The 60948-nt window shown below is 39.0% G+C and overlaps 4 protein-coding genes across 5 annotated transcripts in view; 3 read left to right on the top strand and 1 right to left on the bottom strand.

Moving 5' to 3' along the window:
- The first annotated feature begins 270 nt into the window (after positions 1 to 270).
- LOC140945587 (uncharacterized) lies at positions 271 to 22360 on the top strand. The gene is made up of 30 exons (XM_073394599.1): positions 271 to 814; positions 1931 to 2047; positions 2596 to 2709; positions 3196 to 3306; positions 3842 to 3958; positions 4100 to 4228; positions 5100 to 5210; positions 5461 to 5574; positions 5732 to 5842; positions 6481 to 6594; positions 6756 to 6866; positions 7256 to 7369; positions 7942 to 8049; positions 8275 to 8388; positions 8696 to 8806; positions 9185 to 9301; positions 9863 to 9976; positions 15020 to 15130; positions 15215 to 15334; positions 15685 to 15801; positions 16246 to 16359; positions 16970 to 17065; positions 17218 to 17337; positions 17707 to 17865; positions 18551 to 18706; positions 19054 to 19194; positions 19823 to 19873; positions 19968 to 20021; positions 21168 to 21869; positions 22295 to 22360. Exons 1-30 carry the CDS (start codon positions 322 to 324, stop codon positions 22324 to 22326), a joined length of 4293 nt encoding a protein of 1430 aa, XP_073250700.1. The 5' UTR covers positions 271 to 321; the 3' UTR covers positions 22327 to 22360.
- A 2156-nt stretch (positions 22361 to 24516) lies between these two features.
- LOC140945586 (uncharacterized) lies at positions 24517 to 36107 on the top strand. Its single transcript, XM_073394598.1, has 15 exons — positions 24517 to 25044; positions 25915 to 26022; positions 27889 to 27999; positions 28537 to 28647; positions 29104 to 29214; positions 29834 to 29944; positions 30642 to 30758; positions 31159 to 31275; positions 31856 to 31969; positions 32276 to 32389; positions 32778 to 32888; positions 33339 to 33449; positions 35210 to 35320; positions 35629 to 35739; positions 36097 to 36107. Exons 1-15 carry the CDS (start codon positions 24540 to 24542, stop codon positions 36105 to 36107), a joined length of 1974 nt encoding a protein of 657 aa, XP_073250699.1. The 5' UTR covers positions 24517 to 24539.
- A 5042-nt stretch (positions 36108 to 41149) lies between these two features.
- Positions 41150 to 55913, top strand: LOC140946953 (uncharacterized). Of its 2 annotated transcripts, none has more exons than XM_073396040.1 (5): positions 41150 to 41364; positions 50217 to 50276; positions 51507 to 51824; positions 52767 to 52976; positions 53623 to 55913. In XM_073396040.1, the coding sequence occupies exons 1-5, from the start codon at positions 41218 to 41220 to the stop codon at positions 54139 to 54141; spliced, it is 1254 nt and encodes a 417-aa protein (XP_073252141.1). In that variant the 5' UTR covers positions 41150 to 41217; the 3' UTR covers positions 54142 to 55913. The 2 variants fall into 2 exon arrangements, with proteins under 2 accessions (XP_073252141.1, XP_073252140.1); XM_073396039.1 differs by lacking the exon at positions 41150 to 41364 and adding an exon at positions 47544 to 47783.
- A 2924-nt stretch (positions 55914 to 58837) lies between these two features.
- The window catches only part of LOC140945668 (uncharacterized), a 21290-nt gene continuing 19179 nt past the window's right edge, over positions 58838 to 60948 (bottom strand). The window contains exon 17 of the mRNA XM_073394691.1: positions 58838 to 60948. This exon is cut by the window's right edge and continues 514 nt beyond it. Within this exon, the coding sequence (XP_073250792.1) occupies positions 59989 to 60948 (960 nt within the window). The 3' untranslated portion in view covers positions 58838 to 59988.

Genomic DNA, 60948 nt, shown 5'->3' with positions numbered 1-60948 from the left:
TTGGACGAAAGCTGATTCGTAATTATAAAGCTATGGTTCCATATTATAAGAAGAATAAAAGAAGAAATGGGAAAGAAGAAATGGGTCAAGTGGAAAAATTTCTCTCCCAGGAGGTTCCATGACGGGTCCCAGTATTGTTTACAGAAAACCAAATGCGGGTTGGAACCCGCAAAACTGCTGTTACTGTTTCTTGCCACGTCATATAAATTGCTCGAAAATTATTTCCCAAACAACTGATCTGTGAAACTTAAGTCTTTGTAATGGCTTCGGTTTAAGAGTGTCCGCTTTCAAACTTTCATCTTTGACAAATTTTATGAAAGCATGATGCTTAGCAAATGGCCCTCACGATTGTTCTTGTTGTGTTTATATATGGACATTATAAGCGCTATGACTGGAGCGGCTTACAAAGGTGGCAACACAACTAAAACAACAGGTGACATACGCGATGATCGAAACGATAAAAATGAAAAGGAAAAACGTTTTTCTGTTGACTTCATTCCGAAGAAACGAGTGGTCTATTCCTTCGTAACAGACAGAAACCGATTTGTACCAAGGACACCACGTTTGTATCGCGCCTACATTGTAAAACGCCCGTTGCTCGTTCGACAAACGACGGAAAACGCCCAAGGGCGTCAAACCATCCCTTATGCAGATGCATTTTCCACATTCCCAAGCGAACAGCTACTCAGGGATCACACAATTGCAGCCCAGCCAGTTTTTTACTATCAAGAACCAAATGAACAGCAGCAACTGACGGACCTTGAGGAACCTTTGCAAGAGGAGACATTTCCCGAAGTACCGGAGGAGTTTTCAGGTACGATTGAACGGCAAGTTGATTTTTAAGTGTCATGGTTAAATATAATTAAATTCTGGTAGAAATGCCAAATGCTGAATTGTACTCCGCACGGCGCTAATTTAATGGTAATTTGATTTGAATATGTTGTGCAATATACGTACACGATTCATTGTGTTTTGCTTTTAATTTGAGGTTAAATATTAGTAGAAGTCTCTTCTAAACGGTGTTGGAAACAAGCGGCTGGCGGTCAATCCTATACGTCCGTGGCCAGCATTGCCCTGACTAATTTCTCCGAATACAGAATATCCGCATTTTCCAACCAGATGATTAATGAGAGACAGAATACCTTTTATTGGTGCTTTAACAAAAAGCCAACAATAGTATGAAGAGTAAAGCTAAGCGGAAATAATGACTCCACTATAGCAATTGAAATGATCACTAATTAAAAAATTTTTTTCCTCACAGAGTGATGGTGTTAGGAGTAACATGTACAAGAGTCGAAAATTTAGAATAAAAGTTCCCCTTTCACTTGTTATGGTCAGTAACAGCGAAATCCCAGGCACTACCTGTTTCATTTGCAACGCTGGGAAATATTGTAAACTACATTAAGAGCTGTTCATATCAGCAGCATGGTTAAAAATAAAAATATCGTTCTAATGAGGCCTTAAACTGCTGTTTAGAAAATAGAATGTTATTTTTCTAAACAGCAATTAAAGACATTTCTAATAAATTAGCAAACTTTTGCATCAAGGAAGAAAAGTGAAACTGATCATTTATGATACCATACCGAAAACCCTGACCTCTTAATTGGTTAATGAGTGTATCATACAAAACCTGCATTGAAAAACAAAACAAAACAAACAAACAAAAAGTGGAAAAATACACGGAATGTGGCTGTATTTACAAGGTTGGTGTTTGGATATGACACGAAACACTTCCTCTCGTGTTTGATAAATGACGTAGTCGTGTTTTGATCTAAATCAAAATTAATGCTTCTTCTTATATTTGTTACTTCTATTTGCTGCCTTTTTTTTATAAACAGTTAAAACACTTTTCGGTGTCTCAATGGCAGACTAAAGACTTACCTAATATATTACTGAAAATACCTCAAGTATTACAAATCCGTCTCCACAGTCCACATTGATCGTTGTCATCCTAATCCATGCTATAATGGCGGCCGCTGTAGAAGACGTAGACATGGAAGATTTAGGTGCATTTGTCATCGAGCATACAGTGGAAGACTCTGTGAAGGTATTCATTCCTATTCAAAAAAATTAATGAATGTTCAGTAGGCATATTAGAGACCTTCCTCAGTTTTTTCCTGCGAAAGCGCAAAACGCGAACTTATATAATCAATTTAGTTTGCAGTTTCGCGTTGTCAGGATTTCGAGTTTTAGCAAAGCATTCGTGGTTTAGTGCCGCCATGTTGTTTTTCGTCAAGCCGCAGTGCTTCACTTTTATCGGCCAAAAAACATGAAGAATTCAAAGATTCGAGTTCAAAATTCTAACTGGCACATCACAGGCTAGTGAAGAAGCCTACTGATCTTGATCTTGCCTAAATGTGAGGCTGTACAATTTTAAAAGGCAAAAACCTCGCTGTAAATCACTTACCGCTGGAAGCTCTTCCTGCCGTTGAAACGTTAACTGCAAACTGCAAACTGCAAACTGCAAACTTGACCTCAAGACCGTGGTGACGTGACATCCTCAGGTTTGCCGTTTGCCGTTAAACATGGCCGTTAACCAATCTACTGTCCGATTGAATGCGCAGATTCAAGGTCCCAAATTATTCCTCTTTGCAGTTATGCGAACAAAATGTAAACCAAACCCCTGTTTAAATGGAGGATCATGCACCGATGTGAAGGGAGGATTTGAATGTTCATGTCCATATGGCTACAAAGGAGAAACTTGTGATCGTAAGTGTTCTACTACCCTCTTTACCCACAGGTATCGACGGTCTACAGAGGTTTGCTTGCGAAGCTGCATTTTTTTTGGCTGGTCAAACTCGATCAAAGTTCGTTATTACGATTAGCCATGTTTAATTGATTGCAAGCGCTTTCGGTTTGTTATAGGGCTAATATATTTGGAAGTTTAAGCAGCCACGCCGACGTCAGCGACAGAGTCATAAAAACACTTTATTTTATGAGCAAAATAAAGCTTCTGCAAGTGTATCACATTTTTTGTTACCTGATTTCTCATTGACGTCCACTGAACTGGTACGACGTAAAACTTGCAACCGCGACTATTCGTGGAGGACATAGACACACGACTACAAATTTTCGATACGCTTTTTTTAGTTTTAAACACCTAAGGAATCAACTCTAAGAAAAGTTTCCACTTTCGACAAAATGAGAAAGGCTTATGTTCGCTGTTGATAAGCTCACTATCTGCTTTGCTTATAGGGGAAGCTATGTGCAAAAATAATCCATGTCAAAATGGGGGCTCATGCACAGAATTGGACAACGGCTTTCAGTGCAGCTGTTTACCAGGATATCGCGGTAGAAAATGTCAAGGTAAATTCATAGAGGATATTACACGGTGGCGCGAAGATATGAATTTTTTTTTCGAGTGGCAAAACAATATTTTACGAACGAGCGCAGCGAGTGAGTAAAATATTGTTTTTGCCACGAGAAAATAAAATTCATATCTTGAAGCCACCGTGTAATTGTTCTTTTTATTATATAGACAAAAGACATCGATAAAATAATAGTGGGAAATGACCGAAATTACGTCATCGATAAACTCACGTGTGAGGTTATGGAAAATAAACCACTCGGGTCCCGGATGTAGTTTTTATGAATTTTACGAGTGGTATATTTTCCAGTAAAACACTCGTGTCTATATAATAAAAAGTGATAACAGTCCGCATTGTTTATATCTTGTTCGTAAAGCTAATTTTTGCAATCTGTTCGTGCGTGTATTAATATATGTTTGCGTTACTGCTCGTTTGGTCACTTGCGTTAATTTTGTCGTTAGGATCGGAATTAAGTTTTACAGATGCCATACCAACAAACTGGTTCGTTATTTTTTAATACTGATCTATTGCAGAAAATAGCTACTGTTACCAAAACCCTTGCAAAAATGGTGGAACCTGCACCGAAACGGACACTGGATTTGAGTGTATTTGCACTGCCCAATGGAGCTGCATCGATTGCAGCTGTACCGGTAAGCCTTGCCTTCTTCTTTCTAGGTTTATTGAACATCTTCCAATTTGAAATATATACAGAATATACCACATATGCTTACCGGGTAAGTTCCTGGACAAATTTGCTTTTCCTAACAGTTGTAACACTGATTAACCTACAGCCACAGCCAAGCATTCAGAACTGGAGTATTGTTTCCCAAGTCCATGCCAAAATGGTGGAAGCTGTTTTTCAACGCACAACGGATATAAGTGCCTGTGCAGGCAAGGATACAAAGGAAATAACTGCGAAGGTAAAAAGAGAAACTTTTTGTTAAGTATTTTGCTATAGAAAATGTAACTAAAATGAATGTGTCAGTTCTTGAAGTTTTTCATGTGGCATGAAGAGGTCCCTGCGAAAAGGTACGCATGTTTCTTTGGTTTCTTTTTTATTTGCTTACGTGTTTTCTATGTATAAATTTAAAGCTTTGCTTTATTAAAAAAAGTCAGGCTGAAAAATAATTATTGACCGGATCAAATGAAGAGGCCACGACAAAGTGAGTATTAGGAGCTATGATAAGCAGCTGTAATAGGGAGCAACGATCATTACAATTGCTAGTGGCCGTCCTTCTGTGTGACAGGTTCCGAGTTCGATGTCCTGGTGTTACCTCGAATCCTTGTTTCTGCTTCTCTCCTTTCCGTGTAGATTTAAGTAGCTTTTAATTCCTGTGTAAAATGGAGCACTTAAGGAAAGAAGGGGGATGGGGACGTAAAATGAGGGTACGGTCGGCCTCACGTTTGTCAGTTTAAGCACTGTTAAGAGTAACTGACGTAAAATAAAGACCTTTACCTTTTTTAAATTATCTGACCTTGTGTGAAGGCTATCGTAATTAGAGAAGAAATTTTGCATAGAATAGTGTTAAGATATGTTCGGCCCGCAGGTACAAACCGCGGGTTACAGGTCACACGGTGTAGGTTAGAAAGACACTCAGGTCATGATACAACGGCGAATAAACAATATTATAAGTGTCATCCAGCCCGAGACCTAATCACAATCCGAAATAGGGGAAACTGCTTTTCTCAGTTATTTATCAATAGAGCAGTGATCTGTACTTGTGACCTGGGCGGCTTGTTTAATGCAGATATGAGCGGTGGCATTCCCTTTTCTCTCGTTTTTTCTTTCAGCTCCGGAGTATTGTACATCTGCACCTTGTCTGAACGGAGGGACTTGTAAAGAAACAGTCACTGGCTACAGCTGCCACTGTAAAAGCCGATTTCGTGGGGATAACTGTGAAGGTATACAGAGGTGTTAAACGAAAGATCATGTTTTTTTTTTTTGGCTGAAACTATATCACCAATTAAGATTCACAATAATGATAATGCTAAACTTTGGATAACTGAAAACAAACTCTCTCGTTAATATTTGTGTTTCTACACAAAGCCACTTTCGTGTATTCCACAGGTGTCATCGTTAAACTTTACAACAACAATGATCGAATGTTTTCTAATCATCCTTATCATTACATATCCCTATTTGAATCTCCAGTTGAAAATCATTGTCGGCCTACAAGTCCGTGTGAACATGATGGCTTGTGTGTTGAGACGGAGGATGGATATAAATGCAGATGTAAAGTTGGTTATAAGGGAGTTAACTGCGAAGGTAAATCTCAACATCTAATTTAAAAAAATAGAAAAACGTAACAATTGAAACTGAAGAATTCCAGGTAAAGCGTGCTTGTGAGCTCTCTATAATGACAAGTAACTTTTTTCTTGTTGTTTCGCATTTTCATAATCTCACTTTTTCTTCATCACATAAGAAAAGGACTATTGCACCCCAAATCCGTGCAAACACGGCGGATCATGTACCGAGGAAGAGGGAGGATATTCATGCGCATGTCAAGTAAACTTCAGAGGAGAGATATGTCAAAGTACGTGCTTTTATGTATCGAAACGAATTTTTAATATTTACTTATGAAACTCATGTTCTTGTGTTTTATTAGTTACGTGCCTTATATTGATAGTAATAAAAAACCTTTCTTATATAGACATTGCACCTGCCTTACAGTCAAACGACAGCATGAGTATTGACGCCTTGTGTGCAAAATCCGACTGTGGTCTCACTCCACCACACCCCATAGTCTACCGAACCATAGTAGAACTACATACATTTTTTCCTTTTGGTTTCCTATGTTGTTGCCTTTCTGTTTGTTTATTTGTTTGTTTCAGTTTTGTTTTGCTTTTGTTTTTCTTTTAATAATTAAAAGCTGTGACGCTATTTAAGTCACTAAATAACTTTTTAGCGAAAGGCAAGCTACAATCAAGCTGAACTGTGCCAGTATCTTCAGGCCAAAGAAAGCACACGCATGAACAAAAGATGGTTGAAAGCTAATAATCTCTGCACGTAAGATATTATTGCTAGTCCCGCCTGAATGGGAGACAAACCTGTCGCAGGGGCCAGTACCCTAAAATGAAGTCGCTAGTACGCATACACCACTGTTCCTTCACAACAAAATTTACTGAAAGCACACGATTAGAAAGCTTTTTATTTTTGATTTTTTTCGTTTAGTTCAGGATATGTGTGCCTCTAATCCCTGTCTGAATGAAGGAACATGTATTGATATGGATAACAACACATTCAAGTGTCTGTGTAAGGGAGGCTGGAAAGGACTCAACTGTGAAGGTATAAGTAGCAATGTCTGTTTGAATTTTAACAAGACGCTGCGGGAGCGTATAGTTGGGCACACAAGTAAATTCATTTTCATTTAGAGATTTACCTCTCTTTGCATTACCACAACTAATTGTCCTTCAAAAGGTTAAAAATTGTTTCAAAATTCATTTTAGAGAAAGATTTTTGTATCCCAAATCCCTGCAAAAACGAAGGTCACTGTATATCACATGGATTCTCATTCGAATGTCACTGCTCGCTTGGCTACAAAGGAAAGCACTGTGAAGGTATGGTATACAGGGATACAGTTGTTATGTTAGTTATAGTTGTTACATTCAATGAGTTCATTGCAAAAGAAACTGAACCGAATTTTGAAAAAGAAACTGAGAATATCGTCAAGAAAGAGAATAAAATATTCACACACTTCCCTATTTTCAAATGTCCCTGCTTACCTTTCTACCTCATTGCCGATGAAATCCCGAGAAATAGCACTATACTAAAAAACCTAAGAAACAAACATATTAAATTCCCCTTTCAAAACGAATATGATTTTACAGCCGTTTTGAGTGTGTTTACAACCTAAACGCCAAGGTCCGTATAAATGCATGGAGAATGTAGGCAAAAACGGTTTGTTTCATCAAACACACTAATTATTTGTATGGTTTTGTTTGTCAAGCTAAGGACCCTTGCAGCCCTAATCCATGTCATCATGATGGCCAGTGTCTCATCAGTGGAGATAACGACTTTGAATGTAATTGTGCTCGAGGATACACTGGACTTAAGTGCGAACGTGAGTTAGTCCCGCGGCAGCTATAAAATAGTAGTCGTAAAGTGACACCCTTCTTTCATACAAGGCTTGTATGCGGTGCCACGCAAGGGTAAGAACAAGCAGTACAATTGGAAAGATGTATTAGTCAGTAATATTGTACAAGTTACTGAGTCCACGCGTACATGCATAAGCCAGCTCTAAATAAAATTTAAAGAAACGCATTCTTGTGCAAGTTATCGTCATCTTAACTTAACAACTAGAAATCTTAATGGAAACAGTAATGATCACTGTGAACGCTTTCTTTAAATTTCTCCAAGAATTTATCGCGATGTAAGAATCTAAAATTTTCAAACACTTAAAAAGGTTATCATCAGTTTGTGAACGCTCTAAAATACATTCCGCTAGAAATGGGTTTTCTTGCGCTCGACAACTCAGTTCTCTTCTAAGAAGATCGCCAGATCAATGAGCCGGTACGTCACCTCAAGTCCCGATACTTCAAGCCCTTAGCCCTATAACTACTATTCACAAACTGTAGATGAGAAGAAGGAAAAAATTTATTTTATTTATCTGTTGATTCATCATTTTACTTTAAGGACTTAATCCGTGTTACCCTAATCCTTGCAATGGAGGGAAATGTAAACAAACGGCCAACAGCTTCAAATGTTCATGCCCCCCTGGAAAAGTAGGAGAGCTTTGTGAGGGTAAGACATATTTTTTTTTTTTTTTTTCATTCAGAAAAAATGGGAGCTAGCTGGTGATCCTCTACGTCTCATGTATTTTTAGGACAACAAGGACGCAGACCAGCTTAAATTCTCTTAGTTACTTAGATAGTCAAACCACAAATGCTTTCTGATAAATCTCTTTTCATTTCCTATACCAAGGAAATGTAATTATAAACTATGTAATACTGCTGTCATTTATCACAGAAAACGACCCATGCTTGCCTAATCCGTGTCAGAATGAAGGAGGCTGCGTTGCACTCATTCATGGTGCATATAAGTGTACTTGTCCTGTGGCATTTGTGGGAACTTTGTGCGCAGGTAGGGAATAATATTAATCCGGTAATACTTTCTCTTGATAAAAGCGAAAACACATTGTCATTTCCAAATTTAACAGCCGAGACACTTTATGCTATATCTGTTCAGCTAATTAATCCACAGTATATAGCTTTTGTACCGCATTTGATCTGAGCAAAATCCAAAACTTTTTGGAGCGCTCCAACGGATTCAGAACCATTCAGAACTTTCGATGAAGTTGGACTAACATTTAAGCTTTATTATGTATTAGTGCTAGACTTTCAACGTCAATAATTGTTATTTCATTATTATTACTATAATTATTTTTCAGATCCCAACCCCTGCCTTCCCAGTCCATGCCTGAATAATGGCACATGTTTAAATACTGGTATCACATTTCAGTGCCAATGCCCTACAGGATTCTACGGGAAGCGATGTGAACGTACGTTGTCAGTGTTTTAAAACTTGTAATCTTAAGTTTTTAAGACATACATACCTACTTGGTTTCGGAAAATTGTCCAAACCTATGAAAAGGCTGGGCAAATCGTCATTAATTCATTCCTGTCGAAAAGAAAAGTGCCGGTTAGCTTAATATTGTGATACTATCGAAAAGTAACTTAAAAATGGTGCACATAAAAAGTTTGTTTGTTTGTTAATTTTGTTTGTTTTTCTTTTCTCCCGACGCGCGAGTCGGATTTTATTCTTGGCTATGAAAGCTTTCACTCATTAATTTAGATGTACGAAGACTGAGAATCTGTTTACTTTACGTAGTGATTTTGCATTTTTCTCTTCATTGCTTTTGTTTGCCCTTTGTTCACAGATCAGTCTAAGTGTGTCCCTAATCCCTGCCTTAATGATGGCACGTGTCGTGACGTAGATATTGCACGAGGTTACGTGTGCTACTGCTCCATAGCGTACCTGGGACCCAACTGTGAAAGTGAGTGTTGGTTGAGTAGGCTACTTGAAAGTAGGAAAAGTTCGAAAGTTCGCCTTTTTTATTTCACAGTACTATCTTCTTTATCCTTTGTTAATAGAAAAAGCGGGCTTCAGTTCTCACTATCGAACTTTTATTGTGATGTCCTATCTACAGAGAGTTTTATCTCTACGTACATACAGAGTATAGAAAACCATAGAAGCCCAATTTTTACTTGAAAATTGATGTGACAAGCTATCAGCAGTTGTTGCTCATGCAAGTATCTAACTGTCACAAACGTTTCTTATTAAAATACCTAAAATGCTTGCAGTTTCTCAGCTAGTTTGGGCTCCGTTGAAACCAAAACCAATCAAAATTTAAATGGGAGCCAACCACATTGCGAACACAGATACTGACAGAACATATAACAGTGAAAACTACGTAAAAGAATGTAAACTAGGTGAAAGCTTCAACCAAAGCACTAGCTCAACTTAAATTTAGGAACTTGCAAAGGCATACAAGATTTCTTTACGCTAAGAGAGATGTTTCATAGTATCTTTCTAAATGCATTATCATGTCATATAGGAGCTAACCTATGTCATCCTAACAACCCTTGCCAAAATGGCGGCACGTGCAAATCTGATGGGACGAATGTAATTTGTCAGTGTGCACCAGGATATTTGGGACCTCATTGTGAACGTAAGAATTTAGCTATAAATGCAGCAATAAATTTGATAAATAGTAAGAATAATGCATGGTGATACAACTAATTTAAGAGTTATAGCCGAACTCTCAGACTGCTGAGTATCGATTAGTCAGTTCAAAGTCAGTGCACACCTCTCAGTAGAAACCACTTCTGTCTTTCGAACGATTTTTTTTTTAACTTTCCCTTCTTCAAATTTAAATAGATGACATGAGGTAACATTTACTTGTATTCGTTATCAATAAGGTGCAGTATGTATGTATGTATGTATGTATGTATGTAAATCTTTATTTAAACACGGGAAATCATCAGTTAAGCTTAAGTTAAAAACTAAAACTAATTACAACTGCTTTACATGATTGCCGTGGGGGAATCCCATATATCAGCTACCTTCTTGATATTTCGCTTAAAATGCTCAACGGATGCAGCGTTTTTTAAGTTTTTGGGCAAGTTATTCCATAACATGGCCCCGCTGTAAGAGAAGCTTCGTTTCAAATAATTGGTGTTTTGTTTTGAACAGGGTCAGCCTTCCCTCAGAGTTTCTTAAGTTGTAAGCAGAGTGACGCTGAGAGAAAAGACTTTGTAGATATTTTGGAGCAAGGTCATGCATGGTTTTATACATCATTAAGGCTTTTTGTTTCTTTCGTCGAAGAGATAGCCTCTCCCAGCTGAGGGTGGAGAGAAGTTGGTTTGAGCTCGCATCAAAGGGTGATTTAGTAATAACTCTGGCTGCACGATTCTGTAATTTTTGGAGCTTATCACTCAAGTAACCACTCAAACAGTCCCAGACGGGGCTGCAGTAATCAAAATGAGGCATAATTAAAGCGTTATAAATTTGAATTGCAGTTTCTTTGGATATAAAGGGCCGCACACGTTTTAGGGCGCCTATAGCTGAAGAGACTTTCTTGCAAATCTCTTCAACGTGTTTACCCCAAGAGAGTTGAGCATCTATGGTAAGACCCAAGGATTTGGTATGATCGACTCTCTTGATAATTTGGTCATCAATTCTGATTTCTACATCGTCACATTGGGCAGATAGTCTTTGTCTTGATCCAATAATCATTAGCTCTGTTTTAGCAACATTTAGACTGAGCTTGTTAGCTTTCAGCCAACAGCTAAGGTTATTTAATTCAGGGGTTAGAGCTAGCTTAAGCTCTGTTAACGTCCTAGCAGATAACGTAAGGTTGGTGTCATCGGCAAACATTCTTGGTACGGCGCCCCGCAGGGAGTTGGGAAGATTATTAATGTAAATTAAAAATAGCAAAGGACCCAATATGCTACCCTGCGGCACGCCGCAACTGAGGGTACGAGCAGATGATAGTTTGCCACTGACATTACATCTTTGGGTTCGGCCACTTAAGTACGACGAGAACCATTTTATAGCTGCCTGATCGACACCCAAGTATGACATCTTACGCAAGATGATCTCATGATCAATGGTGTCGAATGCCTTAGTAAGGTCAATAAACACAACGCCATTTAGAAGGCCATTGTCGATGTTTACTGACCAAGCATTTGTTGCCTCAAGCAAAGCCGTGAGCGTACTATGTAGAGAACGGAACCCTGATTGGCAACCTAGTAGCAATTTATTATCATCTAGATAATGGAAAAGTTGATTATAAACAATTCTTTCAAAAACTTTCGAAATTATAGGGATTACAGATATTGGCCTGTAGTTGTTAGGGTCCGATTTAATGCCCTTTTTAAAAAGTGGAGTCACTTTGGCTGTTTTCTAATCGTTTGGATATATCCCAGTGAGAATAGACTTTAAGAATATTGAGGTAAGAGAGGGTGCGACGATATTAGCAGCCATTTTCAACAATTTACTCGGAATCATATCAAGACCGGTGGCTTTCTTTTCATCAATTTTCGACAAAACGTTAGAAACAATATCAACACTCGGAATTTGCAGAGAAAACGAATGATCAGTGGGCTTTAAATAAGACTCAGGATTAACATCGACAACAGGAATATCTTGTGCTAATACTTGCGCAACGTTTGTAAAGTGATCGTTAATAGTTTCCGCAATGTCCAAAGGGTTACTTGCTATTTTATCAGCTACCTTGATCTCCAAAATATTCGTTGACTTACCACTGTTACGTGAAGTTAGCTCGTTGATGACATTCCATGTTTTGCGCAAATTACCTTTGTTGGCTTCCAGGTTGTCAGAAACATAGAGTTTTTTTGCTAGTTTAATTGCGTTATTTGCCTGATTTCTTGCACACCTAAATTGATCCCATATAGTCGGGTTATTGGAGGAGATTGCCTTCTCTTTAAGGAAATCTCGTTTTCGGATTTTGCTCAGTAACTCTCTAGTAATCCATGGAGATCGTTTTTTCCGAATTCTTTTGGATTTAAGTGGTGCGTGTTTATCGACGCAGCCAAGAAACATTTCTTTCCATACATGCCACATTTCATTGGGATCAGAATACAAATCAACATTGGCCCAAGGTAGTTGATTGAGGTCACTTAAGAATTTTCCTCTGTTAAAGTGTTTAAATTGCCGTGTTTCAATCACGCGAGGGCCAATACGGCAGTATTGAGTCTTACGTGACAAAAAAACAAGAGAATGATCACTTATGCCAAGGTGAATGACACCGGAATTTGTAATCTTCTCTGGGGAGTTCGTTATACATAAATCAATTAATGTTTTTGAGTCCTGGGTGACACGTGTTGGTTCAGTGATTAACTGACTAAGACCATATATATCGAAAATGTTTATCAGATGGGAGGAATTAACTTTAATTGCTTCAGGCAACAAATTGCAGTTGATATCACCGAGTAAATATAATTCCTTATTTTCCGCGTCAATTTTAGCAATAACATTCTCAAATTCGCTAAATAAATTGGGTGGAGAACTTGGGGGTCGATACCAAGTACCGACCAGCAATGGTGTACTTCGTGGCTTACTGATTTCAACAAAAAGACACTCTAAAAGATCATTATTTAAATCATTACGTATTCGATAGTTCAGATTAGTGCGTACGTATGTACATACTCCACCTCCATTCCTTCCGTTAATTTTACGATCTTTTCTGACTATTTCAAAGCCAGGTATGTAAACTTCGTCATCACGTACTGTAGAGTCTAATTTTGACTCGTTGATATGTAAAATATCAACTTTTGAAGAGGACATAAAAACTCTAAGTTACATACATACATACATACATACTTTATTGACTTTCCCAAGGGGCTTTTCAAAGACAATACATGATCCTATTTACAATTAAGAAATGTTTTAAAATATATATAAAATTACAATTCTTTAAGTAATTTAGTACGTAAACGAGTTTTAAAAACATCAATCGAGTTACACAGTTTAAAGGAATTGTCTAGGGAGTTCCATAAGTTCACAGTTCTATAGAAAAATGTTCTCTGACCGGCAGCTGTTCTAAAAAAGGGAATTTGTAAAAGCTGTGAATTTCTGGTGCTACGTCGGCTAACCTCTGCTCGCTTTATGAATTTTGATGTAAGGTATTCAGGGGCTTGACCGGTCATACATTTAAAAGCCATTGTAGCGTTCCGGTAATAAAGCTGACTGGGAACTGAAAGCCAATTTAGCTCCTTGCGAATTGGTGTAACATGGTCAAATTTACGCGCGCCGCTAACAATGCGGCATGCGAAGTTCTGCACTGCCTGTAACTTGTTGACATTACATTTTGAGGTATTTGACCAAACATTGGAGCAATAAAATAACCTGCTAAAAACTAAGGAATTAATAATCATCAAAAGTGTACGTTTGTCGAAGACATGCTTGACACGGTTTATCTGGCCAAGGCGGGACATGCACGAGGAAGCGGTTTTAATTATATGTTCATCGTAAGTTAAATTAGAATCCAAAGTCACACCAAGGTCTTTGGCGGTGTCTGTAGGGACAATGTCCTTACCCATAAAGGAAAGGTAACGAAATTGGAATTTTGCACGCATCTGCCTGCTGCCAAATATCATCAACTTGGTTTTGCCAGGGTTTAGTAACAATTGATTGTTGGAACACCATTCCCCTATTTTAAACAGGTCGTCTTCCAAATCAGCAATTGCATCCAGGTTGGCTTTAAGCTCGAAGGAAGTAATGAGTTTCGTATCATCTACATAACTCTGGGTGCTGCATTTCTGTGGGATCAATGGAAGATCGTTCGTATATATGCTAAAAAGAAGTGGGCCCAAGATGCTTCCTTGAGGAACGCCACTGGTCACAGACAAAGGCTCAGATAGCGTTGAATAGATTCGTACTACTTGTGACCTGTTGCTTAGGTAACTACGAAACCATTGGAGAGTGTCACTGGAAATTCCGACATCTTGCAATTTTAAAATTAACGTGTCATGATTGACACTATCAAAGGCTTTGCTCATATCTAATAGTACAACTGCCGTTAACTTCTTTTTATCGATGGCGTTAAGAATTGTGTCTGTTGTTCGTTAAGTTCGTCAGTATGAGACAACAGACTATTAATGTTAAGGGATGCTATGGCTAAACCTCGACCAAAGATTGTGGGACAGCTGGACTTACCGCGGTCGGTACCCTTATGGACATCAGCCGAGTCGGATTCCCAGACGGCAATATCCTAGTCTACACGTAAATGGTTAATGAAGTTTTGAGCTAGGCGAGTGGTGCCTTTCTTGTTTAAATGAAGACCACTTCGATTTAAGTGGCTAGTTATTGAAATGTTAGAGTGGTCAACAAAACCCCAGTTCTTTTGTTAGCAGCATTCCTTAAGAACTTTGTTCACGTCGGGTACTTTACATGCAAGGGCGTCATCATCAGATCTATTGATGAGACCGGATATAGATATCACAGCTGAAGATTCAGAGCTGACTGCTTCGGCTAGGTCAATCAGTTCTACTGCACATTCACGAGGAGTATTGGAGGATCGTGAGACATAAATTGTCTGAAAATCGTTAGGAAATGAGAACGTTTTCTAAGAAAACGTTATTGTGCGCTTTAAACTATGCCATCGAAGTTAGGCGTTAGCTGTTTGGGAAAACGTCCGTGCTGAGAAAGGCTTTATCGTGCTCATGACTTATATCATGTTTTACTTTAGAGTTCAACTTCTGTCACTCATCGCCGTGCAAGAATGGTGGAACATGTACTCCCAACACAGACAGTTTTCATTGTGACTGCAAACAAGGATTTTTTGGCAACACATGTGAAGGTAAAAAATTAGTAGTAGCAGTGACCATGTTACTTGAAAAGCATCTTGTTAATCAATACTTAATAATGCCCTTTAATTTCTCAGCTGTGAGCAGTAATTGCTTCCCGAATCCTTGCAAGAATGATGGTCTGTGTGCTGAAGTGAAAAACAAAGAGGGTTATATGTGCATCTGCAAAGGAGGATATGCCGGACGACATTGTGAAAGTAAGCTTTGTGATTGGCTAAAACATTCGTGATACTTTCACTCGGCTAATCAGTATTTTCCATGCTTAGCCCCGGCTTGTTGTAGTTGACATCCGTTCGGGTTATTTGTTTCTTGCGTCTCCTGCTACTGGTAAGAGTAATGCTTTTCGTTTCCGTGCTTTAACATACAGTATAATAATTATAACAAGTAAGATGTTTAATGTTTAGAAATGGAAATAGAGGACTCTGGGGGAGATTGGATTCAAAAAGAAGCCAAGTGTCGGAACAGAAAAGAACCTTTCGCGCAGCTAAGTGCTCGTCTTTAGAATGGCTATCAATTTTTTTCCTCACTGTTATCCCTTTTTTGCTAGGGAAAGATGCATGCACACCAAACCCTTGTAAACACGCAAGTACCTGCTTGCAAGCTCATAATGATCGAGGGTATCACTGCCTTTGTGCTCCCGGATGGCGCGGATATGTCTGCGAACGTAAGTATTAAGTGATATCATTTCAATTGATTTTTGAGAGCTTACTTTAGAAAAACTTAAAAACAAAAGAATTCATCTGAGAGATTTTGTGGGAAAGTGTAATGAGCTGTTTTTGTAAAAGGTCTTCGCAATTACTCTAACTGCAAGTTATGGCCATAGGGCGTTGCATCCTTGGCCGCACAGCGGAAACGGTTTCTGTCAATTGCCAATCTTCCAACTTCTATTAGGGACATGTTGAAAACATCCCGTATGTCCCTTTTCCATCGCCTTCTCGGTCTTTCTTTCCCAGTTCTTTTTTCCCAACTGTCTTTCCCTCCAAGATGATCTTTTTCAAGCCGTCATTCACTTCTTTTCAAATGGCCAAAATACTTCAGCTTCAGTCTTCGCACTTAGTTGCGGGGAAATACTCTATTTCCAATTTCTTTTTCAATTTATCTTACTCAGGAGCCGATCTCTGCCTTCCCATAAATCCGTGTCTTCATGGTGGAACATGTTACAACGCATTGGATACATACATATGTCACTGCCCGCCACGATACTCAGGAAACAACTGTACAGGTGTGTAAAATAAGATGAAGGTCCAGGAGGTCAAAACAATATAAACATGAAAGAAGATGGTCCTCTCCAAGTTTTCATTTTGACAGCCCCACTTAAGAACATTCATTATAAAAACCCTAATAAGACACCAGGTGAGCTTTCTGGCGAAAACATGATGCCTTCAAAGGTGAAAATAACACGAAATCTAGATCTTCACCCATGAAATGATCACCGTTGCTATTGTTAAAATAAATAAATTGCGCTTTTCGCGGTTAAAAAGTATTCAAGTGAAATAGTTGGATATTTCTTTAGTATTTGTACAATAAATAGATAATATATGATCACTTCCAAATTTAGATACTTCCAAATTTCCGAGACTTCTTGTTTTGGAAAATATGTCAATCTCCGTGCTGCCCTGTAATATCCTCTAAAATTGTGGTATCTACAACGTTAAATCCGCAGACCACATTAGAAAGAACTCCTTTATCTTTACATCTTCTGCCAGTTAAATTATACTGACATGCCGTTTTCGAATTTTAAAAAAATAGCCGAACAAAATTACCATCATGATTTCAACTGACAGTGTTTTAGAATATGCATAAGTAACATCACTTTTTTTTCCATGATATAGTTGACAAGTGTAATCGTTGTGACATGAACGCAAACTGCATCAGTGGGACTTGTGAATGCAGACAAGGATTTGTGGGAAACGGATTCACCTGTACAGGTAAATACAAAGCTGCAAGTAAGCTCTTGCTTTCTGCGAAAATGTTATCTATAATAACCAAAGGCTTCATTACGTTATATGCAATCTCTTTGTTCATTTTATTTCCAACCCTTTTATTGTCATAAAACGTTTTCTTATAACCATAATTTTAGTTGCCGGAGATCCTTGCCGTCCCAATCCATGTGAAAATGGTGGAACATGTAATCCTGGACACGGTGGAAAGTTATTTGAATGCATGTGCCGAGAGGGATTCAGTGGAGATAAATGCCAAGGTAAATTTACAGCAGACGTACACTATTCTGCTTGACATAATATATTCTCACCTAAACGGACCAGGCTAATGACAAGCACCTTTAATTCCCCTTGTTTTAGCTTGCTATGACATGATACTCCATAAAGAAAAATATACACTGTACCATATAATCCGCTGGTGGCAGTTAGGTGATGGTAACATTACTTTCCACAGATGAGTCTTATACCATTGATAACGGATTATTAAGGTTTGTAAAAAGATCACCCTGTCAATGAGATGCCCGAAAGGGACCTTTGAATTTTACTCCATGAAGCACTGCACGACATTGACACAAACGTAACGGCAAGTAGGGAGAACGCTTATGTACTATCCTTTTTGTTATCCACAGTCTCGAAGAGCGCCTGTACGTCAAGTCCTTGTGTAAATGGAGGGACATGTGTTGATGCAACAAACAATGACGGATCTTTACTAGAGGCCGTGGTGTTTGCGAACCACACACAGTTCATTTGCGTATGTCCTAAAGGATACGCAGGAGTCAAATGTGAGAGTGAGTTACCAAAGCAAATGGCTTGGGTTCACTAGTGCATGCATTTATAACTTACGAGCAAATTTAAAGAGCCTTTGTCTGCTTTAGTAGTGAACGAAACTCGCTTAGTGAGAAGTGCGTAGCGGTAAAACACCGTTGCTTCAGGAGTCTTACAGGAATAAAATGTCTGTCAGACAAATAAGTTATGAGGGGGAGTTACCTAGTACTTGGCTGCCTATATTCTTCGGGAGTGTCCACACTTGTTGGAAACCATAGCCTGGGTACCAGCACAAAATGGTGTTGTGTTCACACTTTAAGTAGCCGACATGTGACTGTGTACATAGTTACTCCGTTACACCCTGTCGGAAGCCACTTGAAAACACGAGCTTGGCAGCGAGTACGAAGCAGTGGACTGCCCCAGAACTAACAAAAACGGTGTGCACGCAAGGAGAAGATGTCCACTTTAGTGCTCGAGGACATTGTACTACATAGTGCCCAAATTCTAGCGAGGATACTTGAAAAAAGGGGTGTTTACATTAGTGCCCAGCGAGTAACGTCCTTGGGCACTGTGCTCGGGCACCACGTGTGAACGCTGCCTTATGTAGTCACCCACGACACGCATAACGGTAGTCATCTTCCCCGATATCCGTAATATATTCGCAATATACCCAGTGTGTAATAACTCACATGTTATTTATTAAAATAGAACTGGTGATGACAAACCCCTGTTCTACTCATCCTTGTCTGAACAATGGAACGTGTTTTGATGAAACAAACAGTGCTGGAATGGACTTGAAACTCGTCAATGCTCTGGACTTCCGGTGTTTCTGCCCGATTGGTTACAGTGGAATTATATGCCAAGGTATGAACAACAGTGGAACCCCGCCATTTCCTGAGACTTGCGTCTTAAAAGCTGTGATACAAATTGTTCTTGAATTTAATAGCACAGTACAGTACAGTACAAAACTAGTCAGCAATAGTCGACTACACAAACAACAAGTGGTTGCGCGATCATCTAGATTTAAGCATGCATGTACACTGGCAGCTATATAACCCCGGTTGCGGTAGCCATGGATGGCTGATTCGTCTTTGCTAGTACTGTCAACGTAGCTCAGCCCTAGTTCACCAAAACAAATCGAGAGAATTATTTAGCCAAGCGTTTATTGTTGATGTTCTTTTGATTGACCTGTGCTATTCTCCTTAAAATAGATCCTTATACAGCTTGTCATTCAAGGCCTTGCCTTCATGGCGGAACATGTCTGGATTCATCAAACACAGCTGATGTGGCATTTAATGCCAACGGATACAAGTGCCTCTGTGTTGAGGGCTTTAGAGGGATTAATTGTGAAGGTGGGCCACTTTAAAAAAAAAACAACTTACTTAAACTTCCAGAAAGGATGATTACAAATCTAAATTTTGCATGCAGATGTTCAAAAGCATATTTTCTTTTGACAACAGAATAAATCTAGTAATACCGACCAATATAAACGTCTCCCGAGTGGCAAATCTTCAAAACAGTGACCAGGGGCGTAGCTAGGGGGGGTCCTGGGGTGCCCGTGATCCCCCCTTGGTAGGCCTTCTTTTGAGCAAACAACCAACAATATTCAGGTGGCGAAAACGCCAAGACAATATCTTGGCCGTAAAAGCCATTGTTGGAAAGCCCACTTTTTTAAAATTTGTTTTCTTGTGAAGTATTTTCGTCAACGGCTTTTGTCTTTAGTTAATATGGGCCTTCATGCCGCGATGATACGACTGAGCCCGCTGATACACGAGGGAGAGCAGCGGTATAAACCACATACAGTCGGCGATCCCCGGATGGTGTCCCTGCTGTGACCCCCCCTTTGAAAAATCCTTGCTACGCCCCTGAGTGACGTTCTTACTGCCCACAAATATCAGATCGCTCTGGTGTAAAAATAAGTTACATGAAAAAGGGATTAAATCAATCAAATGATTCATTCTTGTTTTTATCTCATATCAGTTAATGCAGCAGGTGTTCCAGAAACGCCGAATCCTTCAGTAAATGCCATGGGTAAGAAATATATTTTAATTTGATTTTAAGACGTTACATCTGTCTCGTAGTTTCAAAAATACTAAGTTATGGCTTCCCTTTTTGATATTTAAAGCAGCCACGCAGGGAACATTCAAGCCAGTGGTGGTTTACAAACCGTCGCCCACAGGTGAGTCCGTTTCCCTCGCGGTATGATACAAACCTGTTCTACTACAGAATGGATTAAATGACTAACCAGCCCCCGGTTTTAAGTATGTCAACCTTTACAGTGAAGGCGGAGCAGGGGGGGGGGGCTTTAGCCGCCCCTCTCCCCACTTTTCTATAAGAATTTGATTCTTTTTTTAGTATGAGATACGCATGAAGAGTAAAGAAGAAAAAAAGAAAAGGAAAAAGGTCTGGTTTACCACAGATAAACACAGATGAAGTTAGATTACCTGAAGTGCGAGCCGGGGACTGGCAGGAGGGAATCGCACAAGGCATGCGTGTGGTCTTTAGTCGTATCGTTCTCACACACGGAGAGCTTGTATAAAAAGGCAGACCAGTGTACTCTGTCGGCGGAATGTATAGAAGGCTGAGAAATTTATTTCAAGTCTACAAAACCTCCATGACCGCTGTAAACACTAGAAGTACCTGTCATTTTACACTTTATCCAGGTTGAGATTTTTTTAAAGAAATATCTCACGAAGAATGTTGAAAGTAAAATTTCCGAGCCTCCAGATTTAAAAAATTTTGTAGGGAAGGATGCTCCCAGAACCCCCTACAACGCGCCTCCAAAAGAAAAGACGCACCGCCGTCCCTGCGTTAGAAGATTAGGCAATTTGATTAAAGCAGCGATTTCCATTTATTGCTACATTTCTCGGCGAAGGTAAACGTGTTCACGACTTGAGATGATCCCGTCGTAACAGCAGACATACTTGTCCTTGTAACAATGTCCTTGTAATAATAAATGTGGAGGTTTTTGCATCAGTTGTTGGAATTTTTTGCCTCGATTTTTGCCCGAACTAATCAAGCTAATGTACCACCTTTCAGTTCGAGTGATCGATGTCAATCAAGTACCTCGTGGACCAACAACTAACCAAGGTAATTCTTCGTCCTCACATGAACAGTTGTCGACAAGTTAATCACAAACAAGTAAAGCCAGAGCTGTGAAGATTTCAGAAGAGGTCTGAAAAACTCTGTTAAGGAACCAGATTTTTTTCTCGTGGCTTTGTCAACTAGAAATTCGCTAACGCCAAAAATGACCTCCATATTAGTTTTTTTATTTAGGATTGAGTGATTGGTGGATTGATTGATGAATTGATTTATTGTGTTACAGCTTTGCCTGTTTTGATGCCTATAACACCTCAAGCCCCAGTTAAAACAGGATTTCAAAGTACTACACCAGAGCCACAGCAAACAAACCTCCTTACCAAGCCTGTGCCACTTCCAGCCCAACCAAACATAGCTGTTGCACCTGTCGGAGGATCGCCTAGTCCCCTCGGTTACCTCGTACCAGCATCATCAGCCTCACTACCATACATAGGCTCTCCAAATATGGCAGCTGCTTCTGCACCAGCTCCCTTCTATGTGGCTCCTGTAACCAAGCCAGCGTCTTCTCAAATGCCGTCCTGGGGTTTAATCCCTTCTGTTCCAGTTGGCTTATCCCCCGGGTTAGTTGCGGCCCCAGCAATTGCAGAGCCACCTGCAATTATCATGCCCCCGGGGCTAAAACCACCGCCAGATAAAAGACCTCCAGTTGTGGCCATCCCTCGAGTGCCCCTTAGAAGGGTCCAGATACCAGGACGCCAACAAGGCTTATATCGACAGACAGTAAATAATTATCCACCTGGTTATGCAGAATATTATGGTGGTAATAGAAGACGAACATCGTACAGTTATCAAAATTCACCATACTATAATTCCCCAAGACAGTGGAGTACAGATCGATATTATCCCGCAAGTAGTTATCAAAGAAGTCAGGAAATCAGTAATTCGTACCAAAGAAGATACGGCAGACAAACAGACGATTATGGTCAAGGTAAATACTAGTTGACTTAATCACAATAACGATGATCGACAAATTTATTTTAAATTAGAAATACTGGCATTACCTTTGGTACTTCTAGAGTTGCCTGGGTTAATACCTTTTTTGAATGAAAGACAATCTCTGGATGTTTGGCTTGAAGGAATCTCGAATGAGTAAAAATGGTGGAAAAAGTAGATTGTTTTCTTTAAAGGCTTCATTGTAACTGTATGTGATATATCAGTGGTTTGAATGGCTAGGAACATATTAAATAATTTCAGTAAAGATTTTCAAAAATTAATTTTAAAACAATATCAAGGCAAAGAAAATTCAACTGAATGATACAATTCTATGAAAATGATACACAACTTTTTGCTGGATTATGAAACAATCCCTTACAATTGGGCCATTAATGAATGTTATTATTGATCATTTTACAGAAGCAGAAACGAAGAAGAAAGGAAGAAGCTGAATGAAACTAGAAGAAACTAGAAGTTGTATCACTTGACCAAAGATTCTAGGAATACAATTTTTGTACTTTTCCAATGAAAAAATGTATATTAAATTATGTACGCTAATAAGATAGATACTTCTAAATACATTTTTAGGCTTGGATCTGTTAAAGAAACACCTTTTTTTCGCACCCCGGTAGCATGGAAAGTGAATTTCTATTTGTATAGACTGATATATATATATCAAGACAGATTGAGAGAAAGTACGAAAGTCACACCTTGTAGATAATAAAAGATTAGAAGAACTATAGATAAATGTGATATGTCCAAGGTGCTTTCTAAAAATCACTAATAGGAAAAAAATCGAAATATGAACATGATACTGATTTCCACAACAGCGAGAGTTACGACTGAAACCTGATCCTTGTCTCTTTTGGTAACAAGCTTATTGGGAGCTTCCACCCCTTGAAACCTTTTGTAAGAACATTCATTCGATTGCCATTCACCTTCCAATTTAGAAAACGCTCTGTATCACAGTACTTGCTTGCATTTCAAGAAGCTAATCACACTACAGAAATCAGCGCGCAACTCTCGTCATTGTGGACATCCTCGGCACGCTCAGAATTGATGTATGTGATACTAAATGGCTGATGTCCTATTTAAAATTACGCCTCTTATCTAATGAATGGCCCTTAACGCTTTTAATTTTGTATTAGACGCCCCACCTCTAATAAACGCCCCTGTCTGATAGACGTCCGCATGACGAAAGGGAAAAGTGAGCGGAAAAAGATCGGAACAAAACCATTCAATTTATTCAGAAGAGTTTGCAGTGCATCTTGTTCAATGTCAATGTAGGCGGATTCCGACATCGAAGTAGAGCTTTGTATCAATGGACGGACTGGGTGGTCTTCAATTTATATACTGTGGTAATAAATTTGCCAAAAGCATTTTAGTTTTGTGGAGTTTGTCACAGTTATGAGAATAAAATAGTACCTCCTATCTATTAACCGCCCCCGCTTGGGCTCACAAAATTAAATAGACCGGCGGCCTGGGCGTCTGTACTAAATCTTTTACGCTATTTCACAATCATTGAAACGTCAGTCTATAATTTCTTTTAGCTGGGGATTTACCTGCTGTCCGCGTTATAAAGGAGTCCGTGACAGCGGGGTGTTCGAAAGGCAAAAGTTGATTATATCATATTAGTCAGGGCAGAATGTTGCTGAATAGCAAATCACACTTTCAAGAAATGTAAATCAAACATAAAGCTGTTCAATAAAACTGTTCCTAGGTTGTCTCTGTATATTCATTGCTCGCCTTAGTCTATGTTCACACTAGAACGGCTAGCTTTTCGAGCCGACACAAAAATCTTTTTTCCGGTATAGTATGAACACCTATCCGATATGTGACTCTCCGCTTTAGAGATCGGCACGGAGCAGCATTCGCGACGTTACAGAAATGGCGCCAAAATCACCGTTCTTGTGTGTGAACAGAAGCCCTATCCGGTATGGTTTTCGCGCCGGCCCAAAAGGTATAGTGTGAAAATAGCCTTGGGATGATTCATAGATGAGCCCGCGTTCCCTGTAAAAGGGACGGAGACAGTTTTACACACTGATAAGGTTTTCATTTAGTATTTCAATATTGTATCAGGCTAATACAATTTTCAGTGAATGGCAAAATGTTCAGTGTAATATCGGCCACTTGTCTCTGAAAAGATAAGCGAAAATTTTCGCTTATTTAGCAGGCCGCGGAATGGCTTGATTTAACTGAGAAAAAGGTTTATTGGTTAATGTTTTGCGCCAATTGTCCACAATAAAGAATAAAAAGTAACCATGTAACAGACAGTTCAAAAGACATCATTTAACTCTTTTTGTTTTCCTTACAAAACTTGCGAAAAATATATCAAAGTTGTTGTCGTAAACGGATGATAAGCACGGTCGAACTTAAATTTGGCTTTATTGTAAACCTTGACTGACGAAGAGTGATAAGTGACTTTATACTACCGACACAAGCTGATTAATGCATTTTACATAAGTGCTCCAGCGATTTCTCAACTTCAAGTCTTGAATGATCTCTTATTTATGATCCTCAACAGAGGCTCCTGAAAGCGAGTGACAAGTGAAATTCAAGGTGACCAATTGCGAAACAGTAATGGCTTGTGTACGTAAACACAAAGGCATCACCTTAATAACTAATTCTATTGACCGATTTTCTCCTAGAGAAAAACCGGTCAAAAATGAAGCCGCGATTAAGGCATTTCCTCCTTGGTTGTGCGTTATTTTTAATTCTAGGTGAAATCTCTGCTAGGCCGAGGGAAGAGCGACCTCCTAATTTAAGAAAGACGAAGACAAAGACTCAACAATATGGAGACAAAAAGAAACAAACAAAACCATCTTCACGCTACACTTCAAAAGATCAACAACATGGCGTTCGACGTACCAGTCGGCGGTTGAAGAAACCGCCATCGTTTTCACCCATGAAAGATTACAACAAAGAACGCAAAAGACAGTATATAATGCATCCAATTCATCCATTTGTTCATCCATATATGTTTATGCGCCCGCCACCGATGACCCAAAGAACCATTGTGACAACGCGCATTCCACGGCCTCCAATGGCCGTACCATATAATCCGTTTTTTCCTCGCAGTTTCTTCGGTGGAATGCACCATCATGGCTCGCCATTTTCGTTTTATGACCCAATGAAAATGTATGGAGATGAAATAGACGAAGATGAGGAAGGTTAGATTATATATTTATTGTTTTCATCTGATTTTTTGGTCGATTTCGCTTGACAAGTTATGAATTGAGTAACCTGCTCAAGGTGACCGTTGAAATTGTTCTAATTCGCTCATCGATAGCCGACAAGTTTCGCCGAGGGAAAGCGATGCACAGAAAAGGAAAAAGAGTCAATCAACTAGCTCTTAAATATAAGGAGAGCCATAAAAAAAAAATCAGCTCAGCCTTTGATGTCTTGGTAAAGAGCTATGATAGGATGTCTCCTTCCTTGGTTGCAGCAAAGCAAATGGCTCTATTTATTGCTATTAAACGATTCAATAGCTACTTAACGTTGTTTACATAAACTGGCTAAAAACATATTTTAATACGCAATGAATGTAACTTCCAGACACCCAAAGGGTCCTTTGCTGCCAGGGATAATTTGTCATTAATTGAAATTGATAATAATGGAAAGTTAATTTTGGTTTTCACGTTTTCATAGCAGGAAAACGAATTCAGAAAAGTCTTACAAATTATAAACTCTGATTTGAAGTAGAATGTTTCGAAATTTTTAGAACCCCCACAACGAAATTGCTTGCGCGGCGGCCCTATTAAACGATAAACTCGTTAACAATTTTTACGTGTTTAGTTGTCTCTGCACCAAGATGTTGTGGAAACAATTCTTTAAAAAATGTTACACAAAAGAGTGCTATTAATTCAATGGCGTTTAGACATTTAACTGTAATTGCATACGGTCTCGAACCAAGGATAATGATAAAAATTTATATTCCTGGTATGAACCAATTATCAGTGGCAAAACAGATTGCTGAAGACTTTAATAAATTTTGGACGAAAATCATTTCATTACCTGACGCAAGTTCGTCCCCGCCGCAGAGCGTCATTGTAGTCCCAATCCATGCCAAAACGGAGCAACTTGTAATGAAGTCAAAGATGGATATGAATGCATGTGCGCACCTGGATACAAGGGAACTGATTGTGATGGTATGTATATTTCCCGAAAGGAGGGTGTATGGTTGAAGTTTACAAAGGTTAAAAGATTGTTTATCCAGCTAGTTTTCAGGCCCTCCACTCAGATAATTAGAAACAAATAATTTAGGTAGGACGTGACAGGATTAAAAACCCCAACTGTCAGGAGGCAACTAGTTGGCTATTTACAATCGTGGTCAAAGATTTGAACTCGGGACAACCGAGAACGAATCCAGGAAGTTGCTGGAGCAGGACTCGAACCGGGAAGCGCCGGATAGCGAGTCCGACGCGCTTACCACTAGGCCACGTTGCCTCCTCCTGCCTCCAATATGAACAAAATAGCATTGTGCCGTTCTAAAGGGTGTGGTTTTAAAGTTGTTTTGGTCTGAAAACGGGTACATATTTTGCTCATTATCTTTGTTTGAAGTTGGGCATGGTTTTCAATGGAACCAGGAAAGCATATGAAGGTATTTGATTGTATAATAATCTCCACAAGCAATTCCTCCATTTAAAGAAGTCGTTATTTCGCTTCAACTTGATGACGAATATTAAATAATTCTCATTTATCCCCAGGTTCAACTACATAACTTAATATTTTCAATTTCAAGCTTTAAAGGAAAATTCGTTCGCAAAGGGGACAATGCACACTCTTCCAGGGTGCTTGAGAGCTTTATTTCTTATTTAACTGATGAAATATAATCAAACTGACTTACCTATATGCTTTGTATCTTTCTTTGATAGTTGTGGAAGAGATTTTCATCAAAGCAAAGGTTTCTCCATTCGATTTCAGAGTATGATCCAACCTCGTTCCCAGGGTTCTCTCCTACCCGCCCTACCCGCTTCGTAGGGCGGCTAGGAGAGAACCCTGGGAACGAGGTTGAGTATGATCGCTTCAAGAACGTCGGAAACTTGAGTCATCTCGAGTTTCAGGTTTTAACTATTAACTTTATTTAGGAGCTGTGTTAAATCTTAACCCAGCATGGCCTGCCGAAAGTTGATGTTGAAATTGAAACTGAAATTGAAACTTTAATAAATACTCCCCAAAAAAAAGGTTTTTCAGTACCTATTTACAAATATAAATGCAAGCTATATCTAACAAGCTAATAATTGTTAAATGCTAACTGTCATTCGATCATTCATTCATTACAAGTTTCAGGGCTTTCGTAAAGGCCTTTACAGTTGTAGCGTTTCCAAGGTCTTCGTCTAACTTGTTCCAAAGGGATACTGCTCTATAGGCGAAGGTACGTTGGCCAGTGGCTGACCTGAATAATGGAATTTCGAACTTCTAATTATTACGGGTTGTGCGATTATGTACAGAAGATCGTTTTTTAAACTTAGCACATAGGTATTTAGGAGCTAAATTGCTGGCACACTTATAACCGACTCCACATTTATACGCGCAAGAAGCGATTTTGTTTTAAATGAAATCGAACGGAAAGCTCGTCTTCGCTCTGATGCAAATCCCTTTCAACATGATCAAAGAAAAACACAAGCATACAGGTAAATAAGACCCTGTTTACATGGAGTGGGGGACCCCGGTCTAGTGGGGTAAGTTTCTTTTGTTTTGTGTCCCCCAGGGCGTGAAAACAAAAGAAACCAACCCCACTAGACCGGGGTTCCCCACTCCATGTAAACAGGCCCTAAATTTGATTTTCATGCATTGGAATGTATTAACTATAAAATAATTTCGCTCGAGCTTATGAAGTTATGAACTCTGTAGCGTGCAAATATACAGCCGTCTCTCGCTGAGCTCTACTCTGTTGCCCAGTAGCTATCTTTAAGATGTCAGTCTTGACTTCTTTTCACTACGCGAAGGTGAAAAATTCCTCAGTGAGCAAATGTCCATTATTGACTCGCCATGCCACTCCTTTTTTCCTCAAGAGGAAAACAAGTGTCACCCTAACCCTTGCCGCAATGCAGGAATCTGCACAGAAGCAAATGGAGCTTACATCTGTACCTGTATGGAGGGATACAAGGGATCCAATTGCGAAGGTATCCTGCTTAAGTAGAACTACTGACACACGATCTAGCAATATATCTGCTAAGATAGCCATGCCTTAATTTTATAGTTGTTGCCTAATCTAAATTTCATGCAGTTTGCTCACTGCCACTCACTGTCACTTTTGGAGGAACGCACGGGAGGAAAGACTGACGTATGTCTTAATTATAACATCAGATAACTAAAAAGTATCGCCTAATTCACTGAGCTAAAGACGAGGAAACGGCCAAATTTAACTGTCTATCACCATAATGCCTTATCTAGCAAACTCTCAAACACCCTCCTGATTTCTGTTTCTCAATCACCGTAGGTACCTTTAATAACACAAAAAGGCGAATAGTCCAAATTGAAGTTAGTATTCAGGCCTTAATGAAAAACTCTGGATTAGTGGTGGATCATTAGCAGAATAAAGTTACTGTAGCACATGTCGGTTGACGTTTGTTGAGGCCAGTCTATGTTTATTTGACACTTGACGCGCACACTTGATTATTTAACTAATGAACGTCCGGAATGGTCTTTTCACGTAACAGAGAAAAACAAATGCCAGCCTAACCCGTGCAGAAATGGAGGAACGTGCACTGAAATGGATGATGGGTTCGAGTGTTCCTGTCCAAGCGAATACAAAGGACCGACGTGTGAAAGTAAGTACTACGATATCAAGGTAAGAGATCAAACCAATTATAACTGTTTCTGGTTTTGCCTATCTTCGGTCACTGTGAACGTCTCAGAGTTGAGAAGGGAAGTAACATGATGCATTAGTCACCTCGTCCAACCAGTCAGATTAGCCATGAAGAGATCATGTCCACCTCTTTAGAGTAGCGTAACCATCCTGATCCGAGGAAAGAAGCACGAGCAAGAGAGGCAGCAATGAAAGTGTAACGCCCTCATATGCCTCTATATACCCGACCCGGCTTCTAATTGGAGTGTCGCATTGTGGGACTTCAATCACGGACTTGTAACGTCCTCTATAGAAGAGGACCAAAGAGCTATAAAAATTATTAAGAAATGCAAAATACTTGGTTGAAACTCGTACATCACTGGTAGTGAGCGTTCGTTCCAGAGGTGTTCATTTACTTTATTTGTACTTTTTTTTTTAGTGGAGAACCTTTGCTTCATGAACCCTTGTCTTAATGGCGGAACATGTATGGAGTTACTTGGATCACACAGTTGTTTGTGCGCTGAGGGTTTTAGTGGAGCTGCTTGTGAGAGTAAGCATATTTTGTGTCATTATGAGGGACCTTTAGATTCTAAGACGAGGATTTTCTTAGTAATACTAATATTTAGTGCGCGCGCCTGAATCAGCATTACTTTGGTAGGAAAAATTGATAACAAGTTATCAAATGTTAGAAGTTATTTTATCATGGTGGATCAATAGAAATAACCAGATTAACGTTTCTGTTGAAAGATAAGTAAAATGAAGCTTTCCGAGATTTCTATTTTTTTTATTGTGAAAATACCACACGAAATAAACTTTCAGTCAAATCTCTTACTTGTTGTTCGTCATCGTATATGACCATAATGCTGTAATGTAACCACTCTCCTGAAATGTCGCGCCCCCCGTAAGAGGCGACCCAAAATTCCAAGGTTTTCATCGTCGCTTACCAAAGGTGGTCGCTTTCGAGCCTTGTTCCAGCTTTAAGTGCTCTGCCTAGGAAAATTAACTTATTCGCTTGAGTAAGTAATCGAACAAACGGATCTGGGGTATCTCAGTTTTTTTCTGAGTTAGAAAATTAATTTCACATCCTAACGAAAGGCCAATCATGTAGGATGCAGAAAATCTCGCAACTGCTATTTTTTATATAAGTTAATAATTGTTCTTTTTTTAAGTTGAAAGTAAATGCCGCAGCAATCCTTGTAGAAATGGAGGAACTTGTTATGATAATCATAACTCCTACACCTGTTCTTGTTTGGCGGGGTTCTCAGGAATTAACTGCGAAAGTAAGTACAGAAGAGAGATTTCCCTGGATACGTGTCAGATGACTGCATTCTTCATTCATTCGCAATCTCAATGGCTGGAATCAAGCATGAACAACCTTGAATCATGCTAAAGAGAGCCAAAGAAAATTGTTGATAAATAGCTTAATTACCAGAAGCTTTCAATTGAATGCTCATAATATAACTCACTGGCAAGATTTACAACCACTTTGCAGAGCGGAACAAAAGTTCTACCAAAATACTCTGCTCCATGACTATTATTTCACGTACAGAAGTACCGAAAAAGCCGCTTTTACGTGTTAATCACAAACAGTACACGAGAAAGTGCCTCTCATTCAGCTTCACACTTTCCTATCGGGACGAAAAAAATTATTTAAATGGTAGAGCCATGTTAAGGCAATTATGTCCTTTTGAGAAAATTTATTTAACCATACAAAGTAAATTCACCACCAATTGACTAATTTCCTTCAGTTATAATTTTCATCACATGGGATGTCACGTGGCCATGATTATAGTTTAGGCCACAATACCACAAGATCTCAATTCCGAAAAAATCTCTTTCCGTTTTATTCTCAGCGACAGCTATTGCCAATTAATCATATTTTCCGAACACACTTTTGACAAGGCCTAAACTCTCTTTTAAAGTTAAGAATGGATAAACTGCAGAGAATTACACACATTTCTTGTTTTTTCGTTACAGCGATGGTATCTGTTTGTGACTCTAACCCTTGTCTCAATAGTGGTACTTGCTTAAATCAAGGACCAAACATGTATAAATGTGTTTGTGCACATGGCTTCAGAGGGAAGAACTGCGAAAGTAAGTATCAAGAGAGCTGGCCTTACGAAGAAAACTGGTGGGATTAAATCAAGATAGAACATTGCGAGACACAGCACTACAGCTTGTTGATTAGGGACTGGGGCTGGTTTGAGTTTGGATTCGAGTCTTTTGTCTGAACAACGGCTTTGTAACCGAAAACTGTCAAAAAACGATATATACATCGTAGTTAGACTATAGCAACCTCGATAGGTCTCCCCTGGATGATATTATGTCGCAAACTAAAACAAAAAAAGAGTTGTGTTTTGCAGAAGTAAATGAAGGTCGAAGTTAAGGACAAAGTAGGAAATGCGATGGCTAACCACCACAAAACAACAATAGCTCCTACCTAAAACTGAAACAATTTTGATTTTTTTGTTTGTTTTGTTTTTTGCCCATGTAGTGGAGAAAAAATGCGAGCCTAACCCGTGTCAGAACAGTGGAATATGTCGAGAACTGATAGAGGACGAGGATTACAAATGCGAATGTTTACATGGGTACAGAGGCAAAGATTGTGAAGGTTTGTCTATTATACCTCCGCTTGTTTTAATTTCCTAAGTCTTCTGAAGCAGCAAGTTAGCTTCCAGCGATGCTAAATAAGAGTAGAAAAAATTCAGTCTATCAGTTTTCCTTGGCTACCAATTCGAGGAAAATCTTGCAAATGCTTTATCGATGAAATTACTAAAATTATACAACAATTACTTCAGGTACTTCAAGGCTAGAAATTTTCAGGAGGTAATTCCCCAACCCGTCTCCTAAATCGATTTGAATTGTTTAAATTCCCGTTTTTTTAACAGTATAAACTAAGGCAAAAATCTCTCTTGATCTTAGAGCCGTGTTCATCAAGCAACAGCATTTTGTTTTCAAGAAATTATACCTGAAAGACGTTTTTCAGCATCCCTTATTTACTTTTTATCCCTATCTTTGTTATTTCTTATTTTTGTTTGTTTTTATTTTTCTTCGAAATTTTTTCCTGGTACGCACATGCGTACTGCCCTACTGGTAGCTACTTCCCTATACATCCGTTAAATTTTGGCTTTAATTTTAATTTTAATTTTGACAGCTCTAATTTTATGAATTTCCATGAATTCTCTTTTTAGAGGAGATAAACATGTGTGAGTCAAATCCTTGTACAAACGGTGGAACATGTACGACCATGACGAGTTCATATCGTTGTCTATGTGTGGAAGGCTTTCGGGGAATTAATTGCCAAGGTGTGTTTCACAACTATTCTCTTAAAATAAATGAAGTTATGACCTCTATCTTCCTCTTAACTTCCAATGTTGGTTGATTGACAAAATTTTTCCCGACATTATTGATAGATACTTTTTTATCTAAAGGAATGGCTGGTTAATTGAGTTAGTTCTTTCCCTGACTGATCGATCGATGATAACGATTGATTAATTGATTGATTCACTTTATTGACGCTTAGCAACTCACTTGATAAATAATAAATTTCTACCAAGTTTAGTAAGTTATTTTCGTAACTGATTACTTACCTAAGATTGACCTTATAATAGAACAAGACAGATGTCACTCGCTTCCATGTCAAAATGGAGGAACTTGCATCCAAGAGATCACTGGAACATACAAATGTCAATGTCAAGAAGGATTCAGAGGATTTAACTGTGAAGGTAAAAATCACATTCTCAACAATAAAAAGAAACGATAAAATCCAAAGATATTTCGCATATTAGATCCTCATCACTCTAAAATTCATTAGCTAAGTTCTTCTTTGAGTATCTCCTAGAATTCTTATTCGTTTACAAACGCTACAGCAAACACGAGGACAAGTGTTTCAATAGTTTTTCACACACCTCAATACTTGCTCAATCCTAAGTAATCTCCCAAACGTTTTCAAACCTGCACACAATGTTGAACAAGACAAAGCAAAAACAATTTTTCCTGTGACGCCCAATAGATTATGGGCTTGAACGAATGAATAACCACAGCGGCTGTAGAATTTAGTACGTTGTATAATTACTGGTTGATATTTGAAATTTTTTTATCAATTACTTCCAGAGGAGCTAAAATGTCATTCGGGTCCATGTCAAAATGGCGGCACGTGTTTTGAAAACAGTGGTGGATACACGTGTACTTGCCCGCCAGGGTTCAAGGGACTCAACTGCGCAGGTCAGTTAACTAAATCAAAAAAATATAGTGAATAATAATGATAGTAGGCTGACCATGATATGACATATTTTGCAGTTCGAGAGGAGTCCTTTCCGCTGACGCATTAAAGGCAAATTTATAATTATACGATCTGTTTTAAACGACTTATCACTGACTATAGCTTGGTACTAAAACTGCAGAACTTTTAGTAATGTTACAGGCTTCCATTAGTAAGAGGTTAGAAGGATCACATGACTTGCAAGGTTCTCGATAAACGGCACATTTTTCAAATAACCCAGGTAATCCAGCTAAGACACATAAGGCCATTTCATAATGGCTCTACTGAACTTATCCCAGGGGCGGATACAGAAAATTCAAAAGGGGGCCATTAAATTCTCGTGAGGGTGCGGACCACTCACCCAACCCCTGTATCCCATGTATCCACTGACTCCTGCTCTGATTTCCATTTAGAGAAGGACAGCTGTCACCCTAATCCCTGTCATCATGGTGGAGTGTGTGAAATAGATGGTGACGACTACACATGTTCATGCACTTCCGGCTGGACAGGTCTCACGTGTGAAGGTACAAAATAAAGTTCATCAATTAAGGTTGCATTCCTTTGGAAAGATCCGGATCAGAATCAGTGATGCGAGATCATTCGGATCATGGTAGATCAAATGAACCGGTGAATCCTTGTCCAGAGTGGATTCATCGGTTCATTTGATCTACCATGATCCGATTGATCTCGGATCACTGATCCTGATTTGGATCATCCCAAACGAACGCAACCTTAAGTTGCCTTTCTGCCGAATCACTTTTTTGGCGTCAACTTAATTACGGGCAGCAATCACATAAAGAGAATGTTGGTAGATTATCTTACGTAACCGGGTATGAGCAAAGGGGTCCGCGTGATAAACTATACTTATCATTTTAATTTTGAAGCGATAAATTGAAACGATGGAGAAATCAGATAAAAATGTCGCTCTCTCTCCGTTGGGGTGTTGGGATCACTCACTCACTCACTTGTTCGCCCGAAGGCGGGCAACCACTAGATCTTTCCACAGCCTCTTATCAGCCATCAGTGTAGCAATCTCACTTGCTTCAAATGCACCAGTATCCCTCTTAAGAGTGTCAATATAAGTAGTATTCGGTCTTCCTCTCCCGCGATGGCCATGTGTTGGGATCGCAGAACATAAAACGTTCAGACTAAGTTGTTAGATTCTTTTCTCGCGAAATTCGCTCGTTTTTACTCGTGCACTGGGATTACTCTTGATTTTGAGATTGCGCTTTGAGACTGGATCCTTGTTTTGATGAACTGATGCACGGCACTATAAAGCTGTGTTGGTACACTGTTACAGTTTAAATATTTTTCTTTGTGTGTTTATGGGTGCATTTGTTTATTTATTACAATTTAAATATCTAGTTTGTATTTAAGTATTTTGTTTTATGTTTGTTTGTTCGTTTTTTTTTTTTTCCGCTTGGCCCAGCCTCTCAGCCCGATTAGCTTCTGCTATTTCTGAGTGGCTATGCTCTTTTTTTTCGCAATTAGTTAATTTCCTTTAAATTACGTAACTTCTTCTTTTGTATCAAGAGCACAATAAAGATTGTTGTTGTTGTTGTTGTTGTTGTTGTTGCTATAACAAGGTCGTGTAGGAGACTAGGTAAAAAGTCGGTTCCGAAAATAGGTCCATAGTGCAGTTCGAAACAACACTCGGACGCAGTCCCAAGTGTAACTTTAACATGACCAATGAAAGTGGATTTTCTAGATACAGGCTCCTTGCTTGGGACGGGTCTCATTTCCAAGGTTCTGCAACCAGTCTAATTCTCAAGACAATTCGTTTCTTCTCATCCATCGTTGCTGGAAATCCTTCTCTGCTCTGATTGACCACAGTATTTTTGGAACCAAACAGGCTGTGCATGATCGTGAGCCAGGCATTCCTGGGGGAGGCGGTCCTCCCAGATAAATGTGAAGTGAATACTCGTTGTTTCCCTTAGGTTAGAAAGTGTAGATTTTGGTCTCACCTAAGAATCACCAGATGGAAATCCCATATTTCCACCGGCATAAACTGAACGCATCTCTTGGTATAGGTTTGTGCGGCGAGAAATTTCTATATAAAAAACAAACGCCGTCATGCTGTGAAAGAGTACGGTCTTTTATAGGGGACAAATAAGTCTGAACCACACCCACATGCCATATTGGACTCCTTTTAAGGTTTAATTCTAATTTTCGATGAACATCGTTGTCTCTTTTTAAGGGAGTGCCCCAGGGAAGGCATCATATGGGAGATTATCTGAATGTGTTATATACGCATTAAATATTTCATGACTTTATTTCGTTTTAGATGAGGATCATTGTCATCCGAGCCCATGCGTAAATGGAGGAGTTTGTATCGCCAAAGGTTCCTCTTATGAATGTCACTGCCCAATACATTGGGCTGGAATAAACTGTGAAAGTAAGAGTTGACATGTTATAGAGCAAGAAGCACGGATTGCTAGCATAGTAACTCTCGTTCTTCACGCCACACTAAAGATCTGTTTTTATAATCAATCTCTATTAGAGAATGAGTAAATAGAATTCCAAGCGTCGCCGAGCAAATCGAAACAGGTCTGAAGGGCGCACCCAAATCGCATCCGTATGACTCGACTGTTTAAAATTTATTGGCATGACTATTTAACCCTACTAGCTTTCTTAAGACAACAATCAAAAGATCAGTAAGGAGAAACTGCTTTTGGATCTTCGTTTAATTATTTTATTTTGCAGCACCCACTACACTGGCTTATGCTGTAGCCAACACATGTGCAGCAACAACTTACGGCTGCTGTCCTGATGGCAAAACACCCGCAGCAGGCCCTCATCAGTCAGGCTGTCCCGGTAAGGACTGGAGCGAGATATTTGCATATTATTTGTCATTAGACCATCAAATAAGGTATCTATTATTTAACTGATGCTCTGTTTGTGAAAGCGAGGTCGTCGACGACCTTTTTTCAGACCATAACTTTCCTTTATAAATGTCGAGTTCATCAAAGGCCACGGTGTTTATTTTTTGTCTTTTTACACAGTAACGTATTCTTTAAATTAGCATCAAGACACTGCTGATTCTGTTAAAACTAAACCTCATTTAAAATAAATCTAAAAAATGAAAAGAAAAAAGAAATTAGCGTTGCAACAAAATAGTTACTGACGTTGTTATTTTCTCCCCTTTTCTTGTCATCCTTGATCATCGAAAAGAACACATTTGAGGTGAGAGTTTACGTCACTTTATCTTATCTTATCTTTCAAGGTTTGCTTGTTATGTTAGCTAAAAAGCTTTTCATTTTCGATATTTTTAACCAACTAGTTGGATTTTACTAAAACAATTATTCCTCTCGCCCTCATGGCCTCTAAGTCAATAGCCCATTCGGCCTTTGGCCTCATGGGCTATTGACTCAGAGCCCATTCGGGCTCGAAGAATAATTGTTAATTATCTTCCAGCCTCTAGCTTGCGCAAAAGTATTTTGACGTACGTTTTTTATACTTAGTATTTTATTTTTCAAATAGGCATGGCAAAGTGAAACATCTTTAGAACAAAGTGTCTGGACCCTGATGAAGCTGTGGTTCCTGAATAGAAAACCAACGCTCCTCGCTTACAGTAATAAAAACGAACAATCAAGGAAAGCCGTTGGAGTAAAATAAATAAACACTTGTTTCAAGATAGTAAAGATCAAAAGAGATGTATAGTACGAATTTCAAATACTAACTGAAAAACTGTCGCTCAGTTCCTGTATTTCGTGTGAAACAAACGTTTTGTAACAATGATACTTTCTTGCGCCAATTATGTATCCATCTAATTTATTTGTGTCTTTTCACCAAAATAGCTTATATAATCATTTTATATGCTTAATGTCATGGTTGTGTTAATAGTAAATAGTTAAACGTTTCATCGGAGAAATGCCAGGCAAAATTGTATTTGAAGGTTAAAATATATCTTGTTTGCACAGGAGACCATTACCCGTGGGAGCGAGTAACTTCCATGTACTCCTGTCAATTGGTTTTCACCGACCAGTTTATTTTTAGAACGATTTTCGCGCAAATTTAAGTAGTATCTTTTATGTCCCACAAAACAGTCGGTTAAACCGAGGACCCTAACAAAGGTATTTTTGACCTTTTAATTACGTTTAGTTTTCCTGGCTTTGTCGTGTCATTTGCTTCTTATAGTCCTACTGTGTTCTTAATCCTTTAAGTCCCGATAGTGACCAAGATCAATTTTCTCCTAACAATATCCATATGTTATCAAGAGAAATAGTTATGAGAGTTAATAAAATGATCACTCAAGAGAAAATGCTTTGATCTTCTACCAAATTCTCTCAACTTACTCCTTAAGGAAATGTATAGAGATCAGTTTGGAGAATTTGTATGTGGATATTGGAGCTTTAAGGGCTAAAAGGAGCGGAGCCTCCATTTCGCAGGGGAAAGTGCTCTACGATGTATCTAAAAATAAATCGGTCCATGAAAACGCCATGACATAGGCCATGATGGGGAGTTCCTCGCAGTTTGTTTTGTGAAAAAAGGTTTTAGCAACCTTTGATGACTCTGTACCGGTCCTTAACAGTTTATCGTTTTTTTATAGAGAGGAGAAGTGTGACGTCACGTTACCATGGTAGCAAAATTTCTGGATCACAACAATAGGGAGCTTAAGCAAGACGACGGCGACGGCAACGAGAACGGCAAAAAAAGCAATAGGTTTATATGAGGAAAACAACAACTTTACACGTGCATTACGCTTTTCTGTACATTTCTCAGCCATCGCTGCGCGAATGCGACATGAAATTTCCTAATCTCATGCGCCCTCTTTATGGAGTACGTGAACACAAGACAACAATTAAATTTTGTTTTCCTTTTTCTAAACTTAGATACAGTCCTTTCGGATTGAACTCCAGAAAATTTCGCCATCATTTGACAAATTGAGTGAAACTGAACTAGAACGATGAAGTTTGAAACAGTGCGAATTCACTTTTTGAGTGACGTTTTCTGTTTGTTCAGATCCAGAAAACTTGCTACCATGGCAACGTGACGTAACGACTTCTCCTCTCTGTTGATTGATTACATTTAGTGCCATTTAGTGCCAATTAGTGCCAACAGGCACTAGAAGGATTAGACACATTAATAAAGGTTATGTATGTATGTACATTGTTGGAGTTCTGCATTTAAATGTGATCCTCGATCTTGACACCACAGAGTCGGAAATTAAATAATACTATGGGTAAAACTAAAACCAATTTACTCATTTTAAGAACACATTTTTGGTCTGAACAGTGACTCAGTCTGCCCAGATGAGGACATCGCGACAGAGCATGAAGATGTACTATTGAAGCTTTTGTAGATCGAGGTGACAGTGAAATAGCGAGAATGTTCATAATACCTTTGCTCAGTTCGATTACCTAAATTTGTTGCCGAGTTTCGTTACCCTTTTATCCTTAGAACTGAACCTAATTTTTGTGCTTTTGCGGGAATCCCGGTAAGTGTAGTGGAAGAATAGCCTGCGGGTGGACATTTCCGATTTACGTGGTATAGAAGTCTTCACATAGACTACTCGGTAAAATTAAGATATTATGAACACATTCTACAAAACCTCTCAGACGAAAATCACCAATTCTGTTTATTAAAACTGATTAACTGGAATAAATGTGTAAAAAACGTTGATTACAATATTTGAAAAATTAAGCAGGGAGTGTACGATGGATCCTCGAAAAAAGAACCCAGCTGAAGAACTGATGATGGTCTCTAAATACAGCGATCTAGCAGACCCAATACTGGCAGACAACTGGCTGGTATGACATGAGGGCCAATAACTAAGGGTAACCTTTCGTGCTTGCGCGGCAGGAAAGGTCTACAATCAGGGGCACCCAAAGACAATGTTTGGAAAATATCTGTCGGAAGACGATTTGATATCTAAACTTTCCGGAACATTTGTTGTTAAATTTCTTGCTTGCGTGCCTCCCCTAAGATTCTCGAACCCCCCCCCCCTCCCCCCCCCCCCCAAAAAAAATGGTAGAATTGACCATTTTTAACGGATTTTTACCTTAAAAAGGTCACCTAGAATCTTAGGGAGCCTTTTTTCTGGCTGAAATTTCGAAAAGGTAAGTTTTGATCCCTATAATTTTCGGATCACTAGACTTTCAGCTAGGAAATCCGAACAGATAAAAACTTTTTAGGAGATAAAAATATGCCTATGTCTACCATTTAAATAATAAAATACGTTCAACAGTGACATGTTTACGTTTAAGTGGTTTTGAACTATCTTTTCGTTGGGTGCCCCTGTGAAATGAATCTTTGGTGGTGATGCAAGAGCGGGATTTATTTTTGGATCTGCCAACCCTCCAAGACTAATCTATTTTAAGAACGTTACGTGATATATCATAATTCATACGCTCGATCAGCTACTTTTAGCTGACTGTACAATCTCATAATCAGTCTACACTTAAATATACCGCATGTTTCAGTTAGTTGCAGTGAAGCTATCAGGTTATCTCCCAAAATTAAACAAGGCGACATTTGCCCCTTTTAGTGAATAGTATATGAATCCTAAGAAAATAAAACTCCCATGTCGAGAAAAATAATAAAACTTTTGCCTACAACCGGAACTCTGATCACTATATTAAAAATACTGTACGTGAGTTTGGAAGCACTTCGACTTTTAAAGTGACATTATAAGAATGCTATCTCGCTTTAGGAGAGTGTTATCACTTGGTTATACAGTATGACTCCATTCCAAAGCCCGACTCAAACTAATTAAACCAGTGGCGCCTTTCCCTTAACAATTTTTGCAGATGCTTAACAGACTTTATTCATCAAGATTGCAACTATTTTGTTGTAAAGTCTTTGTAATATAGTTACCAATTTTATAATCTTTCGGTAATATCAAGGCTAATGAATTATAAGAATAGAACGAGTATGTCCTTATTAAAAGCTATTTATCGTAAACGACTTTTCGTGTATATCTGCCTTAATTGAAATCACTTAGTCTGCATTCATCTCTTCTTAGTTCATGTCGAACCAAATCGGCCCTACATTTATATCGACCAAAGTGTTAAACTGCGACAAGATGACTCCTTAACGGGTATTGAAATGGGCAAATGTCAGTCTCTCTTTTACTTCTCTCATAGCGGCCGTGATGAAAGTAGTGAACATAGCAAAGAACTCAGATTTGTAAAATTCCTCGCTATAACAAATTACGTGTTCTAAGAAATTTTGACGTAAGCCTCCTGTAAAACAATATACGTAAGCAGCTTATAATGGTTTTCTACTGCTGATATTGTTTTTGAAATTAAAAAAATATATATAAAATTGTATAAGAGGGTTACTCTTATTATGAAAACGATTTCCTGATATTGATCAGCTGGGCGCCATGATCAATATATTAGGAAGTTATCTTAGGTGAAATTGTTCAAGCAAACCTTGACCTCGTGCCGGTTTCTGGTGCTATGGAGAATATTCTATCCAACGGCAATGGGCAGTCCCAGCATTCCACTCCAGTAAACACAATGAAATCCAAGCTAAAATTACGAAAAGAAATGTGGCAAAGATCTAGTTACAAAGACTATTCTCAAAGTTATCATCGTCATTGCTTTTACTGCTAAAAGTCTGGGAGCAAGTGCAATACCGTCTGCACTATCTCCCGTGCATCCATGGCACCTGTCGATACTGTAGCGACAATGACTCCGCTTACTCCTGAGAAATTCGGTTCAAGGGGGAGGGCAGGGGCGGATCTAGGGGGAGGGTGCAGGGGGTGCGCACCCCCCCCCCCCCCGGGATGACCTGCGGCTTTCTGATTAACACTGTGCAGTCGCTTCACAGTCATACAAAATCTGCTGTATCGTTAAATATGTATTCTCAGCAGTTCACATTATGTTATTTCCTAGTCAAAAGCCCTCTTTTTCGTATTCACTTTTAAAATTTTTTACGTCATCAGTCAGTTAGTGGTGCACCCCCTCCTAACAAAAATCCTGTATCCGCCCCTGGAGGGGGCAGTGTAATGTATGCTGTCTAAATCCTTTTCCCTGGCCCTATTTCAGACCCAAACATAATAAATTACTAACCTTGCTTCTCAAATTTTAAGTGATAAAAAAACGCACCAAATTCCAGATCAACGTCAGATTTTAAAAACGGTTAAACCCAATTCTCAAATTACACAGACGAGTACCGCCCCCATTGACCCAATGACACGCCGGACCTAGAAAACAGTGCAACATTCATTCAGATGAAATGTTCGTGACTTTTCTCATGATAAGACGCTCAGTGCTTCTCGGCTGTGAGTATCGCAAGAGGACAACGTAGTTGTATTGCGATATCTCACTCGGCCTTGTTTGTGTGATGGTGTCGAGGGTGAAATTGCTGCAAGTGCTGTCCCTAAGTCAAATTGTCCTTGGAATTGTTGCCCTCTTCACAGGGATATCTTCTGTGAATGTCACGACCTACTACAACGGAACGTTCGGAATGGGAATATGGCTTGGTGTTTGGGTATGTAACGATCTGTAACCATGTCATAGTTACGATTATCAACACAGCTGCCTATCATTCTCTGATGTATAATGACGGCTTCACGCAAAATTAAGGTTAACTGCTCACCATTACGTTAAAACAACAAGAAGTAAGAGCACATGAGTTCAGAGTTTATATAGGAAAGGACTCTCATAACAAGGGCCTTGAGGAAAGTATTTTTCTCCGACTAAAACTAATTGATGTTTTCTTTCAACAGGCCTAGAAGCTAGAAAATTCGATTTTAACTATTTGTAACAAAAACTGAAAACAGATTATTGGGGACATAAACGATACAAGAACTAGTTGTATATTGCCTTCTGATTAATACGAGCTACAGCTTTATCGACGTAATCTTTATCTCGTCTATCTTAAACCTAAACCCTTTAGTAAAAGGGGTTACATCACGCTATTTGCTGTCTTTTAACCTCTTAAATCCCAATATCCACATGCAAATTCTCTAAACTGGTCTCTATACATTTTTATAAAGAATAAGTTGAGAGAATTTGATAAAAGATCAGAGCATTTCACCTAAGGTGATTATTATAATAATTCTCACAAACTTTTTCTTGATTGTATATTGATATTGTTTGGGAGAAAATTGATGTTTGTCAATCTTAAACTTGACCTCGCATCAAATATTGAATCAGTTCCAAAAATAATGGTCCAGTTTTGTTTTCTCGGACTATAGTAGGCATTAAAACTGTTTTCGGTCGTCCGTTGCAACGTGGCAAGGCCCAAAGGATGGACATGGATTGAAACTTGAAAAAGTTGGGCTAACTTTTTCAATGAGTTTTAATGCTGTGTCCACAAAAATCACCAAGAAATTATTATGGTTAGTGCTCCCTGATGAAATTTGATTGATGTCTTTTCCATAATCCTACGACGACGACTTCAAGAAAACAATAGGTTTGATGATCAAAACAACTGCTCTGCACGTGCATCACGCTTTTTAGTACATTTCTTTGACGTCCACTGCACGACTACGACGTGAAACCTCCTAATTTGACGTTTTATGGAGGACGTGGACATACTACGACGAATTTCCCTTCATCTTTTTGAGCCTGAATAAAATCCTTAAAAATTCAACTCCAAGAAAATATAAGCGCTATATAAATATTCTATTATATATTTTATTATTATAAAAGTCGCCTGCATTTGACATATTGAACGGATCCAAATAGATACGATTAAGTTTGAAAGAACGCAAATTCATTTTTTTACCGACTGCCGTCGTCGTCGTCTTTGCTTAAGGTCCCTAATGATACAGCCGGGGCATTGAATGTGCAAATGAAGTCTGTTTTGAAAATGGTCTCCTGTTGGTCTCCTGATTCAAGGGCGGTTTATATTCTATATTTAATATAAAAGACAAAATGGACAAAATCATGCAATAGCCACGTGACTAGGCTAGAGTGCAATAATTTCATGGATGAGATGATTTAGATGGCTTATTTGTAGGGACAACAGCAAAGCAAATACTTAGCAAAAAAATCTTAAGTCAAACCCCGTTAATACCGACCCCCCGGAGGGCCGGGGCTATAGGAAGTGTCCATACTGTCAAGCCCCGAATTACGGACATCCGTTTAATATATACGGACACCTCCTTATTGCGCATTTGAATATTTTATGGAATTTGCGCATTATAAATGTTTTATTATTATTATGATGATAATTGTTATTAGTAGTTTTTAGATGGTCATTTTACGACAATTCTCTTTCGTACACAAGAAGAATGTACAAAGGGTATATATTTTAATATTCATTTATAAAAAATATATATTATTATTATTATTATTATTATTATTATTATTATTATTATTATTATTATTATTACGGATAGTTTGCTTTGAGTCCCTGGGGAAAAAAGCCCTTACATTTTCTCTAAATTCAACCCGCTTAATACGGACATCCCACTGATACGGACACTTTCTATGGCCCCTTCGGTGTCCGTATTAACGGGGTGTCCGAGAAAATGTAAGAGCTTTATTTCCCCAGGGGCAAAGCAAACTGTCTTTAATATTGAGGTGTCTGTGTACTAAGTGGGTGTCCGTAAAGCGGGGTTTTACTGTACTGTGTATAAAAGGTTAGGGATTGGACATCAGGGCGGAGCCTCCCAAAATAAAAGTTTGTTGAGCACCTCTCCCCCCTGCTTTATGAGCTATTTTTAGCTATAAAGTGGATATACTTTGTTTATCATCTTTTCAAAACACTCCACTGTTATCCTGCAGCTAGGTGGCTGTGAATGAATGCGTGGAATGCAATAAAATTACCTATGAAATGGGATCTCGAGAGAGTGAACATACTTCCGTGTCTGGTGAATGGGGCTGAATGGAGGATGACCGGATAAAACACACAAGGATTGCTTATTGATAGGTTTGACCGTACCGCGGCCACGGAAATGCGAACGCCAGGGAGCAAAAGTGAGCCATTCTTACCGAAGTTTGGGATTAGTCAAGCGCGAAATGAGCTCTTTACAACAGATAAATCATTCCATTTAACTCTGCTGGATACTGGCCAAGTTTGGCCCTTTCATACTGAGAATTGACAACAACGATAGGGGAAGTTGAAAGGGCACGTAAAAAACAGACGTTTTTTTTATTTTTTCTTATAATTTTTTTAAAATGGATGAACACTAGTGAGCAGCACAAAGCACTAGGGAAGAGGGAACACCCTCGAACCGTTTTTTTTTTTCGTGGCCTTTCAACGCACATTTTGATAAACTTTGTGAAAATCATCGAACTCTTGCATTGGATAGTATTTTCCAATTTTTTATAACAGTGACAAGGGAAAGTAACTGTGAGGTTCAAGTGAACTACTCTGTTGAGTACGTAGGAATGTGTGAACTAATTACCACGGTCACTGCTTCACTGCTTCACCATGCATGGAAATAGGGCGGATTGGGGCCCGTTTCCCAGTCAAAAGTCCTGATGATAAACGGGTCCAAACACTGTTGTTTGTATTGAAGACCGAGATTTCAAAAGTTTTGCTGATATTATGACACAACTTTTACTTAGCAAACAGTCAAGTTAACAAACTGGACTGGTTTGTTAGCTAGGCGCGCTTTGGTTCTTTAGATTTTGATTTGAATATCAAACTTTGGTTTTGGGCCCGAAAAGTTACCGAGACTTTCAAGAAATGGCCCCCTGGTGTGCACACCAACAAAAGCAACAATAATCTTTATTTGCATGACTGTAACAAAATGTTACAATGTTGCAAAAGGAACTTAAAATTTATTATCAATTCGTTAATAAGGCCTCTAGCTTGGCGTGACATAATCCTTGAGCTAATACCTCTGTCTACAGGAAAACGGTAAAGGTTTATCAAGCCATTTAAATCACTCTTCTAAAACTTTTCAAAATACATCAAAATAGATAATTTTTATTACTTTGTGTTCTGTGTGGTACGGTTGCGATTACGATGACGCCCATGATTACATAATGATACTTTAAAATGTATCAAGCTTTCCATACCCCTAGAAAACTCGAGCGGGATTAACGTTATGCCGCGTCTGAAACCCTCCGGCCCTCTTCTAAACGAAAGAATATGATTTCATACTCGAGTTCAGACACTTTAGTAGAAAGCACAAAGCCTTAACCAATTTTAGACCAAAAAAAGCTCAAAATCATACCTTACGTAACATATTAAAATAAGAGAATACCCCCTGGCCAGGACAGGCTGGAGAACAATGAAGCATTCCTGTTCAAATATGAATTGTCTTTTAATCGTACTACATCTCTCAGTGTTTTTCGATATCCAACCTTGCTTGTGTGATGGCAACGAAGATGGCATTGTTGCAAGTGCTCTGCTTTAGCCAGGTTTTCCTTGGATTTTGTGCCATATTTACAGGGATATCTACGATAAATGTCACGGATTACTATAGTGGAGTGTTTGCAATGGGCATATGGCTGGGTGTTTGGGTATGTAACCATACATGTTATAGCAGTTACGATTATCATTCAGTAGTATGATCATTACCCAGATAGTTTCTAAGCTTTAGCGTAAAGGTTTGTTATCTTGGCTGCTAATCAGTGGTTGCTTTGAAAAGGCATCAGAGTATCAGTCTCAAACGGCAGCCAGTTCAGTCGGGTAGACAGGGCGCATATATCTAATAGCATGATAGGCCTTGTCGAGTCTATTTTTTCCACATTGACTTTATGATCCTTAAGAGATGTCATGCATTTTATAAAATATTTTAATCAACTGGTCTAGGATATAATTTGATTTCCAAATTGAACTGGTAAACAGCTTCTCCATGAAGGGTTACATCACTGAAAAAAATTGCTTTCCACAAGGTGTTCTCAGAATGAGGTCAAAAAGAGATTTTGATCTCTCTTTCTCCCCTGTCTAAAATTTTGGCTACTTTATTTTCTTCACGGGTCGTCATGTTACCTTTATTACTTTCTCGTCAAGCAAAGACGTTGCGACCCTGGCGTGAAGGTGCACAAAGAAAAAGGAACAGAGTAGCACTTCCAAATGCAAAATTATGAAATCATTTAGGAGTCTTTGCACAATTGCTTAATTTGCGATCACAACTGCCACTGAGGCGATAATCTTTACTTTACCTTATTTTACGTTCGAAGGGGTGTGATGTATATCCACCACTTAAAGAAAAGGTCCCCATGATCAGACATTTTAACGATAAATATTCAGAAAACCTAATCCGAGTGGTTGCTGAATTATGCCTATTCCCCTTCAGGCAGTTGGTCTCAAGGTTTTGCTTACTAAAATACGCCCTTCTCTCTTTACACTGTCAAATTCTTTCAGCCTTTGGTAGAGGTCAATTCTTAGCTAGGGACGGTAAACAAGTTTAGGAAGAGGTGTGTTTTGATAGTAAGTTGTGCTGGCTGCTGTTAGGGTTTCTGTTGGGGTTTTTCAGTAATATTTTAACTTATAGATTACAATAGTTTATTTTTGAATACAGCGACTTTCTGTGTTGTTCAAGATTGTTTCACCAGAGCTTTATAAGCAAACTGAAAAAACTAAACCGGCACTGTAGCAACAACAACAACTCTGCACGTGCATCACCAATTTTAGGGCATTTCTTTCCCTCAGCGCACGTGTGTACCACGTGAAGTTTCCAAATCGAACCATCTGTGACGAAAGTGACGAAAAATCTGTACATTTGAAAACTTCACGTGATAGGCACGACAAAGAGACGGACAGATTCACGTGATTCACGTGCAGAGTTGTTGTTGCTGCTTTTTTTTTCGTCTGTGTGTCACGTGTGCTAATAAAAACGGCTTATTCAAAGACCCGGAACACCCGAACACCCGGGACCACTCCCCAAAAAAACCACGATAATAAGCCATAGCTAATCATGGTAAAACATAAGTCAAATAAAAGACCAAAAAAACCCTAACAGCAACAAAGCAGAGAAATGTAAAAGAATTTAGGACAATCGTACGTATGTTTGTCAGAAGCACAACTGATCTAACCTACTCTGTAAAATAATTGTTTGTTGCTGCTGTTGTTGTTGTTGTTTAGTCAGGTTTAGTTTTTTTAATTATTTCTGTAGAGTCAAAATCATCACTGTTTGGATGACTCTCTTATTGCCACTATCGTCCCAAATGATACAGGATAAATTGCCATTAAGCGGTGCATTGGAAAATAATGAATCCTGACTAACAGTAAAGGAACGCTTGATGCACGCCGAAGAGGGTCTGCGGGGGAGGCTAGACAAACAGGGCTGTTTCTCTCTCCTCCAGGAAGAGATTCTCGCTGGGTATCCCAATAAAAATCTTCCCATCGAGCCCCGCGAGCTTTCTTTTTCTTTCTCACCAGCCTCCCTACAACTCAAAGAGGCCTCCGGTGCGGAAGAGAGAGGGGCTGTTTTGGGGTTGGCTCATTTCAAAACACAAAAACAGTGTTTCAAAATAGAGACACAACTGGAGAACTCTACATGTTTCATTCAAAGTTCGTACTATTCTCGTGACAGCATAATTTATAAAAATGACAAAGAGGTAAATTCCCCTGAAAGTGAAAGTCGGAAACAAAAGAAGGAACGCCTGATGGCAGGTTTAAAAGAGGTCTATTTAATTGGTGGGCTTGCAGCAGGAATGCAGCCTTCGATAAACGGGGAGGACTGGGCTCCTCAAACCCAAATTAGTTCCGCAGTTGCTTCAACGCCTGCTTCAACACGTACTATTTTTAAAACAACATGGTGATCGGAAGTGTGTCGTGGTTTTGTATTTGCTCGCAATATCTGGCTTTTCTTGCATAGACATACTCCATGTGGATTTTTGTGAGTAGTTCAGATGGCTACAAGTGCGAAAACGCTAAGAGTTCTCTCGCCCTGTCATGTTATTCTTGGCATTCTCGCCATTGTGATAGGAATTGCTTCGATGAATGTCACGGAGTACTACATTGGAGTCTTCGGAATGGGAATTTGGCTTGGCGCTTGGGTATGTAAGCTTATAAAGCGCTACAAATATCCATAACAATGCTATGGAGCTCGTATGACGGCAATGTCTTGAGATTTCTGTGTGTCGACCTCCAAGTTGGAGACTATGTTTCCATGATGCTTCCTATATTAAGCATATGTTTGATCTGAAAATTCATGCATAGTCATCTGATTGTGCTGAGACAGAATCATAAAGACGATCTCATAGTTGTTATTTAGGCACGGACTCTACATCTTGTGCGTACTTTTAGCTTCTTTTTCCGGTTGTTAAAATATACGCTTATAAAGCACTTTGATCATCTTTCAACACGAATTTAAGCTTGATCTTTATAAATTTATCCAAAACTCCAAATTTTGTTCCGTGATTCAGCAGTGTTTTTGTTTTTGTTAAATTCACGTTTGGCTTGAAGTATTGTCAAAATTAGCCTTGAATATCACCCACAGAGAACACAACGCTACAGCTAGCTTCTTTTGTTTTTGAACAGCTGTAGTTTTTGCTTGAAAAGTTATAGTTGCTTTTTTTATTACATTGCTTCAACATGGTAAGGCCTTTGAAAATATGTGTAAGCTTATCTTTAGTTGATGTCAAGTTCAGTTTTGAATCCTTCTATTATTCAGCCACAAATACTTGATTTTGAGGTAACGCCATGCAAAATTGGAAACAATAATTTAACTTATGCATGTTACGTCAAACCCTTCAGTTTGTTTCAGTCACGTAGAACATTGAACCCAATATTTTGCAAAACTGTTACAATATTTCCCCTGACAGGTTGACCTGTCTACTTGTAGCATTCCTCTCTTACATACATGACAGTAAAGGTGCAATTTCACAATGTTAGCTGGTGATCAGTTAGAGGAACTTGCTGGCTTGGAATTTTTTAAATTCATTTACAGTGAGGTTCATATTTATCGTGAATAATTTATAAATATTTTTGAGCCACCAAAAAATGTATACATAAAATGTACACTGTTTACGTGTTTTTTTTATTATTACTTTGTATTTTTTGTTATGTTTTCTGTAACTTAATTCAGTCGAGTTCACCTTGCAGAACTTTCAGAACAAAGCGTACTGACAGTTTTTGTAATTTTTTTAAAAGCAGTGCCCAGAACTGCAAGTTTTCTCACAATCCTATCTGCAACTTGTCACAGGGGCCAAACTTTACAGTCTTCATGAATGAGCATCATATACAAACAATATAATATCTCCATTGGTTTACATGATAATTAACTCAAATATTTTCATGCAAGTTAAGCTGTTTGGTGAAGCGTTAATGTCAAACTCTATAAATTACAGGTTCATTAATCTCTTATAATTGCAGCTGAAATTAAAAATGTTCTTCAAAGTGAAGTGACTGCAATTGGTTGCCATGGAATTGCAGTATTAATATCTAAACAAATAAATGGGATTTAGGTGTATATTAGCTTGTTATGTGCAGTTTTGACCTAGTACGACTGCAGTCTATATTATGTAATTTTCTACTGACGTCACAGTATTACTCAAGGTTGACCACAAAAACCAAAACAATAGTTTATTTATTTATTTATTTTAAACCAATGTGTTGTTGTTTCCTTCATTTTGCCTGCCCATGTTAAGAGAATCATTAATTTTAATGAAAAGCAGGTCAAGCAGTCAAGATATTAGCATATATTACTTTTCTCATCAAATGTGGTTTGCCATAAAATAGAACTTAACAAAGCAATTTAATGTGCTCTTATGTTACTTGAGGGTAATGATAAATACACACTTTAAGGACATGCTTTTCATAATTCATTGAAAATGTTGAGGAAAATTCAGTTCAAAAAATAAAGAATTAATTTGATCATCTTTGTGAAAAGTTTTTCGGAAAGCAATTTTTTATAGAGGTTGTTTGATATTTACTGGCCTGCTTTTTCAAAGAAATACACTGTGCATGTTTCTATGTGTATGTAAGAACTGCATCAAATTTAGTACACTTTTTATATTAAGTACAGAAAATGGTTCAAGTTTTGAACTTTTTGATACTGCAACTATGGAAATCATTGGCTTTACTTCAGAAACAATCCTTTGCATCAGTGATGCAAACAGCCTTAATTAATTGGGCAGTTTCCTTCCATACTTTTTCTGGGATCATGAAATGCTCACTCTGTATTGGATTCTTTTTTGTGGTGGCACAAAAATCAATCCAGTATTGTAGTGTGGAAACATGCAGTGTGTTCTCCATCTCTGCTTGCCTTCCTCCCTTTGGGGTCATCCACTAGATTAGCCTTTGCTAATTGGATGACTTCAACTCGCTCTCTACTTGATGTTACTATGATTTTTATTCCTTATTTAAATTGTATTAATTGTCCATGTAAATTTAATCTGTATTTTCATAGAAGTATGTTGAATTGAGCAAGTTAAATAAATCATCTATCTATCTATCTTGTATGTATTTTTATATTTTTTTTTTTTCAGATTCTTCTGACAGGTCTGGCTGGGATGGCAAGTGCAGCGAAGCCAGGGAATTATTGCAGGGTAAAACATTAATTACACATGACTGTATAGATTCAAGTAATATATGAGCAGGCACTCAAGGCTTACATGACTATATAGGAAGATTGTATCGTAAATGATCAATTAATTGCCTTGGTGCTTATTTCATTTTCCCTGTTACGGGTGGGGCGCTTATACAAGAGAGGCGCTTATTTCAGCCACAGTTCATGCCATTTTGGATGTTCACATGGTATCAGATCGATTTCTGTGCTGGCAGTGTGAACATCACAGCCTAATTACTGTCATGACTTTGTGCGCCAATAAGCAGGAATATCATAAGAAGAAATTGGATCTGGTACTGTAGGGGTCATTTTGTTTTCTTTCCCCTGCTAGCACCTTTTATCCACCTTAGCCCTGCATACTCTTGTAAATGTCAGGTCAAATTTCACTGCAGAGCCCAAAGAAGGTGGAACACTTTAGATCTCCAGAAAATTGACTGTTCATGCAGTGGTCCACTTCAGGAAAAAACTTTATACACGTGCAGTCTACTCTCTCTCACCTCTGTAAAGCAGACACTCAGAGATGGTCCCTCCCTTTCTTTACTCCCTTTATTTGACTCTGTGTAAGACGGACATCTGTCGAAGACGGACACATACTGCAGGTCCCCAAGGCATCCGTCTCAGAAAGAGTTGACTGTATTTACCCTGCTTTATGGACACTCGCTTAATACAGACACCTTGTTATTATTGACGCTTTTCTATTATTTTTCCCTGGGGAGAAAGCCCTTACATTTTCTCTAAATTCAATCCACTTAATACAGACACACCTGTTAATCCGGACAACGGACACTTGTTTCTTACCCAATCAACCTCACTAATGCGAACACATCATTATCAACCTTCTGCAGTAACAGATCTTGCCTTTCCGAATGCAAAATAATCCTTCAGTTTACAGCCTTTCAATGTTCCCAATGCTACAATACACCAGATAGGATGATTTGTAGTTGTCAATTTGAGACTATTTTGGCATCCTTCAAGTTAAGCAGAGAATTGTTTATAAGAAATATATAGATGAGAGATTTTTGAGTGCTTCTGTGGATTTAGTCCACAGAATAGCAGCTTTGAGAAAGTAATGTTCTCTTTCATTGGAGCTTACTCAGGCCTTTTGGTAAAGCTTGTAAATAAATATTTAAAGAAAGAAATGAATAAAAGTTGGATGTAACACAAAATACTGTAAGATTGATAATGCAAGTTTTACCTCCACTCTTCACAGATTGGCACATTCCTGGGCTGCTGTGTGGTTGCCATTGTTATCCTAACGATTTGCTCCATTTTAATTGGCACTGTGGTCTTGAAGCATTTCCAGTTTGAGTCGTCTGTGACCCGTGATTATTACAAGGGCAAAGGTGTCTTTGGCAGAGAGAATCATGAAGATTACTATAAACCAGACCAGTACTTTGTGGACAGAAATAAAGAAGGCAGGGTTGGATTAGCCGTCTACAGTTGTCTGCTCGTCGTCATCATAGTCGACGTTCTATTAAATGCAGTGTCAGTGTATGTTTGCCGTGATCTTGCTTCCAGCAATGGACAGGTAATATTAGCAGTTTACTCATTGGGGAAATATCTTGTTAATAGTTAGGAGATACATGTACTGTGTATGTCACAATTTCTAAAACACAGAGGAATCTTAGAGTACATGTAACCTGAAAAATAGTTTAGTTCTATTTGAAATTACTCTGCGGCTATACATAAACTGCAAGTGTATGTCTTTGGCATTCTATGACCAGGATGCCAGCAGATTGCAAATTGAGAACCTGGGTCAACCATTTCAAGTTAAATTCCTGTGCATGACCAAAACTGATAATGCTTTGTTTTCTCTTTAGTTCAATCATCTGATATACTCCTTCTTTTAGAGTATGAAGAACGATGACTGAGTGTGCTTAGTTCAAATTTCAGTTCAGCTTTGACAAAAAATATAGAACTCACCATGACACAAACCCTTGAATTGCCAATTTACTAAAACTTTTACAAGTGCAATTTACAATACAGTATATCTGTTGTTTTCAGACGCTAACACAATGGCTACACTCGTAAATTGCACTTGTAATTATTGACCCCTGGATCTACATTTTTGATAAAAAGTGAGGGCCATGAGACACTTTTGTCTTGTGTATTTATTTGTAGCAGGTGACCTGTGCTCTGACCTGTATTCAGTACCAACAGGCCTAAAACAGTGTGGTTTTAGTTATCTACATTGTACATGTACACCATGAAAAAAGTTCGCAACATATCAGTTGTGGCTCAATTTTATCCTTGGTTTAATTCTATTTCCGTTTGTTTGAAAGTCATTATCATACATTTCTATGCCCCAAAACAAAGGAAAATAAAATTTAAACCAAGGATAAAATTTAACCACAACATATCCACCACTTGGTAGGAAGGGGTGTGGTCATGATTCTTGTATAAACTCTGTTCAGTTTTCAGATGATTTTCTCCTAAAATATGCTGTCCTTTTTTTTTACCATGACTGTAGGCGACCAATGCGGGACAAAACAATCGCCGTACCAGGTCCGCAGCATCAGGCCGAGGCCATATAAGTAGTGGTACAATTCCTGTTGCGGAGCTTGGACTGACCAGGCAGACCTGGGCCGAGCTAGTGTTTCCAGGAACACCTGGGACGATACAGCCGATTCATTTGATCCAGAACTCAGATTTTCAATTTTATACTCCCTATAAATTACCGGTAAGTTTCGTCAACTTGACCTAGGCCTCCCTCCCTTTTTTACTTTTCTTTTAGGGTCAAATTTGTCTCGTGATTTTGGGTGAGTCAGTCGGTCGTGATCAGATGGGAAAAAATATTGTTGCAAGAAGTTTGGGAATAGGAGGGACTTGAACTGTGGGATTTGAGCTGTAGAAGAAAGTGTGTCGTTTTCTCAGTTATTAAAGTTAAAAGTAGTAGCTAGTGATACGTAATCCTGTTACAATGCTTGAATTTTTCAGATTAAAAGAATCAATTAGAACGTATGTAATAATAACTACATTGTTACTTTTTTTGAGAATGCCAAAAATTAGTTTCAATCGGACAACGCTGAATGGAGGAAAAAAAGGGCAATGGCCTTAACCCAAGATCTGAGTAGTTATTCTTGGCTGCTATGCATTTTATTGTGCATTAGTTGAGAGAATTTGGAGTTATATCAATATGGCATCCCTTAGCTGGTACATTTTCCCATTCTTACCACCTATGTGTTGGACAATGCATAGGATATAAAAAGGAGAAGTTATATGCCGATCACTTCTGGGAGTTAAAGGGTTACACTTAAGAAATAACATGTTTTTCGGCATTGTGCTTGCAAGTCAGCATAATTTTTGTTTGTTCGTTTTTTTCTCAGAATTACGCTGAACTGTACCCTGATGGACTCACTAATCCCACAGTCGCCCCGAATGAGCAGACACTGGTAACTAATGTCCCGGATGAACCACCACCGGAATACACCCCGACAGCAGATGCTACGTCACTTCCTGTTTTCTCGTCAACGGAATCACAGGAACGTTCCGAGATAACAGAACCGGCTTTATCGCAACATACGGGAGCTTCCACCCCAGTTTTGTCGCTTCATCCGGGAGATTTAGAAGCTCCGGTGTCAGTAGGCTCAACACCATCGACAAGTTTAGACAATAACACAACAATTGTTCAAATAAGTTCATTGCGTCCTACTTCAGTAATAACAGATGTATCCATGCGAGGTAGTCAAATCTCTGAGGATAGTCATTCGTCAGGATCGCTGCCAAATTTGGTAGAAACGGATGAATCAGAGGACTTAGATGGAACTTTATCAGTTGAGTCACAAAACAGACAAAGTGAAGCTATGAACTCTGAAAGATCTTCTGAAGTGTCAGAAACAAGATAGCCAAAGGTGATCAATATGCGGTAAATGTATATATAAGCATAAATGGGCTCGCACTCAGGGTAATTTAGAAGGGGGGTGAATAGCGGTATGCAAACCCGCCGATCCGTCATGATTTATTAACCAAATCCGCCGTTAAATTTCGCCCTGAATCCGAAATTCGGGCAAAAATAATTTAATTACATGCAAAGTCCAATATCCGGGCCCCAATAATGGATGAATCTGCAATCCGCTGCAATTGCAGGATCCGGAAATCCGTTAAAATCTCGCTTTGAATCCGAAATCCGGTGAAAAATATTTGGAAATCCGCCAATCCGTTTTCCTATTCACCCCCCTCATTTAGCCAGTAGTTCACTACCACGAGTACCCCAAACTGAAACTATACAGAAAAAAAAATGGTATTATTCTAAAGTACTGCTCAGTAGCTTTAAGGTAAATGATAAAACAACTACATTGTCTGTCATTAATTAGCTTATCTCTTAGTGGCCCTTTTTTCGTAAACTTCTTTATGATCGTGGGGCCTGTTGCACAACAATTCTTGATACAGTGAGTTAAGACTTGATTTCAATTTGTAAACGGTGCAAATGGTGATTTAGAAATAATTCAGGAAATTATTCAGGAGCATTCGTTTGTAACGCAGCCGAAAATTTCGACAGAAAAAACTTGGGTAGCTTGTTTGATGATGCCACAGTGCCAGCAGGAGACAATGATTGATAACAAGTAAGCGCGAGTTTAGGTTGCGGAAAAAAAGGTAATTTTCTTTAAGATGTGTGTCATCGTTGGTTATAGTACATATTATAGGTTTTTTAAATAATTCCACATACGTTCGTGTTCGTCATTCGTTTTGATATTATAGGAATTTATAATCACGTTTACGGGAAACGACAAGATGATAACCTCTCAAATTAGGAAACATACTAAATAGTGTGCTAAATAATCCTTATGATTGAACCTGATTTGAAAGCACTAATATTTTACTTTGGTAAGAACTGACGTTTCCCATTTGTCGTAAATGTCATTCTTAAACTCGACTGACATTTTAAATGAAATACTCCAAATAGGTGAACTCGCGAGCCCGGCTTTGCTTTTGGATAAAATGAGGCTTACATCCGATCACGAAATTTGTCAGTTTAAGTTTTATTGTAGTATTGTATTTCTAGTAAAGCAAGGTATTAAAGGGATATATTATTTGGAAAGAAACTGCGAATTTACGCTTAAAAATATTTTATTCATGTCATGAAAAAGGTTAAAACTGAGGCCAGGCTTAATACCAGACGGCTGGCTTTTTATCGTCATTTATAGTATAATTTTGAATATATTTTTTACTTCATTGAAAAGGACAAAATAGTTTTATATATTGCTATGGGAAAAGACAGCCTCGGTGCGGTTAACCCGTAATTAGCAGAGTCATTGCAATTTTTGATATAGATATAAGACGTAAGGCCCGGCTCAAACGTCGCATTTAACATTTGGCGAATATAATGCTAACGAGGAAAATATAATGTTCACGCGTATTTACAGTTGTAATGCGACGTTTGAAACAGGCCTTCACTCCTACTGTAGTTCCGCAGAGGCCTTTTTGTGTCGCAGGGAGGCCGGGAAAAGCGCGCTTAATAATTTTACTATTATTAGTAGTAGTAGTAATAGTAGTAGTATTGTATTTTTATTGGAATCCCTAGCGGGAAAATCTACGGAGCTGAGAGAACTGGGCCTAAGAAACCCTATACCTTAAAACCATAGGAGACTAAGTGTAATAAAGAAGAATTTAATCATAACTGGATTTGTATTGTCATTTACATCTTTTCACACTCACAAGTTTTTCATAGAGGCCAGCCTCGTACCCAGGCCTGTTCGCGCTATCCGAGTGACCAGAGGAGGCTTGGAACCGAGCGCGAGGCGTCCTAGTCGAATTTTCCCGACAAACTTGATAGGTGACGTCAGCCGTGACGTCACATCCAAAATCGCCGAGGACGACTGGGAACGAGGCTGCAAAGAGGCTATACTGACGCAAAATAGAGAATTGGTTATGTTCACACTAAACACCGCGGCAAAACGCAATGCGCATGAGCACAAAATTTGACATCCGGTCAGCTTTTTATTTCCGGTCTAGTATATAAACCAATTGCGTAAGCATAACATCGCCGTCGTACCAAGTTTAAAAGCAAAAAGGGCGAAACAGACAAAAAAGGGGGCGAAAAAAATCACTTCATTCGAAAGCTTACATATTTTTCTAGTGTCAAACTTTTGCACCACATGGTTATCTGTTTGCACCAACGGTGAAAATGATGTTTAAAGTTTGCAGGTCGCGAGCGCTCGACATGACGACTTTGTTTTTACTGGCTTTCTTGCATGCCTCTGGTTTGGCATAAGTTAATTTGGGAGAAGGCGACAACTAAGAAAAGAATAACAATACTTATGAAAGAAACCAAAATAAAGACGTCATCATTATCATTAACACTAAAACCAGGAATTAAAATTTTAGTCCGTTTAATAACTTTTTTATTATCAGAGAAAACAAGAACTCAAAACAAAAGATGGGCGAGATTTAATAACAACTTCGACTTTGACGACTGCAGTCACGAACACTCGGAGTTTTCAGTGCCGGGAAACTAAACATGCCTATAAATGACTTTCATTCATGAAAATGCCTATTTAATTCTTTTACATGGTTGTTCTTTAGTTGAAGACTTCAATAATTTCAGACTGTGTGGCTCGGCTGCGTCTCATGCAAACACGAAACTTCCATCTGCTAAAGATATTGCATGAAAAGTTCGACTTCTAAAAGCCATCGAACCAGCTCTCGCTCTCTGATTCTGAGAATGAAAAAGTAAATAGAGTTGTCAACTTGCTGCCAACCTCAACAGTATAATTAAGCTTATGTTTCATGGCAATCAACTCAGAGGAGTTTCGTTTCAAAACAAGGTAAAACTCACTGGTGAAAAAAAAAATAAAAAAGCGATTGTGTGTTGTGGTTTCCCAAATAAAGCTCGAATCGGCTTTAAGACATGTAGACTGAGAAACTGAAGAACTGAAAATTAGAACTAAAATACGCAAGCTTGCAATGATAACTTTTTATGTCTTAGTTTCAGCCAGGTTAAGTGAAAAATAACAGTCAAAAACTTTGTTTTCGTGAATGAAAATCAGTTTACCTGACGCTCTAGTCAAAATTACACACTTTGAGTTATTATCACCTTACCTTTTCTGAATCTAATCGACTTATTGTTTCAGTGATCTGTGCCTGGTTATCCATAAAAGCAATTTCAATAACTACAAAATAGTCAAAACACGAGCAGCATGAAGCAGAAGAACTGAACCACAAGCTGCACACAGAATGGTGGTGGCGCGATTTCTGTGAACTGCACCGATCTCGAAAAAGAAGAGTCACCTATCGTAAAGGTAGGTTTTCTGCCACATTTTGGTGGGTGTGTACTGGTATTCGGACCGTCGCGAAAGAAAACAAGTGGGAGCGAGGACTGGAACCCACTGAGGCGGAAGTAAATATTCAGATGTCTCAGGAGTGAGGACTGGAATTTAGAGCAACAAGCCCTCTCGGCCAACCGCGCCGGGGCGATTTTCGATGTGTGGAACGACTTGTGCCGCCCTGGGCCGGCCGTTGCTGTTCATACTATACCGGACCAGGAGCTTATGATAGCCATATCACGGAGTTGCTACGTATGCTTCAGTACTTACTTTGCGTTATCCCTTAAGAAACCCCCCCCCCCCCCCCCCCCCAGGACTAAGTGGTCCCCACGTGCCGTTCGAGAACGTAGTAAAAATAAATTTAGACAAATTAGAAACGAAAGGAAAGTGTTCTAGATTCACTTTGCGAAACAAACGTAGACTCAATCATTGATTAAACAAACTCGTTTATTAGAGCCGAAAACCACTGGAGTCCACAACAGGTCATAAATATTATTTACACCGTCATTCAAGTCCTTTATTTTACAATTAAACTGATTCATACAGTTATATAATTACTGAAGTACGTAGGATTTGTAGAGTTCAAACCATCAGAATTTAATATAAATCCACAAGACTCGTAAAGCTTCCTTTGATTACCAAAAGATCCATGGTCAATTAAGGATTACTCGGGTCCTTTCGGAAGACAACATTAAAAAAATAAAGACAAATCACTATTTAATTCAAACCTAACATTTACGCGAGCTTTTACTTTCTAAAACACGCAATGGTTCATAAGAACGTCAAAAATATATTCTCATATCAAGTCGACTTTGTCAGCAAATCATCCCATCTTTTTTCACGAATAATGTTGCCCCAGGGGCCCCACTCACATATTTTAATGACGGGGGGGTCCGGAGGATTTTTTTGGGTCTGACATTTTGGCCAAACTGGATTTTTTGGGGTCTATGAAAGACGCCGGGATTTTTTTGGGTCGCGAAAACAACAGAGGGATTTTTATGGGTATTGTATTTTTCATCAGCTCAAATCAAAAATAACATAAGCGCAATTTATAGTTTTGTTTTTGACCAAAACCAAAGTTGAAGTTGGCTTGAAGTTAGCTTTCCAGAAGATAAATAATAAAATTTGCTGATGCAAAAACACTGAGGGATTTTTTTGGGTATGCTAAAAAAAGTGGCGATTTTTCTGGGTAGACAAATTCTGAAGTTGGGATTTTTTGGGGTATAAAATATGAACCTCTGTCGGACCCCCCTCGTCATTAAAATGCGTGAGTGGGGCCCCTGGGAATGTTGCATTTCTCCCTCATTGTCACACAACACTCTAAATGCGTTACGTAGGACGCTACTCCGAATAACGCGTCACGCACACTCAAGGCTGAACGGAGAATAAATAATGCACAAATGCACATTTTACTTTCAAAACGAAATATTAAAATAGTTTTAAAATCTCTTAAGTACAACAAAACGAATGTTTTACGTAAAAATGATTAAATTTCAAGATATCGACCAACCCTATTAAAAATTTAATTCCCTCATAGCATAACCTACTTAGCAGAAGCACGAGAAATTGAGGGCGCAAATAAGAACGGCGGAGCAGTTGTTCCTTTCGTAAACGCTCGCTGCCATTTTTAAGTCACTTAAACATTTTTGACCTGTTATTGACACTGTTTCTATTAAAAAGAAAGAAAATTGCAACCCGAGGTTGAACCCGGACCTTTCGTACCCTAATCTCTCTCCCTTACCACTATACTACTACACCGACCAGCAAAAATTCCGAAAAATTTTACAAGGACAGTTTAACTGTTTTTCTTAACTGTTACATCACTAACAGGTGACCTTAGCCCTTTCCACAACGAAAATTTAACTTGGCTTCAACGTCGTTCTTTCTAAGACTATTCAAAAACGTATTATTTGCCTTATTGTAATTTAATGCTAGGTATATACTAAATCCATGGTGCCTAAAGGCTTGAGTAACAATCCTGGTCTCGACCGTTAAAAAAGGCAACGACCGTTTACGAAAAGGAAATAGGCAACAGGCGGCGCTTACCACGAGGGAGGAGGACGCACGCGTGTGTACAACCTCGTCCCCAGGGCGCTTTTCCCTGGCAAGCGCCCTGGGGACGAGGTTGTGTACTGCTTTATCGCACGAAGCACTTATCTCGCATCCTATGGAAAAGAACTGCTGTTAACTTCATTCATCCCAGTGAATGGACAATACTTTTCTCCAAAAAAAGAGAGAAGTGAAGCCCACTCGTCTTAACAAAGTCTTTTCCTCCTCTATGGGCGAGAAGGATCTCCAGGAGACTTTTGTTTAGAAAGACTAGGGCTTCTATAAAGAGGCCGGGAGATATCCTTTCTGCAATGGGTGTCTGCAAGAGTTCCTCCATTATTTACACGTTATTTACTTCAGATCTTCTTGTCTTTTGCTGGTCTATTCAGCCGCTACTGGAGACTCTTCCTTTGTCTTGTCATCCACAGAGGGTACTAAATCAGAAGGCGCCGAGTGTTCTTTCTCACCTTCTGACCGAGCTACTTTAGGACTATCTTCTCCTAAGGATCCTTTATCAGAGGGCCCGTGTTCCGAAGGCTGTTCATCAGAAGGCCCCTGTTCTGAAGGCACCTCGTTTGAAGGCCCCCGTTCTGAAGGCAGTTCGTTCGATGGCTCCTGTTCTGAAGGCGCTTCGTTCGAAGGTTCCTGTTCTGAAGGCACCTCGTTTGAAGGCCCCCGTTCTGAAGGCACCTCGTTCGACGGCTCCTGTTCTGAAGGCGCTTCGTTCAAAGGCTCCTGTTCTGCAGGCGCTTCGTTCAAAGGCTCCTGTTCTGAAGGCGCCTCAGGAGAAGGCCCCAAATCTGAAGACGCCTCGTTCAAAGGCTTCTGTTCGGAGCCCTCCTGTGCTGCCTCTCCACTTTGTTCTTGATCATTCTCAGGAGGCCCCCGCTCTTTTTCTCCCTCCTCCTCATCTTGCACGATTTTCTTTTCACTTTCATCATCTTCCGCGGACGCAGTTTCCTGTTCCTTGGAAGGTTCCTTGTATGTTGCCTCCTCAGTGGATGTACCATCTGCTGGTTGACTCACCTCATCAGCCTTAGGCTGTCTCTCAGGTTGCTCTTCTTCTGGTGAATCATTTCCGCCTTCTTCAGCAGTAGAGGAAGCAGGCTCATTCGTCTCTTCCTTTCTTTCCTCGTTGTCACCCTGCTCCAACTGTCCACCACTTGATTCAGGAACCATGTCACGTTGCTGCTCGTTTTCCGTAGCTTCCTGCTCCTCTCTTGTATCATCGCCTACTTTTTCTACTTCTTCGTCCCTGTCTTGTTTGTCCTGAGACTGCTCAGCACTGCCTTTGTCAGGTTGTGGATCTTCGCCGATATCTTGATTATTCTCTTCAGCATC

This window comes from Porites lutea, chromosome 8, assembly GCF_958299795.1.
Source record: "Porites lutea chromosome 8, jaPorLute2.1, whole genome shotgun sequence".
NCBI classification, from domain to species: Eukaryota; Metazoa; Cnidaria; class Anthozoa; order Scleractinia; family Poritidae; genus Porites; species Porites lutea.
This window is presented reverse-complemented; position numbering and strand designations above follow the sequence as displayed.

What these genes read in the sequence shown, in the direction of transcription:
- LOC140945587 (XM_073394599.1), top strand. Translation starts at nt 322, where the DNA reads ATGATGCTTAGCAAATGGCCCTCACGATTGTTCTTGTTGTGTTTATAT. An exon ending in CAGTGGAGATAAATGCCAAG is followed by an intron (nt 17,338 to 17,706) that starts GTAAATTTACAG and finishes TGTTATCCACAG; the next exon opens with TCTCGAAGAGCGCCTGTACG. An exon ending in TTACAAACCGTCGCCCACAG is followed by an intron (nt 20,022 to 21,167) that starts GTGAGTCCGTTT and finishes ATTGTGTTACAG; the next exon opens with CTTTGCCTGTTTTGATGCCT.
- LOC140945586 (XM_073394598.1), top strand. Translation starts at nt 24,540, where the DNA reads ATGAAGCCGCGATTAAGGCATTTCCTCCTTGGTTGTGCGTTATTTTTA. An exon ending in AATAGACGAAGATGAGGAAG is followed by an intron (nt 25,045 to 25,914) that starts GTTAGATTATAT and finishes TCCCCGCCGCAG; the next exon opens with AGCGTCATTGTAGTCCCAAT. An exon ending in GACAGGTCTCACGTGTGAAG is followed by an intron (nt 33,450 to 35,209) that starts GTACAAAATAAA and finishes ATTTCGTTTTAG; the next exon opens with ATGAGGATCATTGTCATCCG.
- LOC140946953 (XM_073396040.1), top strand. Translation starts at nt 41,218, where the DNA reads ATGGTGTCGAGGGTGAAATTGCTGCAAGTGCTGTCCCTAAGTCAAATT. An exon ending in GAATATGGCTTGGTGTTTGG is followed by an intron (nt 41,365 to 50,216) that starts GTATGTAACGAT and finishes TTTTTTTTTCAG; the next exon opens with ATTCTTCTGACAGGTCTGGC. An exon ending in ATACTCCCTATAAATTACCG is followed by an intron (nt 52,977 to 53,622) that starts GTAAGTTTCGTC and finishes TTTTTTTCTCAG; the next exon opens with AATTACGCTGAACTGTACCC.